The sequence below is a fragment of the Schistocerca gregaria genome, chromosome 9 (assembly GCF_023897955.1).
Source record: "Schistocerca gregaria isolate iqSchGreg1 chromosome 9, iqSchGreg1.2, whole genome shotgun sequence".
NCBI classification, from domain to species: Eukaryota; Metazoa; Arthropoda; class Insecta; order Orthoptera; family Acrididae; genus Schistocerca; species Schistocerca gregaria.
In genome coordinates, this window is record NC_064928.1 from 106,674,159 (window position 1) to 106,746,247 (window position 72,089).

The following is a 72,089-nucleotide window of genomic DNA, read 5'->3' on the forward strand; positions in this document are numbered from 1 at the left end:
TGGGTGTTGTGTAATATCCTTAGGTTATTTAGATTTAAGTAGTTCTAAGTTCTAGGGGACTGATGGCCATAGATGTTAAGTCCCATAGTGCTCAGAACCATTTGAAGGGTACAAGTGTGTGTTTAAATGGTGTAGGGGGTTCAGTGGAGGGAGATCATATGTCCATGACGAACAGAGAAGTGGAATGGATTCCTTTTTGACTGATGAGTTGGTGCAAAAAATCGAGGTAACTGTTCGTTAAGAATGCCGACTGACAACGCCGATTTTTTGACATTCTCCAGAAGTTTGTTATACGACATACTGGATACTGTGCGCAAGATGTGTCTCAAAACAACTGACATGGCTGCATAAGGAAAATCCGACCAATAGTGCCCTCGAATATCTTGATCACCTTGAACTGAAAGGTGTGCCGCGCGGAGTGACCGAGTGGTTTAAGGCGCCATGTCACGGATCGCGCGGCACCTCTACATCTCCTCCGAACAGCGCGCGGGAAAAACGAACATCTAAACCTTTCTGTTCGAGCTCTGATTTCTCTTATTTTATTTTGATTATCATTCCTACCTATGTAGGTTGGGCTCAACAAAATATTTTCGCATTCGGAAGAGAAAGTTGGTGACTGAAATTTCGTAAATAGATCTCGCCGCGACGAAAAACGTCTTTGCTTTAATGACTTCTATCCCAACTCGCGTATCATATCTGCCACACTCTTTCCCCTATTACGTGATAATACAAAACGAGCTGCTCTTTTTTTGCACCCTTTCGATGTCCTCCGTCAATCCTACCTGGTAAGGATCCCACACCACGCAGCAATATTCTAAGAGAGGACGAACGAGTGTAGTGTAAGCTGTCTCTTTAGTGGACTTGTTGTATCTTCTAAGTATCCTGCCAATGAAACGTAACCTTTGGCTTGCCTTCCCCACAATATTATCTGTGTGGTCTTTCCAACTGAAGTTGTCCGTAATTTTAACATCCAGGTACTTAGTTGAATTGACAGCTTTGAGAATTGTACTATTTATCGAGTAATCGAATTCCAACGGACTTCTTTTGGACCTCATGTGGATCACCTCACACTTTTTGTTATTTAGCGTCAACTGCCACCTGGCACGCCATACAGCTACCTTTTCTAAACCGCTTTGTAACTGATACTGGTCTTCGAATGACCTTACTAGACGCTAAATTACAGCATCATCTGCTAACAACGTTAGAGAACTGCTCAGATTGTCACCCAGGTTATTTATATGTATCAGGAACAGCAGAGGTCCCAGGACGCTTCCCTGGGGAACACCTGATATCACTTCAGTTTTACTCGATTTGCCGTCTATTACTATGAACTGCGACCTCCCTGACAGGAAATAACGAATCCAGTCGCACAACTGAGACGATACTCCTTAGGTCCGCAGCTTCATTAAAAGTTGCTTGTGAGGAACGGTGTCATAAGCTTTCCGGAAATATAGAAATACGGAATCAACTTGAGATCCCTTGTCGATAGCGGCCATTACTTCGTGCGAATAAAGTGCACCTCTCAGATGTTCGAGTTCTCTTTCGCGCATGGGTGTGGGTATTGATCTTAGCATACGTAGGTTTAATTTAGTTTAAATAGTGTGTACGTTTAGGGACCGATGACCTCAGCACACACAATTGAACATTTTTTGGAAAGGTGAGGATTTTCTTAGCTCTATAGCGTCTGGAGGTGAAGCGTGCGCGGTTCGTTACACGCCTGACTCAAAAAGACTGTAGTCAGTGTGGCGTCACACCTATTCCTCATCAACCAACAAATTCAAAACCACAATTTCAGGCAAAAAAACTCACGTCCTCAGTGTTTTGGGACGTAAAAGAGGCATTTCAGGTCTAATTTCCGCATCAGGAAGTGACCACAAATGGATAAACATATTTTTAGACCTTCAAAAGCTCAAAGTGAACTTTCAAAAGAAAAGGAGAGGAATGCTGACGAGAGGAATGTGCTTGTTGCACGACAACGCCCGTCCTCGCCACTAAGGCGCCGGCCGTTGTGGCCGAGCGGTTCAAGGCGCCTCAGTCTGGAACCGCGCGACCGCAATGGTCGCAGGTTCGAATCCTGCCTCGTGCATGGATGTGTGTGATGTCTTTAGGTTACTTAGTTTTAAGTAGTTCTAAGTTCTAGGGCATTAATGACCGCAGATGTTAAGTCCCTTAGCGCTCAGAGCCATTTGAACCACGAAGGCGATCTTGGACTCATTTGGTTGGGTTGTCTTGAACCACCCCCATATTCCCCTGAGTTGCGCCTTGACATTATCATCACTTCACCTCCTTGAAGACACACAAGAGCGAAATTAAATTTTCAAACGATGATGAGGTGCAGATCGAAGTCCTGAAATGGAGGAAGGAGCCGGTGGAAGACTTCTTAAAGGAGCGCATAGAGAAACTTACATCACAGCTCACTACGTACACTGAACTGGACGAGGATTATGTTAGAAAACAGTCAACAAGTGTATCAACAGTACCCTGAAATTTTTATTCAAATTCAATTTTTCTAGGAATATGTAAAACTCTACATCACTTACGTCCTGAACTTGTATAGATACCTATTAGTGGAAATTAATATGGGGTGTGTTCACCAATCATGGTTAAGACGTCTTTCCCTCTACTAAAGGCACTTTCAACTATGCATGAGTATCTGTGGATGGATGGCGCTCTGTTTCTCCATTAGAGCCGAGACCAGCGAAGGAAATGACGGTGGCAGCTAGGGTCTGGAGAGAAGATTCTAACTCGTCCCAAAAGTGTTCTACTGGGTTCAGGACGACCGTTCAATCCCGCGTCCGGCCATCCTGATTTAGGTTTGCCGTGATTTCCCTAAATCACTCCAGGCAAATGCCGGGATGGTTCCTTGGCAAGGGCACGGCCGACTTCCTTCCCCGTCCTTCTATAATCCGATGAGACCGATGACCTCGGTGTCTGGTCTCCTACCCCAAACAACCCAACCCAAGTGGGTTCAGGTCGGGGCTCTGTGCAGGCCAGTCCACTTAAGGAATGATAAGGTCGACAAACCATCGCCTCGGAGATGGTGATTTATGCCACAGTGCACTGTCATGCTGCTACTGTAACACCTGTTTTCGAATTATTTTTATTTGTATCGATATTTCTATGTCAATTTGTAGTATTGCTTATGTATAATGTTGTAACTGTCGTGAATATTCCTTGACTATGTACATAAGGGATGTTCAAAAAGATAAGAGCCGGAGTCTGGAATGTGCAGATGCGAGCTCGGAAGTTCACAGCCCGTCGCTAGAGGGCACGCGCGCATGTCACGTGACTATACAGGGCTGGCAGCAGCATGCATCAGTCGTCCATCGCAGCCAGTCGCATTGACATCAACAGAAGAGCAGAGATGTGTTGTTCGTTTTCTGACAGCGGAAGGAATAGGAATTCATCGGTGAATGTCACAAGTGCACGGTGAGCACTGCATGTCCCTTGCAAGGGTCAAGAAATGGTACCAGCGCTTCAGGGAAGGACGGGTATCGTTTGCCAATAACATACAGTCTGGAGCACAACACTGCATTACCGATGACATCGTGCAGGTGGTGCATGCACACATACCCCCGAGTGACAGTTAAAGCCATAGCCGCTCTGGTCGGATTGAGCGTCGGATGTGTTCACGCTATCACGAAGGAACGACTGCACATAAAGTGTGTGCCCAATGGGTGCCCTTCAGTCCTCAACCATAGCAGGGAGCATGTTGAATGGCCCACTGTCTTGCTCATCTGCGGGGCTATGCTCGGAAAGGGAATGCGTTCCTGGCATAAGTGGTGGCTGGAGTTCCTTCTCTAGATTGTCGCACAGATGACAAAATGGTAGATATCGAAATAGACGACAGAGGGATAGAGAGGAAAGGCCGCTGGACCTGATGGGATACCAGTTCGATTTTACACAGAGTACGCTAAGGAACTTGCCCCCCTTCTTGCAGCGGTGTACCGTAGATCTCTAGAAGAGTGTAGCGTTCCAAAGGATTGGAAAAGGCCACAGGTCATCCCCGTTTTCAAGAAGGGACGTCGAACAGATTTGCAGAACTATAGACTTATATCTCTAACGTCGATCAATTGTAGGATTTTGGAACACGTATTATGTTCTCGTATAATGACTTTTCTGGAAACTAGAAATTACTCTGTAGGAATCACCATGGGTTTCGAAAAAGACGATCGTGTGAAACCCAGCACGCGCAATTCGTCCACGAGACTCAGAGGGCCATAGACACGGGTTCCCAGGTAGATGCCGTGTTTCTTGCCTCGCGCAAGGTGTTCGATACAGTTCCCCACAGTCGTTTAATGAAAAAAATTAAAAGCATATGGACTATCAGATCAATTGTGTGATTGGATTGAAGAGTTCCTAGATAACAGAAAGCAGCATGTCATTCTCAATGGAGAGAAGTCTTCCGAAGTAAGAGTGTTTTCAGGTGTGCCACAGGGGAGTGTCGTAGGAATGTTGCTGTTCACAATATACATAAATGACCTTGTGGATGACATCGGAAGTTCACTGAGACGTTTTTCGAATGATGCTGTGGTATATCGAGAGGTAGTAATAATGGAAAATTGTACTGAAATGAAGGAAGATCTGCCGCGAATTGACGAATGATGCAGGGAATGGCAATTGAATCTCAATGTAGACAAGTGTAATGTGCTGCGAATACATAGAAAGAAAGATCCCTTATCATTTGGCTACAATATAGCAGGTCAGTAACTGCAAGCAGTTAATTCCATAAATTATCCGGGAGTAGGCATTAGGAGTGATTTAAAATTGAATGGTCATATAAAGTCGATTGTTGTGTCACCGTCAGACACCAGACTTGCTAGGTGGTAGCCTTTAAATCGGCCGCGGTCCGGTAGTATACGTCGGACCCGCGTGTCGCCACTATCAGTAATTGCAGACCGAGCGCCGCCACACGCCAGGTCTAGAGAGACTTGCTAGCACTCACCCCAGTTGTACAACCGACTTTGCTAGCGATGGTTCACTGACAAAATACGCTCTCATTTGCCGAGACGATAGTTTTCCATAGCCTTCAGCTACATCAATTGCTACGACCTAACAAGGCGCCTTATTCAGTTACTATTGATATTGTGAATCATATACCGTCAAAACCGACGTATTTCAGAGCGCGCAGTGTTCCCCACGCATTGCGTGATGAGGTCGCAAAAACATTACATGATTTGGCATCACAAGGCGTAATTGAACGTGTGCAGCCTTCTCTCTGGGCATCACCCTCAGTAATTTTACCAAAACCTTCCGGAAAATTGAGACTTTGTGTGGACTTCAAGGCAACAGTGAATCCACAACTAGTGATCGCAACTTTTCCTTTACCCCGCCCGGAAGATCTTTTTGACAAACTGTGCACGGGTAAATATTTTTCAAAGTTGGACCTAGCAGATGCGTACTTGCAAATACCGGTGGACGAAGAATCCCAGCGCGATTTGCTGGTTAACACGCATCTTGGGTTAATCAATTCAAACGACTGCCATTCGGGTGTGCATCGCCCCCTGCATTGTTTCAGCAGTATCTACAAACTGTTTGTGCGTCGGTCCCTATTGCAGCAAATTATCTGGACGATATTGTGATCTCCGGAAAGACGGAAGAAGAACATTTGGCCAATCTCAGAACATTATTTCAGGTCTTGCGACAAAATGGTCTTCGCTTGCGGAAGGACAAATGTGTGTTTTTTGCTCGTGACTTGCCATACCTGGGACATGTACTCAATGCCCAAGGCATACATCCCAGCCCCGAGCACCTCCGTGCCATACAAGACTTGCCTTCGCCGCAGAATTTGAAGCAGCTACAGAGTGTGCTAGGAAAAATTTACTATTATCACCGATATGTTCCGCACGCCTCTTCCATCTCAGCTCCGCTTCATCGCTTACGTCGTAAAGGTGCTCCGTTCGTCTGGACGACGGAATGCGAACGCGCCTTTCGCCAGTTGAAATCGGCGTTGCTTTCCAATCCTTGCCTTGCGCCATTCGATACTCGGAACCCCTTTTGTTGATGGTGGATGAATCGGATTTCAGGATCGGTGCTGTGTTGCGCACAAAGATGGATCGCACGATCGCCCTATTGCCTTTGCGTACAAATTGCTCTCGTCTGCGCAAATAAATTATTCACAGATCGAGAAAGAAGTATTGGCTCTCGTATTTGGTGTTACAAAGTTTAATGATTTCTTGTAGCCGGCCGCGGTGGTCTCGCGGTTCTAGGCGCGCAGTCCGGAACCGTGCGACTGCTACGGTCGCAGGTTCGAATCCTGCCTCGGGCATGGATGTGTGTGATGTCCTTATGTTAGTTAGATTTAAGTAGTTCTAAGTTCTAGGGGACTAATGACCACAGCAGTTGAGTCCTATAGTGCTCAGAGCCATTTCTTGTATGGTCGTCACTTTACCATCATCACAGACCACAACCCTCCACATCGCTTCTTCATCCGACCAAGCCTGTACCTCCACGTACAGCGCAGAAATTCATTCGCTGGTCTATTTTCCTCTCGCTGTACCGCTACGATATCTTGTATCGGTCCATTGTTAAGAACGGAAACGCCGATGCGTTGTCCCGCTTGCCTGTTGCTGAGGAGAGGGCATTGGATTCCTCCGAACTTGCTTGCATGTTCATTAATGCGGAAGCCGATGACGTGGTCGAATCGTTTCCGATTGAATTTCGTCGTGTAGCTACAGCCACAGCTGCCGACCCTGTCCTTGCTCCCGTTCTGCGTTTTGTTGCTACGCAATGGCCGTTGTCTAAGTCACGGATCGGGGACCCGTTGGTTCGCCGAATTTTTTGCTCACAAGGAGAGACTTTTTGTTCAACGTGGTGTTTTGCTGTTGCGTTCTGATAATGATCAGTCCAGGGTCGTGGTACCACGTTCGTTACGGTCCTCTGTTCTACAGCTTCTCCACCAAGGACATTGGGGTATAATGAGAACGAAACAACTTGCTCGTCAGCACTGTACTTGGTCCGGAATCGATGCCGCGATTACGAATATGTGCTCTTCTTGCATGGTGTGTGCCGAACAACAATCAGCACCACCGCGGAAATTCTTTCCATGGGCAAAAGCCACTTCCCCTTGGCGACGCTTACACATCGATTTTGCTGGTCCATTCTGGAATGTTCGATGGTCGGTTGTGGTAGATTCATTCAGTAATTTTCCTTTTGTTGTACGGATGTCTTCCACGACGTCATCTGCCGCCATCCAAGCTTTATCTGCTATATTTTGCATTCAAGATCTTCCACAGACTAGTGTTTCCGGCAATGGCCCACAATTCATGTCCGCAGAATTTCAGTCATTCTGCAAGGCCAATTGTATTCATCTGACTTCCGCGCCGTTTTCGGCACAGTCAAACGGAGCCGCTGAACGATTGGTCGGAACTTTCAAGTCACAGATGTTGAAGATGAAAGAGTCGCATTCTTGGGTGGACGCGTTATTGCCCTTTTTGTCCTTGTATTGCTCTCAGCACCGAGATGGTCGCTCGCCGGCTGAGTTGCTCCACGGTCGTCAACATCGAACCTTGACGTCTTTGCTACATCCGCCGCGTCAGGATCCTGTGCAGCGGCAGACACCTGCTTTTGCTCCAGGTGACGTTGTATATTATCGCCACTATCGAAGTTCACGACGTAGGCTCGAAGGGCGCATTCTTCGCTGCCTCAGCCGCGCTATGTATCTTGTTTTGGAGGCCTCTGGCGAGGTGCTTCGGCATCTCAATCAGCTGCGCCTCTGTAGTAGCACGGGATCTGCCGCTCGTCCTCTGCTTTCAGCGACGGTGCCGTCCGGTCAGCGCCCCGGGGACCCATCTACTGGCCCGCCTCAGCCCCAGGTGTTACCGACGCTGCCTTCCATTTTGCCCCATGGCGACGCGCCGCCGCCGCCACCGCCGCCTGTTCTCCCGCCGGCGACGCCCGCAGTGGACGCGTCGCTGCAACCACCGGGCGCCTCCCTGGGTCACGCGCCGCCGATCGCTTCCCGTGACCAGTTGTCCTCCGACATGGAACTCTTGCCCGCTCCGGACCATATGTCGTCTTCGCCCGTCGGGTGCCCCGGCCCGATGGAGGTCGACCCTTCGGCCCCTCCTGTCTCTCTCCGGGCGCATACACCGCATGTTGGCGTGCACCCTGGAGCAGGTTTTCAGGCGTTTCCTAGCTCCCCGCGGTCCGAATGGCAGGGTGCGTGTGGCACAGCCTCGCCTGTTGTTAGGCTCCCCACCTCGTCGCATACGTCAACATGGGGTCCTCCCCACGGCGGGCGGAAGCCTTATGCAGCAACAGTACGCCGATTTGCGGGGGAGGAATGTGGTGTCACCGCCAGACACCAAACTTGCTAGGTGGTAGCCTTTAAATCGGCCGCGGTCCGTTAGTATACGTCGGACCCGCTTGTCGCCACTATCAGTGATTGCAGACCGAGCGCCGCCACACGGCAGGTCTAGAGAGACTTCCTAGAACTCGCCCCAGTTGTACAACCGACTTTGCTAGCGATGGTTCACTGACAAAATACGCTCTCATTTGCCGAGACGATAGTTTAGCATAGCCCTCAGCTACATCAATTGCTACGACCTAGCAAGGCACCATATTCAGTTACTATTGATATTGTGAATCTTGTACCGTCAAAACCGACGTTCATCATTAATGGGTTAAAGTTAAGTATTCCACCAGCTACGTCCGTTTTTCTAAATCTTAATTTCCTTGTCATGTTCCAGACCCCAACCAGCCTGCGTGAGCTAAAGCGTGCATTTCGGCCTCCTTTAGTAAAACTGTGTTGGATCTATTGCCAACCACAACATTGATCGTCGGTAAAGCAGATGCCAGACTGAGATTCATTGGGAGAAGCTTAAGGAAATGTAATCGGAAAACAAAGGAAGTGGGTTACAGTACGCTTGTTCGCCCACTGCTTGAATACTGCTCAGCATTGCGGGATCCGTACCAGATAGGGTTGATAGAAGAGATAGAGAAGATCCAACGGAGAGCAGTATGCTTTGTTGCAGGATCATTTAGTAATCGCGAAAGCGTTTCGGTGATGATAGATAAACTCCAGTGGAAGACTCCGGAGAAGAGACGCTCAGTAGCTTGGTACGGGCTTTTGTTGAAGTTTCGAGAACATACGTTTACCGAGGAGTGAAGCAGTATATTGCTCCCTCCTACGTATATCTCGTGAAGAGACTATGAGCATAAAATCAGAGAGATTAGAGCCCACGCAGAGGCATACCGACAACCCTTCTTTCCACGAACAATACGAGACTGGAATAGAAGGGAGAACGGATAGAGGTACTCAAGGTACCCTCCGCCACACACCGTCAGGTAGCTTGCGGAGTATGGATGTAGATGTAGATGTAACTGAGTAATGATGTCATCGCTTCAAACCAGAATCAAAACGATAAAGCCTCCAGTGGAAGCATCCATGGTCACCACCACCAAAAAAAGCCAAGGCCATCCACACGAGTGCAAGAAAGATTATGATGATGTTCTTCTTTGACGAAGATGGCCCGCTTCCGAGTCACTTCCTGCTAAACAAGACAACAGTTAATGCCCAGCGTTACTCGCAAACCTTGACCACCCTCTGCCATGTGATCAAATCAAAACGACCAAGCAATCTCACCAATGGGGTCATTCTGCTCCATGCCCTCAGTGGGCGAACAGAGTCGCGGCACTCTGCAGAAATTCAAATGGGAGGATCTCGGCCATCCTCCATATAGTCCGGACGTCTCTCCCAGTGATGACGCCATTTTTGATCTCCTTAAAAAAGGCTCTGAGGGGCAAACTGCTGTACGTGCGGAACTGGTTAACATCGCAGTCCCGGAAATTTTATGAAACAGCCATTCACCGCCTTGTGTTACAGTGGGATAAGTTATAATTTTGCGCAGGTCAAATGGCTGTTTATGGAAGCACATTTGTTATTTAAAGAGTTATAGTTCGTTGTGCTTTACTTAATTAAAAATTAATGATGAGAAATCTTTCATTTTGTCTTACATACTGGTGTAGTTTTGTTAATCAGCATGGTTCTTCAAACCATGAAAGTTTCAGGGTCCTCATGTACCGGCCTAGTTATTTAATGAAGGAGTGCAAAGGCTCCTTCAGAGCCATTGTAGTTAGATTTGCATTCTGTGAGAGAACTGTTTACTATGTTATCTATTGTAATGCAAGTTGGTTACCTAATGCACAGGCATAGAGACCCTGTATTAGGCAATGAAGATGCCGTGTTTCTTGACTTCCGCAAGGCCTTCGATACAGTTCCCCACAGTCGTTTAATGAACAAAGTAAGAGAAAATGGACGATCAGTCGAACTGTGTTATGGGATTGAAAAGTTCCTAGATAACAGAGCGCAGCATGTCATTCTCAATGGACAGAAGTCTTCCGAAGTAAGGGTGATTTCAGGTGTGCCGCAGGGGAGTGTCGTAGGACCGTTGATATTCACAATATACATAAATGACCTTGTGGATGACATCGGAAGTTCACTAATGCTTGTTGCGGATGATGCTGTGGTATATCTAGAGGTTGTAACAATGGAAAATTGTACTGAAATGCAGGAGGATCTGCAGCGAATTGACGCATGGTGCAGGGAATGGCAATTGAATCTCAATGTAGACAAGTGTAATGTGCTGCGAATACATAGAAAGAAAGATCCCTTATCGTTTAGTTACAAAATAGCAGGTCAGCAACTGGAAGCAGTTAATTCCATAAATTATTTGGGAGTAGGCATTAGGAGTGATTTAAAATGGAATGATCATATAAAGTTGATCGTCGGTAAAGCAGATGCCAGACTGAGATTCATTGGAAGAATCCTAAGGAAATGCAATCCGAAAACAAAGGAAGTAGGTTACAGAACGCTTTTTTGCCCACTGCTACCACTGCTTCAATACTGCTCAGCAGTGTGGGATCCGTGCCAGGTAGGGTTGATAGAAGAGATTGAGAAGATCCAACGGAGAGCTGTGCGCTTCGTTACAGCATAATTTCGTAATCGCGAAACCGTTACGGAGATGATAGATAAACTCCAGTGGAAGACTCTGCAGGAGAGGCACAGTAGCTCGGTACGGGCTTTTGTTAAAGTTTCGAGAACATACCTTCACCGAAGAGTCAAGCAGTATGTTGTTCCCTCCTACGTACATCTCGCGAAGAGACCATGAGGATAAAATCAGAGAGATTAGAGCCCACTCAGAAACATATCGACAATCCTTCTTTCCACGAACAATACGAGACTGAAATAGAAGGGAGAACTGATAGAGGTACTCAGTGTACCCTGCACCACACACCGTCCGGTGGCCTGCGGAGTATGGATGTAGATGGATGTAGATGTAGATGAGAAGACCCTCTGATTTGAATTGAGGATCATTTCAAGCTTTACCCTGTTGATTATTGCTATTAGTTGGTTTTATAAACTGTTGCACCTATTCCGTTTAAGGTACGTGTTGTTTAGAGGCATATGTTACCTTTTACTATCTCATCAGCCATTTCTTTATTTGACTTACTAGTTAGTAGCACATTTATCAGCAAGGTTATGTTACTGTGTTGTAGTGTGACCAGACTTAGGAAAGAGTTTGGTCAATAAAATTCTTCTGGGTTTGAGGCCACATTGCCAACTACAAAATTTCCTCGTTTCGGCGAATGTTGCCAGCCGCCTTCCTCAGGGTGAGCTGCTAACTGAATTTTATAGCTGACAATGCGGCCTCAAGCCCAGAAGAATTTTATTGACTAAACACTTTCCTAAGTCTGGTCACACTACAACACAGTAACCTAACCTTGCTGATAAATGTGCTACTAACTAGTAAGTCAAATAAGCAAATGGCTGATGAGATAGTAAACGATAACATATGCCTCTCAACAACACGTACCTTAAATGGACTAGGTGCAACAGAAGCCTACGTTTACACAAAGAGTTTACTGTGCCTGTCAAGAAAGATTTGGTTATCCTTAGCTCTGCCTTCTTTTTTGTCATTTTGCTTGACACAAGAAAGCCTGATTATACTGGCGACCGGTTTCAATATGTAATGTTAGAACTTGTTTTGTGCTGGTAGAACGTCTGTTGCTGACCCACCGTCTACTATTCAGAAAATGTTCAAATGTGTGTGAATTTCTAAGGAACCGAACTGCTGAGGTTATCGGTCCCTACTTACACACTACTTAAACTAACTTACACTAAGGACAACACTCATACCTATGCCGAAGGGAGGACTCGAACCTCCAGTGGAAGGGGCCGCGCAATCCATGACATGACGCCTTAAACCACGCGGCCACTCCGCGCGGCGTTAAGTTTTGTTTATACTATACTGAAGTATTTCGGAAACGAATCCAAGTTTGATTGTTGTGTGTCCTTTAGGCCTTCTCAGAATCACATCTTAAAAATTCATCGCATCGGGATAACGCTAGCGTCGACTGCCATTTAAATGTTGTCGATGGTACCGTTGCGCTTAGAATCACCGTCTCCCTCTACTGTACGAAGCACACAATGGATTAAAGTATGTTCACGTCCTTCCGTATTCAGCGCCTTCTTTGGCGAAACCCACATCCTTCCATCGCATTGCCACAGCGAATAGCGTCATTCATCGCTCCCCATCATTCGTTTCCAGCCATCCGCTCTCCAGCGGCATCGCTCTTTACACCAATTCAAGCACCTATAAGCATTGGCTACAGAAATGAATATTCCACGAAGGGGTGTTCAACCGCTGTGCCCCATTCTTCCTCACTACCTACGCACTGTCATTTTGATAGCTGGAGCGCTGGTAGAACTTTGGAATTCAGGAACAATTTTTTACAGCCACCCTCCACCATGCTCGAGGGTCCATGCTCGTAATTACATGAGCTGCGCCTTTCAGTGGTTTAGCCGTGGATGTTCATTCTCCTTTCCATTCGACACTCACATTGTAAGTAGGCTGTTTAGATTTTCTTATTGGTAACGCCAGGTAGCGCTCTGTAAGAAAATCACTGGCTGTGCCGTGTGCACTCTGTGGCTGGTTTGCATTGTTGTCTGCCATTGTAGTGTTGGGCAGCGGCAGCTGGATGTGAACAGCGCGTAGCGTTGCGCAGTTGGAGGTGAGCCGCCAGCAGTGGTAGATGTGGGGAGAGAGATGGCGGAGTTTTGAAATTTGTACGACTGGATGTCATGAATTGCTATATACATTATGACTTTTGAACACTATTGAGGTAAATACATTGTTTGCTCTCTATCAAAATCTTTCATTTGCTAACAATGCCTATTAGCAGTTAGTGCCTTCAGTAGTTCCAATCTTTTATTTAGCTGGCAGTAGCTGCGTTCGCTGTATTACAGTAGCTTGAGTAACGAAGATTTTTGTGAGGTAAGTGATTTGTGAAAGGTGTAGGTTAATGTTAGTCAGGGCCATTCTTTTGTAGGGATTATTGAAAGTCAGACTGCGTTTGCGCTAAAAAATATTGTGTGTCAGTTTAAGCACTGTCATGTATAATTGTTCAAAGGGGACCTTTCAACATCATAAATCACTTTATAAAGGTAAAGCACCATCTCCGTCTGAACAGACCTTGGAAAGCCTGACGGTACCGACCGGCCGCCGTGTCTTCCTCAGCCCATAGGCATCGCTGGATGCGGATATGAAGTGGCATGTGGTCAGCACACCGTTCTCCCGGCCATGTGTCAGTTTCCCAGACCGGAGCCGCTACTTCTCCATCAAGTTCTCCTCAGTTTGCCTCACAGGGGCTCAGTGCACCCCGCTTGCCAACAGCGCTCGGCAGACCGGATGGTCACCCTGAAATCCTAAATACCTTTTTCCAAAGCTGTTTCACAGAGGAAGACCGCACTGCAGTTCCTTCTCTAAATCCTCGCGCAAACGAAAAAATGGCTGACATCGAAATAAGTGTCCAAGGAATAGAAAAGCAACTGGAATCACAACAAAGTCCACTGGACCTGCCGGGATACCAATTCGATTCTACACAGAGTACGCGAAAGAACTTGCCCCCCTTCTAACAGCCGCGTACCGCAAGTCTCTAGAGGAACGGAAGGTTCCAAATGATTGGAAAAGAGCACAGGTAGTCCCAGTATTCAAGAAGGGTCGTCGAGCAGATGCGCAAAACTATAGACCTATATCTCTGACATCGAACTGTTGTAGAATTTTAGAGCACGTTTTTTGCTCGCGTATCATGTCATTTTTGGAAACCCGGAATCTGCTCTGTAGCAAGCAACATGGATTCCGGAAATAGCGATCGTGTGAGACCCAACTCGCTTTTTTGTTCATGAGACCCAGAAAATATTAGATACAGGCTCCCAGGTAGATGCTATTTTCCTTGACTTCCGGAAGGCGTTCGATACAGTTCCGCACTGTCGCCTGATAAAGAAAGTAAGGGCCTACGGAATATCAGACCAGGTGTGTGGCTGGATTGAAGAGTTTTTAGCAAACAGAACACAGCATGTTGTTCTCAACGGAGAGACGTCTACAGACAAAGTAACATCTGGGGGGCCACAGGGCAGTGTTATGGGACCATTGTTTTTCACAATATATACAAATGACCTAGTAGATAGTGTCGGAAGTTCCATGCGGCTTTTCGCGGATGATGCTGTAGTATACAGAGAAGTTGCAGCATTAGAAAATTGTAGCGAAATGCAGGAAGATCTGCAGCGGATAGGCACTTGGTGTAGGGAGTGGCAACTGACCCTTAACATAGACAAACATAATCTATTGCGAATACAAAGAAAGAAGGATCCTTTATTGTATGATTATACGATAGCGGAACAAATACTGGTAGCACTTACTTCTGTAAAATATCTGGGAGTATGCGTGCGGAACGATTTGAAGTGGAATGATCATTTAAAATTAATTGGCGGTAAGGCGGGTGCCAGGTTGAGATTCATTGGGAGAGTCCTTAGAAAATGTAGTCCATCAACAAAGGAGGTGGATTGCGAAACACTCGTTCGACCTATACTTGAGTGTTGCTCATTAGTGTGGGATCTGTACCAGTTCGGGTTGACGGAGGAGAAAATAAAAAGTTCCAAAGAAGAGTGGCGCGTTTCGTCACAGGTTTATTTGGTAAGCGTGATAGCGTTGCGGAGATGTTTAGCAAACTCAAGTGGCAGACTCTGCAACACAGGCGCTCTGGATCGCGGTGTAGCTTGCTCGCCAAGTTTCGAGAGGGTGCGTTTCTGGATGAGGTATCGAATATATTGCTTCCCCCTACTTATACCTCCCGAGGAGATCACGAATGTAAAATCAGAGAGATTCGAGCGCGCATGTAGGCCTTCCGGCAGTCGTTCTTCCCGCGAACCATATGCAACTGCAACAGAAAAGGGAGGTAATGAGAGTAGCACGTAAAGTGCCCTCCGCCACACACCGTTGGGTGGCTTGCGAAATGTAGATGTAGGTGTAGACAGTGCTTAACTTCGCTGTGACGGGAACCAGGAACCGGGCAAGGCCGTTGGCTAAAGCATCATCAGCGGTCTGTAATTTATTTACATTTTGATTTGCTTTTTGATCGAAAAACTGTTCGTTAAGAATATGTTGATTTGTACTTACGGTGATTTTCGCTCGGTTTCTGCTTATATCGTAGGTGCAAAATCAACATATTCTTAACGAACTGGTTTTTGGTCACAATTCGAGTAACTTAATTAGAGACCACTGACGATGCTTTACCTCAATAAAGCAAAACGCGACTGATGAAAAAAATCACGCATTTTTGTAGTTGGAACTACAGGACAAAAATATCCTCAAGAATTCTAAAGCAAATACGGAAAATATGGCCACGCAAATGAAGAATTTACATAACGAATGGTACGAAGTGATTGAAATGTTTCTGATGTAACTGCTGCTCAGCTGAGATCTACTGGCTGGTAGACATTTTAAGTCACTGAGCTCTCCTAACCGACCCATTATGCTGTTAATTGTTTCCTTCCGCAACGCAGTACTCCGCGTCCCTTTTTTAAAAATGTCTGGAGCGCCTCTCGTGATTAGTGGTCAGTTTCACATTATACAGGGATGTAAACAATGCAGGAATAGAACTAAATACAGGTTTGATGGAGGAATGTTCAACCAGTCCAGACTCCATTCAAAAAGATTCACCAGTACCACTCGTGTGACAGAGCTGCAGTATGCTGATGACAATGCTTCTCCAGGCCATTCACCTGCAGAGTTGCAGCCGTCAGTCTTTTCCTTCAGCAGGGCGTACGAACGATTAGGTCTCCGCATCAATATTCCAAAGACAAAGGTGATGGCGCAGCCAACTCCTGGATCCTCCGTTCCTGACTTCAGCTCATGCATTTATGATACGCCCTTGGAACAAGTGGACCATTTCCTCTGCCTAGGAAGCATACTGTCATCTAACTGCTCATCTGGAAAAGATGTGGAGAATAGATTACGAGCTACCCATGTAGCTTTTGGACGTCTTACAAAGCGTGTCTTCCTGAATAAAGACCTAACACTGTACACCAATCTAATGGTGTACAAAGCTGTAGTCATCTCCACCCTGCTATATGGTTGCGAAACCTGGACGTTGTATTGCTGTGATCTGAAGTAACTAGATCGCTTCAACCAACAGAAGCTAAGATATATCATGAACCTGAAATGGGATGACTTCATATCCAACACGGATGTTCTTGAGAAAGCAAAAATGTATAGCATGGAAGCTCTTATCATTGGGCATCAACTCATATGGGTCGGACATGTCCGGCGGATGAAAAATGACAGACTTCCACGCCAAATGCTGTACAGCGAAGTGAGTACCGGTAAAAGGTCACGAGGTGGCCCTCTCAAACGTTATAAGTATCAGTACAAGAAAAATCTGATAAACTTGACTATCGATCCGAGTAACTGGTTCTTAATAGCAGAAGACCGAAGTCGCTGGCGCTCAGTTACCTCAAATGCTCTTCAAAACTTTGAGCTGGAACGTCGAAGAATGGAGAATGACAAACGCCGGAGACCTAAACTCCTCCAGGCTCAGCCACGTCCTCCACCTTCCATCAGCTGTAATGTCTGTGGCCACCTGTTCCACGCTAGGATTGGATTGCTAAGCCATCAACGACACTTTCACGCCTGAACCGTGACAAAGGAAATCTCAGGAGAGAAATGAAACCTCGGATACGAGTATCAGCCAACGAGGGATGTCTGAACACTTTTCACCAGATAGCGTAATTTTGGAGACAAATGTGGAAAAATAAAAGCGAAACGGAGAAAACTACCACGAGTGAAGTTTTATGAAATGGAAGTCTTCGCCACACTACTCTACGGAAGTGAGTTGTGACTGATTTTCAAAACGCGATATACACTAGCTGACCAATTGCTAAGGAGCACCTGAAACTTGCTAAGAAACAGTTGCCAATTGCTATGGAACACCCGATCAATGATAGTAAAAGGAAATGTAGGACGCGGGGCGTGTTACCTGCTGCAAAGCCTGTGCACGGACGCTCTGTATACTGTCCACAAGGCATACAGTGCGTCGTTTGAAGTAGGTTATTGTGGGACCGTTTAGTGCGACGTTCCGTGTCGCATGGCAACATGTCTGCAAAGCATCATTTGAGTACCTCTGGTCACGGACGAACAGTTGGACAGCTCGATTCTGGTCAGTCACCAGTGTGGCCACAGTAATGGGTGTGTTCAAAAGCGTCGACTCGTGATTAAAAAAGTCCAATGAAGGTGGAAAAGCTGTGAGAAAATATGGTCGTAGGAGGAGCATCACACTACAAGAGGATCCGTACGTAACCCTAGCGGCGAAAAGGAACAGACTTCCCACTCCTTGGCAGATCGTTGTACACCTTGCAAGCGCAACCAGTATACCTGTCTATCTAGTAGTAATAGTAGTAGAAGTATTAGTAGTAGAAGTAGCTTTATTCATCTGTATATCTCTTTTACAAGGATATAGGACATGTCAAAGTATTTACAAATTTAGATCAATTTAAAATAAGCTAATTCGTATACACATATATTTACAGACCTCTAGTTAGAGACAATCATTAGATGTACTCCTAGTATACAATACAAATAACTCATCAAATAATGTAATGCGACATTGTTCACTCATATCTCACTGTCAGTCACTGCACACACTATGCACACATTGTTTCATAACACTTGACTCACTACACACACGGTCGTGTGGTAGCGTTCTCGAGTCCCACGCCCGGGTTCCCGGGTTCGATTCCCGGCGATTACAGTGATTTTCTCTACCTCGTGATGACTGGGTGTTGTCTGCTGTCCTTATGTTAGTTAGGTTTAAGTAGTTCTGAGTTATAGGGGACTGATGACCATAGATGTTCAGTCCCATAGTGCTCAGAGCCATTTGAACCATTTTTTGAAATACACCCACACACACACACACACACACACACACACACACACACACACACACACACACACACACATACACCGGTGATCTTTGGGCCACAGTTTCCCATTTGCCATCCTGAAAAACTGAGTCATCGTCCCTCCATAAAGAAAGAGATGTTCAGCTCAGAAAGAGGAAGACATGTTAGTATTGTCCCATGCATAGCTTGGGGGTAAGTATTTCTACAAAGAAAATAAAGAAGGAAAAGAAACATAAAGTGAAGATGTTATGTGCAATGTTGTATATTTTATAATCTTTATTATTGTTATTTATTTGTATAACAGTTTTTATCAAACCCGTACTCTGTTTTAGCTAAGTAATCCTTCAATGTATAAAATGTATTGCATAACAGCTACTTTTCAGCTGCCTTTTTAAGTAAGTGTATTATTGCAATTTGTTTAATCTGTTTTGGTAATTCAATGTACAGTTTTATTCCTTGGCAGGAAATGCAGTTTTGAGTTTTATGTTAATTTTCTTCTTGGTAAATATAAGTTGCATGGTCATGGACAGAGCTGTTTCTGCAGTAATTGCCGATGTTATTTTCCATGTGTACAAGTGACTGGTAAATGTATTCACCTGGAGCAGTTAAAATCCCCAGTGTTCTGAAAAAATGTTTAAAATGAGCTCGACTAATACACTCCTGGAAATGGAAAAAAGAACACATTGACACCGGTGTGTCAGACCCACCATACTTGCTCCGGACACTGCGAGAGGGCTGTACAAGCAATGATCACACGCACGGCACAGCGGACACACCAGCAACCGCGGTGTTGGCGTGAGGTCTCCACAGTACATCGATGTTGTCGCCAGTGGTCGGCGGAAGGTGCACGTGCCCGTCGACCTGGGACCGGACCGCAGCGACGCACGGATGCACGCCAAGACCGTAGGATCCTACGCAGTGCCGTAGGGGACCGCACAGCCACTTCCCAGCAAATTAGGGACACTGTTGCTCCTGGGGTATCGGCGAGGACCATTCGCAACCGTCTCCATGAAGCTGGGCTACGGTCCCGCACACCGTTTGGCCGTCTTCCGCTCACGCCCCAACATCGTGCAGCCCGCCTCCAGTGGTGTCGCGACAGGCGTGAATGGGGGGACGAATGGAGACGTGTCGTCTTCAGCGATGAGAGTCGCTTCTGCCTTGGTGCCAATGGTGGTCGTATGCGTGTTTGGCGCTCTGCAGGTGAGCGCCACAATCAGGACTGCATACGACCGAGGCACACAGGGCCAACACCCGGCCTCATGGTGTGGGGAGCGATCTCCTACACTGGCCGTACACTTCTGGTGATCGTCGAGGTGACACTGAATAGTACACGGTACATCCAAACCGTCATCGAACCCATCGTTCTACCATTCCTAGACCGGCAAGGGAACTTGCTCTTCCAACAGGACAATGCACGTCCGCATGTATCCCGTGCCACCCAACGTGCTCTAGAAGGGTAAGTCAACTACCCTGGCCAGCAAGATCTCCGGATCTGTCCCCCATTGAGCATGTTTGGGACTGGATGAAGCGTCGTCTCACGCGGTCTGCACGTCCAGCACGAACGCTGGTCCAACTGAGGCACCAGGTGGAAATGGCATGGCAAGCCGTTCCACAGGACTACATCCAGAATCTCTACGATCGTCTCCATGGGAGAATAGCAGCCTGCATTGCTGCGAAAGGTGGATATACACTGTACTAGTGCCGACATTGTGCATGCTCTGTTGCCTGTGTCTATGTGCCTGTGGTTCTGTCAGTGTGATCATGTGATGTATCTGACCCCAGGAATGTGTCAATAATGTTTCCCCTTCCTGGGACAATGAACTCACGGTGTTCTTATTTCAATTTCCAGGAGTGTATTTTTGGTTATTATTCTTGTGGCTCTTTACTGAAGTTTGAAAATTGTGTTCATATTTTGTGCATTTTTCCCACCAAAAGAGAATGCCATAGCTAAGAATTGAGTGAACATATGAATAATATGTAACTAAAAGCAGTCCATGCTACACACTGATGATAGATTTGTAAGGACATGACACACTGTTTGGAAGTACCTTTGTGTGTTCACACCACATCAACTGAGAATCAATATTCACTCCTAGAAATTTTGCATTCGTTACACAGTCTATAAAGGTGACATCTACATTTAATTTAACATTGTCCCTTTTCCTCTTGAAACTGAAATTCATGGCATTCGTTTTCTTTATGTTCAATGTCACTTTATTACTTATTGGCCAATCATAAACTTCCTTGAGAGCCTCATTTCCTTTCTCGGCAAAGAGTCCTCTTGCTCTTTCTTCTACACAGATATTTTGCAAGGCGCCGTACGATGCATGGCGGAGGGTACCCTGTTCCACCCCCAAATAGAGCGAGGGAAGAAACAATATCTATATGTCTCCGTGTGAGCCCTATTTCTCGTGTCTTGTGTCTTCGAGGTTCTTATGCACAATGTATGTTGACAGTAGTAGAATCTTTCGGCATTCAGCTTCTAATGTCGTTTCTCTAAATTTTCTCAGCAGTGTTTCGCGAAAAGAACATCACCTTCACTCCAGGGGTTCCTATTTAAGTTCTTGAAGCATCTCAGTATCATTTACGTGTTGTTAGAACCTACTGGTAACAAATATAGCAGCCCGCCTCTGAATTGCTTGGTTTCTTCCTACAATCTGGCCTCAAACACGCGAGCAGTACTCAAGAATAGGTCGCACCAGCGACCTAAATGCGACCTCCTTTACAGGTGAACCATTCTTTCTTAAAATAGTCCCAATAAACCTAAGCCGATCATTCGCCTTCCCTACCACAGTTCTCACTCGCTCGTTCCACCTCATATCGCTTTGCAACGGTACTCCCAGATATTTAAACGACTTGGCTGTGTCAAACAGGACACTAAGAATACTGTATCCAAACATTATTGGTTTGTTCTTCCAAATAGTTCGCATTACCTTACATTTTTCCACGCAGAGGGCTAGACGCCATTCATCACACCAACAGCCCACCCGTACATGAAGCCACATCGGTATGTGGCGCTATGCAGGTGCCTCCTTGTAGCGGCTCTGACACCATCGTTCATGCTTTATGTCAGGGAGCCTCATCCTTGATCACACTAAGAGCTGCTCCGTTATTCGTAATGAGTCGTCGTAAGCTTGGAGAAATACAAGCTAACAAGGTCTAACATTCTGGGTGGTGTCTGTTTGTTCTATATTGTGTCTCCTTACCACTTTCGCGCAACGGCGCTCTGAGCGTGTTTTTTAGGGAATTGACTAGTTTGAACCTGGGACCTGTTGCTGGTAAGGAGACGCCAGACCACACATGACATGTAGAGTTCAGAAGAGTTCAGTGAGACTAGCGATGATATAACCAAATACTTAATAATTTCAGCGTCAGCTCCACTGCACTCCATGTAAAAGAATCTTAATACTAACTACATTCAGTGTAAGGGGTTCAAGGCTTTCCTATTTTCAGTTAGCTGGTAAAATAACGTCGAAAAAGCAGTTAAGTTTACCATTGAAATTTTTATTCTACTCACAAAACATTATTTATAAATTGCACTATTGGTAATAGAAAGTGTTTTAATACAGGATGGTAAAAACCAACTGCGTTCAAAAAAAAAATGTGAATGACTATTCCCTGAATGGGTTTCCCAGTTCTACAATGGATCGAAGGATGAACTATGCCATATCACATCTATAATCTAAGTTTAAATTAAGTTTCACAGAAGAGAGAGCTATGAAAATGGTCTACAGTGACCCTCAATTATCTTTAATTACTTATCTAACTTGTTGTAAATTACAGTGGCTGATGTGGCTTCTCAATAACTATATATAGAAAAATTATCGCGTTTCAGATTTTTACTTCAAGTGGCAATTGTGAATACCATGAGCCTTAATTGACGATCGACACTAGTAATACGCAAAAAGGGGGTGTAACAGATGAGACTTCTGCAGTTCTGAGTGAAGCTTTATGCACTGTTATGCAGCATCGCGTGCGTTCATTACCTTGTTGTTGGTTAGGCAGCTTCAGGGAGGCAGCGGACGGCACAGCATAAATCCAGCTCGTCGTCTAGGAAGTAACTCTCTCGCCTAACTTCTCCTTACTACCATTTACCGAAGTTGGTTTAAAAAAAACTATCTGGCTGTGTTTTCATCTGACCAGTCAGGGTCTCAATGTTAACCGTAAGCTCCACCTACAAAAATTCTGTCTATCCAATGAGAAACGTTATACTTTTCGTGGTGGGGCAAAGTTTTTAAAGTTTGCAACGTAACAGAGACGCGAAAAAGTCTCACGCTAAAACTTGCGGGTGGTGTGGCCGTTTTGTGTTATCGTAAGATCTATACTGTTCTTCTGGAGGGCTCTATCTTTTAACATGGGCTGGCGGGTGGTCCTAACCTAACAGAGACGCGAAAAATAATCACGCTAAAACTTGCAGCTAGCGTTGTCCTAGTGGTTAACTGGCGACGTGCGTGTCCAGTCCGTCCCTTATCGTAGGGCCTTCTAGCTTAACACGGTTCTTCTCTCGGCTTCTGTCCTCGTTTCTCCCTTCGGAACTGCGTCTGTCTCACGGTGGGAAGGTATGACATGCATTTAGGCATTCTTGTGTGCGTCTGTGGTATTCCATTTGCTCACTCGTTATTCGTATTACTTCGGTTAATTTAATTTCACGATGTATTCGGAGCTAAGTGACATACTACTGGATTTGTTTATCATGTCAGAGTTCTCATGGAAGGTGTATGGATTTGCCTGACACCTTACAAAGGGAATGGTCAGATTTGTCACGTCGACCATGTATTTCCTTTTTAGCACTGTTATTTAACTGTGCAATTGGTCCGTATGCAAAATTGTAGCTACTGTCGTGAACTGGAAGTCACCTAAAAAAAAAGAACAAGAACATGGCTGTGTTTCCTGCTTGGCGCTTGCAGTGACGGCTGGACACCCCTCGAAATGGCGAGTCGATAGCGTTGTGCGCTTTGTCGGGAAGTGCGGCCGTCTAAAGAGGAATATCGCTGCACGGTTTTGGTGGAAAAGGGAAAGGAATATTCGTTTCTGTGACATGCACGTCCTTTTAATTTCTGGTACTCTTTTTCAAATCCTAAAGGTGGCAGGGGTAAAATACAGGGAGCGAAAGGCTATTTACAATTTGTACAGAAACCAGATGGCAGTCATAAGAGTCGAGGGGCATGAAAGGGAAGCAGTGGTTGGGAAAGGAGTGAGACATGATTGTAGCCTCTCCCCGATGTTATTCAATCTGTATATTGAGCAAGCAGTAAAGGAAACAAAAGAAAAATTTGGAGTAGGTATTAAAATTCATGGAGAAGAGGTAAAAACTTTGAGGTTCGCCGATGACATTGTAATTCTGTCAGAGACGGCAAAGGACTTGGAAGAGCAGTTGAACGGAATGGACACTTTCTTGAAAGGAGATTATAAGATGAACATCAACAAAAGCAAAACGAGGATAATGGAATGTAGTCAAATTACATCGGGTGATGCTGAGGGAATTAGATTAGGAAATGAGACACTTAAAGTAGTAAAGGAGTTTTGCTATTTGGGGAGCAAAATAACTGATGATGGTCGAAGTAGAGAGGATATAAAATGTAGACTGGCAATGGCAAGGAAAGCGTTTCTGAAGAAGAGAAATTTGTTAACATCGAATATACACTCCTCGAAATTGAAATAAGAACACCGTGAATTCATTGTCCCAGGAAGGGGAAACTTTATTGACATATTCCTGGGGTCAGATACATCACATGATAACACTGACAGAACCACAGGCACATAGACACAGGCAACAGAGCATGCACAATGTCGGCACTAGTACAGTGTATATCCACCTTTCGCAGCAATGCAGGCTGCTATTCTCCCATGGAGACGATCGTAGAGATGCTGGATGTAGTCCTGTGGAACGGCTTGCCATGCCATTTCCACCTGGCGCCTCAGTTGGACCAGCGTTCGTGCTGGACGTGCAGACCGCGTGAGACGACGCTTCATCCAGTCCCAAACATGCTCAATGGGGGACAGATCCGGAGATCTTGCTCGCCAGGGTAGTTGACTTACACCTTCTATAGCACGTTGGGTGGCACGGGATACATGCGGACGTGCATTGTCCTGTTGGAACAGCAAGTTCCCTTGCCGGTCTAGGAATGGTAGAACGATGGGTTCGATGACGGTTTGGATGTACCGTGCACTATTCAGTGCCCCTCGACGATCACCAGAACTGTACGGCCAGTGTAGGAGATCGCTCCCCACACCATGAGGCCGGGTGTTGGCCCTGTGTGCCTCGGTCGTATGCAGTCCTGATTGTGGCGCTCACCTGCACGGCGCCAAACACGCATACGACTATCATTGGCACCAAGGCAGAAGCGACTCTCATCGCTGAAGACGACATGTCTCAATTCGTCCCTCCATTCACGCCTGTCGCGACACCACTGGAGGCGGGCTGCACGATGTTGGGGCGTGTGCGGAAGACGGCCTAACGGTGTGCGGGACCGTAGCCCAGCTTCATGGAGACGGTTGCGAATGGTCCTCGCCGATACCCCAGGAGCAACAGTCCCTAATTTGCTGGGAAATGGCGGTGCGGTCCCCTACTGCACTCCGTAGGATCCTATGGACTTGGCGTGCATCGTGCGTCGCTGCCGTCCGGTCCCAGGTCGACGGGCACTTGCACCTTCCGCCGACCACTGGCGACAACATCGATGTACTGTGGAGACCTCACGCCCCACATGTTGAGCAATTCGGCGGTACGTCCACCCGGCCTCCCGCATGCCCACTATACGCTCTCGCTCAAAGTCCGTCAACTGCACATACGGTTCACGTCCACGCTGTCGCGGCATGCTACCAGTGTTAAAGACTGCGATGGAGCTCCGTATGCCACGGCAAACTGGCTGACACTAACGGCGGCGGTGCACAAATGCTGCGCAGCCAGCGCCATTGGACGGCCAACACCGCGGTTCCTGGTGTGTCCGCTGTGCCGTGCGTGTGATCATTGCTTGTACAGCCCTCTCGCAGTGTCCGGAGCAAGTATGGTGGGTCTGACGCACCGGTGTCAATGTGTTCTTTTTTCCATTTCCAGGAGTGTAGACTTATGTATCAGGAAGTCGTTTCTGAAAGTATTTGTTTGGAGTGTAGCCATGTATGGAAGTGAAACATGGACGATAACTAGTTTGGACAAGAAGAGAATAGAAGCTTTCGAAATGTGGTGCTACAGAAGAATACTGAAGGTAAGGTAGATAGATCACGTAACTAATGAGGAGGTATTGAATAGGATTGGGAAGAAGAGAAGTTTGTGGCACAACTTGGCTAGAAGAAGTGATCGGTTGGTAGGACATGTTTTGAGGCATCAAGGGATCACAAATTTATCATTGGAGGGCAGCGTGGAGGTTAAAAATCGTAGAGGGAGACCGAGAGATGAGTACACTATGCAGATTCAGAAGGATGTAAGTTGCAGTAAGTACTGGGAGATGAAGAGGCTTGCACAGGATAGAGTAGCATGGAGAGCTGCATCAATCCAGTCTCAGGACTGAAGAGAACAACAACAACAGCAACGTATTTTGAAACATACCGCCCTGAAACTGAGATGTGAAAGATGTACTGTACATGTTCATCTATACTCCGCAAGCCACTTTACGGTGAACATTCAATCTCCCCTCACAGGTACTGGCGAAGCCTGTAAATGTTTTACTGCTTGCCATGGAGATACACCACAGACGCCAAATGAAGCAATGAACAGAAAACACGCGTGAAGACTATGTGTCGTGCGACATGGTTGTTAAACTTCTAGAACGAGCACGTAAATGGCGCAGACAACTGAAACACTCGATATTGCAGGCTGTGAATCTACAGACGGCGAAGACAGCGACGAAAGTTGCATTGATGAGGACTCTTCGAGTGATAGTGTCACGTACCATCATCAATTATCTCCGAAAGTAACACCAGCAACTACAATTACCTGATCAGACAAAGAAAAAGCGGCGACGTGTCGGTTGGACGAAAGTGGTAAAAAACCCCTACGTGTCAGTACTGTTCAAGATAAGTATTGCTTTGTCCGTTCTGAAAAAATGGCTCTGAGCACTATGCGACTTAACATCTGTGGTCATCAGTCGCCTAGAACTTAGAACTAATTAAACCTAACTAACCTAAGGACATCACACACACATCCATGCCCGAGGCAGGATTCGAACCTGCGACCGCAACAGTCGCGCGGTTCCGGACTGAGCGCCTAGAACCGCGAGACCACCGCGGCCGGCTGTCCGTTCTGAAGGTGAATTGTATAGATGGAAATAGGAAGTCGCTGGACGACGTAAGAGTTGACTGGAAATTGTGACGGAGATTAATGCGCAATTTTTTGAGCTATTTACCGACGCCAGACAACAGTCATTTAGTGTCAGCGATACAACTTTGCGTGATTTGGCGTTTGAGATTGCGAACGCGATAGGCGCTAAAGAATTTACAACTTCTCAAACTTGGATTAGTCGCTTCAAAAGATCACATTGTGGCAAGAAAAATCACAAAATTTGAAATAGAAACAGGTCGGAAAATGAAGTCATACAAATCGAAATAATAGAAGCTTTTCTTATGAATGCAAAAAATAAGATCGCTAGTTTTAGTGAATCGTACGTGTACAACGCAGATCAGTAACGTTTTCAAAAAGAAAGGTTGTGAAAAAAAACACAGTCATTCAAAAGGGAAAAACATATTGAAGCGATTGGGCAATCCACGACTGCACTCACCCATTCATACACTATAGCTAGTCTGGATGGTTCATTGCTGCCTAAACTATATGTGTGTCTTCAAAGCCCGCATCTCGTGGTCGTGCGGTAGCGTTCTCGCTTCCCGCGCCCGGGTTCCCGGGTTCGATTCCCGGCGTGGTCAGGGATTTTCTCTGGCTCGTGATGGCTGGGTGTTGTGTGATGTCCTTAGGTTAGTTAGGTTTAAGTAGTTCTAAGTTCTAGGGGACTGATGACCTAATATGTTATGTCCCAGAGTGCTCAGAGCCATTTGGACCATTTTTTTGTGTCTTCAAGAACCAACTTGTCGTTTTGGACCACGTGTGAAAAGAACAATGTTCTACGCAAACAATCTTCTGGTAGACGCATTGAAGTCTGGAAAAATGGGAAATGAAATCGTTACACTTTGATGCGTGATGCTTTTCTTCCCTTCTGCGGGAACAAATCTCTTCTCCTTCTAGATTCGTGCTCAGGTCATAAGAGGTCTGATTCATTAAAATCTGTATTTCGAGCCCACCCTGACAAAGAAATAGAGATACTTTAGATTCCACCCGGCTCGACGAACGTAATTCAACCTTTAGACAGAGAATTTTTCCGTAAGTGGAAGGCATTTTACAGAAAACTACCAGAGAAAATTATTGTGTGCAGATCACTGCAATTTCCTGTCTATCACCGTGACAATATTCTCAAGCTTCAATCAGTAGTACACTATACATTTTCCTCCCCACGGTTTCAGAATTTGATTAAATATGCGTGGCACTTCTCGATTCTAGGCGTGATTCATTCCTAACACCAGCCTAGTTTTGTCTACGGACACCTAACAACGTCTGTGATTCGCAGGGCTGTCATATGTCGTCTTTGCTTGTATGCTCTTGGTGCACAAAAAAACTTATGTTTTGAACATTGTATCCATATTTCGCACTTTTGCGGTAATTACAAGAAATAAAATTTAGACGTGTTCTAAACCATATATTTATTTGTGTCTATTTCATAGATATTTGGAAAGAATGTTGTAGATAACATATCAGCCATATTTGTCAACGAATGTCTAATTAGCATACGATCGCTTTCCGTGGGGGAATCAGCTCTCTCACTGCTGTGGCAAGAGAGCGGCGCGCAGCTATCGCCACCTTGTCCCTAGATGGCGTTGGTATAACGTAGTGAGAGAGGTCAGGGTTGTACAAGAGGCAGTTTAAAGCGCGGAAACTATGCGACAATAATGCCTTACTTCATAAAATTGTTTACAAACTTCCAGGTAATGTCAGCAGCTAAATTTCTGCATACAGACTTCTTGCAATGTTAACTCACAGTGGTAGAAAAAAAGCAATACAGGTTTCGAAATGACAAGTCTGGCCACTGCCTTGTAAGTAAACCTTTTGTTCACTGTGTTAACTCGTTCCCTAATCATTCCCGCTCCTGTACAGATTTCCTACAATCCCCTCTCCTTGCCGTACCGTAGGAAGTCGTGTACATCAGTGTTCCTTCAGAAGAGCCTCATTCCTACGGCACTGCCTGCAGCTGCTATCTGTCCCCACGACGGCTCCTGCAGCCGGAGTGACTGCCCTCCTTTGGCGTCACTGCTAATGAGGCTTAGCCCTCCCAGAGGGACTCATTAGCACAGGCCGGCCTTTCTCTGTGGAACCTGCGACCGCGCCTCGGAGCGCACACCACCCCTCCTCTTGTTATTTGCTGGGTTTGCGAGTTTCTCTCTTTTTTCTGTGCCGTCTCTCCGTAATTGGTGCGCAGCGCCCGAAATGATTCCGCCGGCCCGTATCTTCAGGGAGCAGCGGCCGAATGCCTTTTCCTTCTGCTGCTGCTGTCGCTTATTCTCGCAGCCTGTGAGATAAAAAAAAATCCAGGGTGAGGAATTATGGGCCCTGCAGTTCTATAGCGGTAGAGCATCTTCACGAAATACCTGCAGAAAGGCACAAAGGAGATATTCACCTTTTCAGAACTCTAATTGCACCTTCCCTGTAGATATCACTGTACGCAACATCAATAGTTTACAAACCACTGGAAATGTGAAGAAGCCCAGTTGCAGGGACCTAGCAGATGAGGCAAAGCAAGTTGTAAGTAGGCTGTTTGGATTTTTTTTATTGGTAACGCCACATACCGCTCTGTATGAAAAATCACTGGCTGTGCTGTGTGCAGTCTGTGGCTGGTTGGCATTGTTGTAATACTCGCCATTGTAGTGTTGGGCAGCGGCAGCTGGATGTTAACAGCGCGTAGCGTTGCGCAGTTGGAGGTGAGCCGCCAGCAGTGGTGGATGTGGGGAGAGAGATGGCGGAGTTTTGAAATTTGTAAGACTGGATGTCATGAACTGCTATATATATTATGACTATTTACGTAAATACATTGTTTGTTCTCTATCAAAATCTTTCATTCGCTAACTATACCTATCAGTAGTTACTGCCTTCCGTAGTTTGAATCTTTTATTTAGCTGGCAGTAGTGGTACTGGCTGTGTTGCAGTAGTTCGAGTAACCAAGATTTTTGTGAGGTAAGTGATTTGTGAAACGTCCCCTTAGAAAAATTTTACATGACTGGGTTTGAACTGACACACAATATTTTTAGCGAAACGCAATCTGACTTTCAAAATTCCCTACGGAAGAATGGCCGTGACTAACATTAACCTATACGTTTCATATATCACCTACCTCATAAAAATCTTGGTTACTCGAACTAATGCAATACAGCGACACCACTACAGCCCGCTAAATAAAAGATTCAAACTACGGAAGGCACTAACTACTGATAGGCACAGTTAGCAGAAGAAAGATTTTAATAGAGAACAGACAAAGTATTTACCTTAATAGTCATAATATATATAGCAGTTCATGACATCCATTCTTACAAATTTCAAAACTCCGCCATCTCTCTCCCTACGTCCACCACTGCTGGCGGCTCACCTCCAACTGCGCAACGCTACGCGCTGTTAGCATCCAGCTGCCGCTGCCCAACACTACGAGTACAATGGCGAGTATTACAACAATGCCAACCAGCCACTGACTGCACACAACACAGTCAGTGATTTTTCATACAGAGCGCTATGTGGCGTTACCAATAAAAAAATCTTAACAGCCTACTTACAAAGTCTGTACACATCTCTGTCGCAATATCAGTCATCGACACTATCTCTCAACTCACGAGGTGTGGTCTCTCAGACCGCGACAGGATTTTTCAAGCCGTTCTCGTAGGTCAGTTATGGCGAAACGTTTTTATTCGCCACCTTTCCTCTTTTAATTATCAACCGTACAAATTTTTATGTTCAGTTGCATTGTCGCCTTATTTGATTTTTGTTGACATGTGATGGTGTCTGCTAGACCTCGCCTCGTGAACTACGCACCTGCTTTCGTCAGTTCAGTACGAAATGGGTGAGCAGTATGTGGCAATTTTACACACTCTTACTCGGATGAAATTTTAGTCAGTGGATGGAGTATGATGTCAATGATATAGAACAAGAAAATAGACGAACAAGACATCTATTTTTCAATAGCCACTAATCTACCGAGCTCAGTTTTTTTATGCAAGTGTGAATCTCGGAAATACTGTTAAGCGAGAATTTACTTTCTACAGTGATATCATAATATTTAAGAATGTAAAATTCAGTGTCCTAACAGTTCGTTGTGTATACTATTGAAAGTGCTTCACAAAAGTATGTGAGTTTTGCTTAATACGAAAATAGTATACTGTTTGCTTTATTCACTGCAATAAAATCAACAAGGAGTATTTAAGCAGGACTTACGTGGTAGTTGTAAGCATGAATTTTATATAACATAAATCAAATAGCTTAAATCTTGGTTTAAGGAGATAGGGGTCTCAGAGATCACAGCTCGTAGTGTACGTTACAGAAAAGTCACTTCGTGACTTGAGGGTTAAGCCGAACACTTTCAAAAGAGAACAGAACGCAAAACCAGAACCTTCGCACTCTTGACAGCTGCAGAAGGACAGCTGTACCGACTCCTTGCACAGTAGTACGCGAACATACTGAGCTTAGCTGTGCCGTCGTACTTAGGTCCACACACCAGCTGTTAGATGTAACACAGCTAGGACTGGCAGCACCCGACTGTACTTCTTACTCCGAGCACGGAGTCACTGCTACTACACTCCTGCAAATGGAAAAAAGAACACATTGACACCGGTGTGTCAGACCCACCATACTTGCTCTGGACACTGCGAGAGGGCTGTCTGTACAAGCAATGATCACACGCATGGCACAGCGGACACACCAGGAACCGCGGTGTTGGCCGTCGAATGGCGCTAACTGCGCAGCATTTGTGCACCGCCGCCTTCAGTGTCAGCCAGTTTGCCGTGGCATACGGAGCTCCATCGCAGTCTTTAACACTGGTAGCATGCCGCGACAGCGTGGGCGTGAACCGTATGTGCAGTTGACGGACTTTGAGCGAGGGCGTATAGTGGGCATTCGGGAGGCCGGGTGGACGTACCGCCGAATTGCTCAACACGTGGGGCGTGAGGTCTCCACAGTACATCGATGTTGTCGCCAGTGGTCGGCGGAAGGTGCACGTGCCCGTCGCCCTGGGACCGGACCGCAGCGACGCACGGATGCACGCCAAGTCCGTAGGATCCTACGCAGTGCCGTAGGGGACCGCATCGCCACTTCGCAGCAAATTAGGGACACTGTTGCTCCTGGGGTATCGGCGAGGACCATTCGCAACCGTCTCCATGAAGCTGGGCTACGGTCCCGCACACCGTTAGCCTGTCTTCCGCTCACACCCCAACATCGTGCAGCCCGCCTCCAGTGGTGTCGCGACAGGCGTGAATGGAGGGACGAATGGAAACGTATCGTCTTCAGCGATGAGAGTCGCTTCTGCCTTGGTGCCAATGATGGTCGTATGCGTGTTTGGCGCCGTGCAGGTGAGCGCCACAATCAGGACTGCATACGACCGACTCACACAGGGCCAACACCCGGCATCATGGTGTGGGGAGCGATCTCCTACACTCTCCGTACACCTCTGGTGATCGTCGAGGGGACACTGAATAGTGCACGGTACATCCAAACCGTCATCGAACCCATCGTTCTACCATTCCTAGACCGGCAAGGGAACTTGCTCTTCCAACAGGACAATGCACGTCCGCATGTATCCCGTGCCACCCAACATGCTCTAGAAGGTGCAAGTCAACTACCCTGGCCAGCAAGATCTCCGGACCTGTCCCCCATTGAGCATGTTTGGGACTGGATGAAGCGTCGTCTCACGTGGTCTGCACGTCCAGCACGAACGCTGGTCCAACTGAGGCGCCAGGTGGAAATGGCATGGCAAGCCGTTCCACAGGACTATATCCAGAATCTCTACGATCGTCTCCATGGGAGAATAGCAGCCTGCATTGCTGCGAAAGGTGGATAGTGCCGACATTGTGCATGCTCTGTTGCCTGTGTCTATGTGCCTGTGGTTCTGTCAGTGTGATCATGTGATGTATCTGACCCCAGGAATGTGTCAATAAAGTTTCCCCTCCCTGGGACAATGAATTCACGGTGTTCTTATTTCAATTTCCAGGAGTGTACTTCCCGCTGGCTCGCTCCCGCGCCCAGCGGCACGACAAAACAATCCCTCTGACTTCTACGTTAACTAAATATGCCCTGACTTGCCAGTGTTAAATATTACATAATTTAAACATAGTATATACAATACATATTTACACTAGACAAGACATTGTATACAAACAGTTTCATGTGATAAGCAAGCGAAAAAATTCATAGCAAGGACTGCGTTGTAGCGTTACAGCACGAGTCCCCCAGGCGGATTGGTGACGAGGTCTTGTGCGCCAGACAACCTGTGTATGGTTTTTAAGGCGGTTTTCCGTCTACCTCGGCGAATGTGGGCTGTTTCACCTTATTCCGCCACAGTTACACTGTGTTGGTAATTGCTGTTCACGCACCATTTCCATATAAGCGTAAACCATAATTACTCTATGAAGCAAACATTTGGGGTTACACTCGTCTGGTATGAGACGTTCCCATGGCACAACAACACTGTGTTCGGTGTGGGGCGGCGGTGGGATGGGTGGACTGGTTCCAGTGGCTCTGAGCTCTATGGGACTTAAAATTTGTAGTCATCAGTCACTTAGAACTACTTAAACATAACTAACCTAAGGACATCACACACATCCATGCCCGAGGCAGGATTCGAACCTGCGACCGTAGCGGTCACGCGGTTCCAGACTGAAGCGCCTAGAACCGCACGGCCACACTGGCCGGCTGTGGGTGGACTGCTATGGCCTGTTGTGGGGTTGTGAACCACTTAGGGCTACAGTGGGACAAAGACTCTCCGTTGTTTCTAGGTCCCATACATGCCATCCTAAGCGTCTTATGAGTAATACTGCAACAGCCAAATGATGTCACAAAATTGTACCGATCTCTGTTTGCACCCAGAGAAGGTTGCCACCTGTCACTTTGCACACAGTGTCTATAGTACAGTCACTCCTGCTTTTAGCTGACCTGGAAAGAGCGCTGCATATTACACCCTGGTTTGCTACGGAGTGTGGTTTGTGCGCCGAAACCTAAAACATCATTACTAGGTGTTAAATAAACAAGATGTTACATAATAATAAGTATAAAAATAAACAGTCTCTCCTCAATGAACTCAGCAGCATGCACCTACTAAATAATCTCACTACACCTACTGTAAAATAAGAAAAATATCGACTGTCGAATAACTTCGTGTTTTATCGGATTGTCTGGAACAATGCACTGTCGATCAGTCGCAGGGTATGCCTTGCTCGCAGCATTGAGGTTGTGTGTTCACGCCAGTCTGTGATCAACTAACACTAATTAGTTATTAGTAAAGTGATTCATTATTTGTTGTGCATCAAAACTTGGCTTTCTATTATATGACGACCAGTTTGTCTTTCTGATGGGAAAACGGAACAGAAAGCCATACTGATGTTGCAATTGATAAAGGAAGCAAATGCTAATAAAAATCAAGAATCGACCTTAGGATTAATTGATCTTGAAAAACTGTTCTACAATGTAAAATCGTGAGATATGTTGGGAATTCTGTAAAAAATAATAATTATAAGGAAAGATGGGTTATATGCAAAAAATATGTACAAAACCCAAGAGGGAACAATAAGATTGGTACCAAGTGCTTTCATTAAAAAGAGTATAAGACAGAGACGCAGTCTTTCGCCCCTATTGTTCAATATATACACTGAAGAGACAATGATGGAAACAAAAGAAAGCTTCAAGAGTGGGAGCGAAAATTCAGGGTGAAAGGATATGAACGATAAGAATCGCTGACGACATTGCCATTATCAGTGAACGTGAAGAAGAATTACAGAACGTCCTAAATGGACTTAACAGTCTGCAGAGTACGGAATATGGATTGAGAGGAATCGATGAAAATTGAAAGTGATGGAGAGTGTCAGAAATGAGATTACCGATAAACGTAACACAAAAATTGGGCAGCATATACGATGTTAAGGAATTCTGCTACCATGGAAGCAAAGTAGCACATGGCAGAAGCAGCGGGGATGGAATACAAATCAGATCACGAGAGTCAAACTGTTAGTATCAAATATCGCCTTAAATTAAGGAAGAGATTTTTTGTGGATTTTGGGCGCAGCATTAAATGGTAGTGAAACGTGGACTGTGGAAAAACTGAAAAAGAAGAGAATCGAAGCGGTTGAGATTTGGAGCTGTAGATTATCGATGAACATGGGTGGGCAGATAATATAAGGAATCAGGAATTGCTCTGTAGAATCGGCTAGGAAAGAACCTGTGGAAAATACTGAGAAGAGGAAGAAAGGGGATAATAGAGCATGTGTCGAGACACCAGTGAACAATTTCCATGGTACTAGAGGGAAAAGGTAGACGGTAAAAGCTCTAGAGGAAGACAGGGATTGGTATACATGCTAGAAAATAATTAAGAACGTACAATACATGCGTTGTCCTGAGATGAAGGGATTAGCTGAAGAGAATTATTCCTCGCAGGCTGCATGAAACCACTCAGAAGACTCATTGTTAAGAAAAAAAGGCATGAAAAGTGTTGTTGCAAGATACAGCTTGCAACAGGTATGAGCACAGACGTTTTTATACGTGGTACCTTAATATGTAGACATCAGGGTGATGATTTTTTTCCCACTGCATCGGACAGACTTCCCACAAACATGTTACAACTTTAAGATATGGTGTTTTCAGCATGGTCGTATTGCACCACTAAGTGGACTCCACCTGTCAGTATAGACTACCCCTTATGTGTCCATATGTCCACACTTCACCACCTGACCTACTAGACAAGGGAAAATGAGCGTTAGTGGTATACTGTTATCATATATACTTGGAGGTACTAACCAACATAAATATATATATAACTTTGAATGGCTGTAATTATTAGTCTGCAAACGATATACTCTCCTGGAAATTGAAATAAGAACACCGTGAATTCATTGTCCCAGGAAGGGGAAACTTTATAGACACATTCCTGGGGTCAGATACATCACATGATCACACTGACAGAACCACAGGCACATAGACACAGGCAACAGAGCATGCACAATGTCGGCACTAGTACAGTGTATATCCACCTTTCGCAGCAATGCAGGCTGCTATTCTCCCATGGAGACGATCGTAGAGATGCTGGATGTAGTCCTGTGCAACGGCTTGCCACGCCATTTCCACCTGGCGCCTCAGTTGGACCAGCGTTCGTGCTGGACGTACAGACCGCGTGAGACGACGCTTCATCCAGTCCCAAACATGCTCAATGGGGGACAGATCCGGAGATCTTGCTGGCCAGGGTAGTTGACTTACACCTTCTAGAGCACGTTGGGTGGCACGGGATACATGCGGACGTCCATTGTCCTGTTGGAACAGCAAGTTCCCTTGCCGGTCTAGGAATGGTAGAACGAAGGGTTCGATGACGGTTTGGATGTACCGTGCACTATTCAGTGTCCCCTCGACGATCACCAGAGGTGTACGGCCAGTGTAGGAGATCGCTCCCCACACCATGATGCCAGGTGTTGGCCCTGTGTGCCTCGGTCGTATGCAGTGCTGATTGTGGCGCTCACCTGCACGGCGCCAAACACGCATACGACCATCATTGTCACCAAGGCAGAAGCGACTCTCATCGCTGAAGACGACACGTCTCCGTTCGTCCCTCCATTCACGCCTGTCGCGACACCACTGGAGGCGGGCTGCACGATGTTGGGGCGTGAGCGGAAGACGGCCTAACGGTGTGCGGGACCGTAGCCCAGCTTCATGGAGACGGTTGCGAATGGTCCTCGCCGATACCCCAGGAGCAACAGTGTCCCTAATTTGCTGGGAAGTGGCGGTGCGGTCCCCTACGGCACTCCGTAGGATCCTACGGTCTTGGCGTACATCCGTGCGTCGCTGCGGGCCGGTCCCAGGTCGATGGGCACGTGCACCTTCCACCGACCACTGGCGACAACATCGATGTACTGTGGAGACCTCACGCCCCATGTGTTGAGCAATTCGGCGGTACGTCCACCCGGCCTCCCGCATGCCCACTATACGCCCTCGGTCAAAGTCCGTCAACTCCACATACGGTTCACGTCCACGCTGTCGCGGCATGCTACCAGTGTTAAAGACTGCGATGGAGCTCCGTATGCCACGGCAAACTGGCTGACACTGACGGCGGCGGTGCACAAATGATGCGCAGCTAGCGCCATTCGACGGCCAACACCGCGGTTCCTGGTGTGTCCGTTGTGCCGTGCGTGTGATCATTGCTTGTACAGCCCTCTCGCAGTGTCCGGAGCAAGTATGGTGGGTCTGACACACCGGTGTCAATGTGTTCTTTTTTCCATTTCCAGGAGTGTAAATACTGATTTAATGTTGCGTGGTAAACCATCATCGGTCTCCAATAGAATTCTCTGCGCCCTTACCCGTTACACACTATAAACCTATTGTCTTGTGGGCCATTTAAATATTTCTGTGAGAAAACGACATTGTGGGTATTGTTTTATTATTTCCACCATGTGTGTTAGCGAGCATTTCACTCTCACTTAAGCATATGGCCGAAAGAGTCAGCCTTCAGGAATTGAGAAACGAGTCCTGTCGTCAGGACCGTGTACCACAAAGCATGCAACTTCGCGACGAGATGGGGAAATTCACAGGCGCCCTTCTTGCTGAATGAGACATAAGCGCAGTAGTCTGCGAATGAGACAGACGAGAACCTACGTCATGGGGAAACTCCGTAGAGGCTGTTTGTGGCTAGGGATACATAGCAGTGTTAAATATGGCGGACCTAAGATCGGTCATAAAGGGAAATGTTTATGAAAACTATTTAATTATGTAGTAATTCAGAAAATGAAGGCACAGTAATTTTAATCTACCATCCTTCATAAATTTTCATGGTGTTCCCCATAAAGCTTGAATATTGATCACATCTATAATAGTTTAGGATTTGCTATTAAAGTGAAATTAACAAGTTTTGTAACAAAGACTTGAATGCTAAGATCTGAACGCTTTGGTAGATCTTAATGATCAACATTTCATATAGAAGAGCATCATGTACTGATAATTTAAATTTACTGTATCTTTTAAATAAGTAAAGTTACAGAGTTGATATTTACAACATTTAATCCACTCTGTAGCTTTATTTGTTTAAAAGGTATAGTAAATTTAAATTATCAGTATATTCAGTTCATCAGACCATCATTTCCTCCACACAAAACACATTGAAAGATGACAGCAAGACAACTTTTTGAATCATTAGGTAATAGAATATTTGTTATAAAGTTCAGTGCATAATAGTTACTTCTGTTCTTTAATTATGTATCAGAAAGCACATTGGTACAAGGTTACAGCCCGTGACATTCAAAGCTAAGAAGGGAACTGTGTTAGTGTTACGTAAAAGAATTTAACGTTTCTTATCCACATCTACATCTACATGATTACTCTGCAATTCACATTTAAGTGCTTGGCAGAGGGTTCATCGAACCACAATTATACTATCTCTCTACCATTCCACTCCCGAACAGCGCGCGGGAAAAACGAACACCTAAACCTTTCTGTTCGAACTCTGTTTTCTCTTATTTTATTTTGATGATCATTCCTACCAATGTAGGTTGGGCTCAACAAAATATTTTCGCATTCGGAAGAGAATGTTGGTGACTGAAATTTCATAAATAGATCGCGCCGCGACGAAAAACGTCTTTGCTTTAATGACTTCCATCCCAACTCGCGTATCATATCTGCCAAACTCTCTCCCCTATTACGTGATAATACAAAACGTGCTGTCCTTTCTTGCGCCCTTTCGATATCCGTCAATCCCACCTGGTAAGGATCCCACACCGCGCAGCAATATTCTAACGGAGGACGAACGAGTGTAGTGTAAGCTGTATCTCTAGTGGACTTGTTACATCTTCTAAGTGTCCTGCCAATGAAGCGCAACCTTTGGCTCGCCTTCCCCACAATATTATCTATGTGGTCTTTCCAACTGAAGTTGTTCGTAATTTTAACACCCAGGAAGTTAGTTGAATTGACAAGTTTGAGAATTGTACTATTTTCGAGTAATCGAATTCCAACGGATTTCTTTTGGAGTTCATGTGGATCACCTCACACTTATTGTTATTTAGCGTCAACTGCCACCTGCCACACCATACAGCAATCTTTTCTAAATCGCTTTGCAACTGATACTGGTCTTCGGATGACCTTACTAGACGGTAAATTACAGTATCATCTGCGAACAGCTTAAGAGAACTGCTCAGATTGTCACCCAGATCATTTATATAGATCAGGAACAGCAGAGGTCCCAGGACGCTTCCCTGGGGAACAGCTGATATCACTTCAATTTTACTCGATGATTTGCCGTCTATTACTACGAACTGCGACCTTTCTGACAGGAAATCACGAATCCAGTCGCACAACTGAGACGATACCCCATAGGCCCGCAGCTTGATTAGAAGTCGCTTGTGGGGAACGGTGTCAAAAGCTTTCCGGAAATATAGAAATACGGAATCAACTTGAGATCCCCTGTCGATAGCGGCCATTACCTCGTGCGAATAAAGATCTAGCTGCGTAGCACAAGAACGATGTTTTCTGAAACCATACTGATTACGTATCAATAGATCGTTCCCTTCGAGGTGATTCATAATGTTTGAATACAGTATATGCTGCAAACCCCTACTGCAAACCGACGTCAATGATATAGGTCTGTAGTTCGATGGATTACTCCTACTACCCTTCTTAAACACTGGTGCGGCCTGCGCAGTTTTCCAGTCTGTAGGTACTGATCTATTTAACGGATATTTTTGTTAATCTATTTAGAACGTGAAAGTGGTCAGGCTATGATTATTTAAATATGTTAAAATGTAAAATAATGTAGAATAAGCTGTACCCAATCATATGGAGTAGTCAGTTGAGCGAGGATTTTCGGTGCGCGGGAAACGCGGCCTCGGACGGGCAGAGTGGAGACGCGAAAGCGGACGGCCGGTCTTTAGGTAAAGGAAGTGAAACGACTTAGAAAATTCCGCGTGGTGTCGATCGCCGGACTTAAGTCTCTGAGCTCTGACAGCAGCCGCGAGCCTGGTGTGAACTATATAACTTTGCGCGTAGTTAACGAGGTAGGGTATTGGACTTGTAATCCGCGATGAGACTGTAGGTCATCGAACTGTGTCAAATAGATATGCGCTCGAGTGTAATAGTAATTCTAAATACGACCACTTTCGCTGTTAGTTTGCTTTCTGAATAAACATTATTCTAACCAAATTGCAACTGTGTGGCCTACATCATTTATGGGTCGTTAAGTTAGCTCCCGATAATGCTGTTATGCGTTACAATTTCGCTAACTTGCCATCAGCCAGACAATTTGACCAAAAGGTCACAAGTGTCTAATTTAGGGCGTGTAATGCGACACGTGCGGTTCAATCGCTTGTCGAGTCTGAGCCAAGACATTTCGACGAAGAGGAACCGCATCCAAGGCAGAACATCTTTGGGATGTGAGCTCGCAACCAATGCCAACATCATGAATACTATTAATGGTACCCCCTGAAAAACTTGACTATATCACTTAACTTCCCAAGCCTGAATATCCGAGTCATGAATAGCAGCAAGCCATTTGAGATAGCAGTACCTGTTAAAGACCAAACGCCTCACCTATTGCTCCACTGGCTGGGACAAATAGCGTGGAGCGAAGATGCTGGGACGTTACAAGTACCAGAGCACTGTTGTCTTTGCCGATATGTCAAGAACCTACTGCAATCCCGACTGCTTTTCTTGTGCAAATCAGACCAACACCGTAAACACAGTGGTAATGATTGCAGGGGTAGGGCATTAAAGAGCGCCCACATCCCTGAAAGGTCAACTGAAAGAGACACTGTTTTAATACAGCAGTCCGGGCACTTCTGCTATCGTAAAAGCATAGCAGTAATGAGTATGAATTAAGTCAGTGTCAACAACATAGACCCTGAACTCCCTAGCATCTCATTCCCTGTGACACCAAGTCATACATTCCTGTTGTCGAAACCATATCGACTTCTAAATGCTGTAAGCTGCTTTTTAGCTTGTGAACTAGAGCTTGTTCAGATACATATGAAAACATAAGAAACCACTTCAAAGGACATATTTTCTCAGACTTTTGACAAAATTACCTGCATATTGTTTATTTCTTGTTGATTACGTAAGTTCACGCAAGCTTGTTTCGGCCTATTTGCCACTATCAAGTGTTCCTGTTGCCATTACATTTATCCCATTACACTTATCCATCATTTTATTCAACGTCTATGAAATAACACGATAAGATTTTATCTCATTACACTGACGTCTAAATGGAACGTAAGTTCTTTTAAGTTCTATATTGTTAACATAGGCCATATATTTGCTTTCTATAGAAGTTTCGTGTTATTTCTTGACAATTGTAAATTGACAGATTGCTCCAAAGATACTTAATGTTTACGGTTAAATGAAAGCTTAGGTAGTCAGAGATAATTTTTGCCAGAGATATTATGCATTACGTAGACGTGCGATTTTAATGTTGTCTGTTGTTTTTCGTTTACCATGCTGTGTTCATTCCTTCTCTTTTTCTACTATGTCAATAAAATTTTCCAGACAATTTATGTGTTTGAAGTCTGCCTGTTCATTGTGGGTGTCATTCGGATGGTTATTTGTGTGTGTTTAATTTTCTGCTTCTTCCAAAATGTTCATGCTTTCATTTCTGGTATCCCTTGTAGAGACAGTGCGAAAGCAACCATTCAAATTTTTACCTACACGTGAAAAATAAAAATCATAGAACGAACACAATCGGAAACGCTTTAGAAAGTTATACATAGGACGCCAAGAGATGAAACTATGAACATTCTGGAAGAAATAGAAATTTATGTACACACAAATAAATATTCGAATGACATCGTAAATGAACACACGGACTTCATACACAAAAATTATATGGAACACCTTATTGACATAAAAGAAAAAGGAAAGGAATGAACATAAGACGATGAAAAGAACAACAATAGACAACGTTAAGATCACACATCTGTATAATGCACAATATCTCTGGCATAAAGTATCTCTGTCTGCCTAAGCCATCATTTACTTGTAAAGAAGCAGCAGCATTGGAACGATCTATGATTTTGCAACTGTCAAAAATAAAAGAAGTAAAATGAAAGAAAATACAAGAAATTTCTACAGAAAGTAAAAACATAACTGATGTTAATATCATAGTACATAAAAGAACTTACGTTCCAAGATAATTCATAGGCGTACTCCAGCTAGACGTAACAATAATATAACATAAAATCTCATAGTATTACAGAAGAGACTTAAATGTCTCCGGAAAAAATATGAGATCTATAAGATCATCTATAGTACAGGACTTTCCCATAGCGTCCAACGTTGAGGTGCTATTCCAATACCGTAGAGCCCTGGCACTAGTGACAATGTAAGGGAAAATAAGCAGAAGATATGAATTGAAGTTTCGGTAGTTCGTGCAGCAATGTTACCAATAGTGCTGTGGTGGTGTGACGATTAGGAGTTCTACCCAGCAAGCAAGTAGAGCCGGCCCCAGCACAAGTTTTAATACATTTCTTCTGCTTCAATCACTCTTACATATATGTTTGACAGGAAGCTCAAAATTTAGTCATCTGCTGTGCTGTTGCAAAACTTTCTTCTTATAAACGAAGGAAAGTTGCATTGTATGCTACGTTTTACTCTATGAGTAAATAATTGAAAACCACAGATCTCGGACTCTGATGTTTTTCGCTAGGCAGTTGTTCTGCAACGATAGTGATCACCTGGACGTAACTTACGCGATTTGTACACGTCCCTAACCAGTTACTCAACCGGGAAAACGGGGTGTGCATTGTAACGTGGAGTCAACGTTTTGACGGATTTACATCTTCATCTACATCTACATACATACACCGCAATCCACCATACGGTACGTGGCGGAGGGTACCTCGTACCACAACTAGCATTTTCTCTCCCTATTCCACTCCCAAACAGAACGAGGGAAAAAATGACTGCCTATATGCCTCTGTACGAGCCCTAATCTCTCTTATCTTATCTTTGTGGTCTTTCCGCGAAATATAAGTTGGCGGCAGTAAAATTGTACTGCAGTCAGCCTCAAATGCTGGTTCTCTAAACTTCCTCAGTAGCGATTCACGAAAAGAACGCCTCCTTTCCTCCAGAGACTCCCACCCTAGTTCCTGAAGCATTTCCGTAACACTCACGTGATAGGGATCCTAAACGCTTCAGCAGTACTCAAGAATAGGTCGTATTAGTGTTTTATAAGCGGTCTCCTTTACAGGTGAACCACATATTCCCAAAACTCTACCAATTAACCGAAGACGACTATCCGCCTTTCCCACAACTGCCATTACATGCTTGTCCCACCTCATATCGGTCTGCAATGTTACGCCCAAATATTTAATCGACGTGACTGTGTCAAGCGCTACACTACTAATGGAGTATTCAAACATTACAGGATTCTTTTTCCTATTGATCTGCATTAATTTACATTTATCTATATTTAGAGTTAGCTACCATTCTTTACACCAATCACAAATCCTGTCCAAGTCATCTTGTATCCTCCTACAGTCACTCAACGACGGCACCTCCCCGTACACCACAGCACCATCAACAAACAGCCGCACATTGCTATCCACCCTATCCAAAAGATCATTTATGTAGATAGAAAACAACAGTGGACCTACCATACTTCCATGGCGCACACCAAATGATACCCTCACCTCCGATTAACACTCACTATCGCTCACCATCTCACTGAGGGGTGAATATGAGGTTAAAAGGCAGAAGGGCAAACAACTGAGCCGACTGGGATTCGATCTTGGAACCTCTTAGTTTCGACCCAAGGACTACACCACTTTTTTTCCTCAGGTTTTTTTTTATTTTAAGAATAAAGTAGTTTCTCACAATATCTACACATGTTGCACAACAAAAAGAACTAAGGATTCATAAAGGGGAAACTTGTCACCAAGCATCTTACAAGTACAATGTTAGACTACATGTAAGATTGTTCCCTAAAATATCGAGTGAACTGCCGTATGTATGCATCTTGCTTCCACATGTTTCAGCGCACAGTCTTCTAGCCGTCCTGAGGTGAATACTGACAGGAAAGGAACTGAGCTCACGTATTTAAGACCCTACCGGGATATGTGCGGTGTGTGTCCAGTCGGCGTTGCGCATGAGCTGTTTTTCTGCAAGTCTCTACTCTGTACCACGCTTCCTCTGCGGTGAAAGCTGCCTTCGTCGGTATGAGATCGACCCGCAAAAATGGTTCAAATGTCTCTGAGCACTATGGGACTCAACATCCGAGGTCACCAGTCCCCTAGAACTTAGAACAACTTAAACCGAACTAACCTAAAGACATCACATCCATCCATGCCCGAGGCAGGATTCGAACCTGCGACCGTAGCAGACGCGCGGTTCCTGTCCGAAGCGCCTGGAACCGCTAGGCCACCACGACCGGCGATCGACTCGCCTTCTCTCGGTAAGGGACGCTGGCTACGTAGAGTACGAAGTTTTCCTGTGAAGGAAGTCCATGCAGAATTCACCTGGAAACCCCTGTCTAGATTAATAAAGGAGTGAGACAGCCGTATTTCCACTCGTTCAATGATGATGGTTGATACAGGAAGAAACGCGCAACACGACACACGATTAACATATAACCTTAATTAAACACTCAAAATTTCAACTGCAATTTATGAATTCGTAATCTCAGTGTCTTTCACATAACAAGACATTTTTGATCTAATTTTGACATTGTTGTTGTTGTTATTATGGTCTTCAGTATTGAGACTGGTTTGATTCAGTTCTCCATGCTACTCTATCCTGTGCAAGTTTCTTCATCTCCCGGTACCTATGTAAGTAAGCTGTTTAGGTTTTTTTATTGGTAACGCCGCCGCCACGTAGCGCTCTGTATGAAAATCACTGGCTGTGCCGTGTGCAGTCTGTGGCTGGTTGGCATTGTTGTAATACTCGCCATTGTAGTGTTGGGCAGCGGCAGCTGGATGCTAACAGCGCGTAGCGTTGCGCAGTTGGAGGTGAGCTGCCAGCAGTGGTGGATGTGGGGAGAGAGATGGCGGAGTTTTGAAATTTGTAAGAATTGGTGTCATGAACTGCTATATATATGACTAGTGAGGTAAATACATTGTTTGTTCTCTATTAAAATCTTTCATTTGCTAACTGTGCCTCAGTAGTTAGTGACTTCCGTAGTTTCAATCTTTTATTTAGTTGGCAGTAGTGGCGCTCGCTGTATTGCAGTAGCTTGAGTAACGAAGATTTTTGTGAGGTAAGTGATTTGTGAAAGGTATAGGTTAATGTTAGTCAGGGCCATTCTTTTGTAGGGATTTTTGAAAGTCAGATTGCGTTGCGCTAAAAAATATTGTGTCAGTTTAAGCACAGTCGTGTATAATTTTTCTAAGGGGACGTTTCACCTACTGCACCCTACATCCCTCGGAATCTGCTTAGTGTATTCATCTCTTGGTCTCCCTCTACGATTTTTACCTTCCACGCTGCCCTCCAGTACTAAATTGGTGATCCCTTGATGCCTCAGAGCATGTCCTACCAACAGATCCCTTCTTCTAGTCAAGTTGTGCCACAAACTCCGCTGCTCCCAAATTCTGTTCAATACCTCCTCATTAGTTATGCGATCTACCCATCTAATCTTCAGCATTCTTCTGTAGCACCACATTTCGAAAGCTTCTATTCTCTTCTTGTCCAAACTATTTATCGTCAATGTTTCACTTCCATACATGGCTACGCTCCATACAAATACTTTCAGAAACGACTTTCTGACACTTAAATCTATAAACGATGTTAACAAATTTCTCTTGTTTTGAAATGCTTTCCTTGCCATTTCCAGTTTACATTTTAGACGTCTCTACTTCCACCATCACCAGTTTTTTTTGCACCCCAAATAGCAAAACTCCTTTACTACTTTAAGTGTCTCATTTCCTAATGTAATTCCCTCTGCATCACCCGACTTAATTCGACTATAGTCGATTATCCTAGTATTGCTTTTCTTGATGTTCATCTTATATCCTCATTTCAAGACACTGTCCATTCCGTTCAAGTGCTCTTTCAAGTCATTTGGTGTCTCTGACAGAATTACAGTGTAATCGGCGAACCTCAAAGTTTTTATTTCTTCTCCATGGATTTTAATACCTACTCCGAATTGACATTAAGTTTTAACATTAACAAAAAAGAGGTTCATCACTCTAGGGAGCTCAGGGTCTTCGACGATTTACCCGTTTTTCCTGCTGCCGATGCTTGTCCTGTTCTCTTAGGCAAAATAATTGCTTCAATATTGGGTAAGACTCCTCCCTGTGCGTTTGTAACGCTAGGCAGCAGTTTAGTCTTCATCATTTCTAATTCCCAACTGACGATGCCTTGGAATTTTTCTTGGTGTCTCTAGCAGCGTTACCATCTAAGTCCAGAACTTCAGTTGTGAATCATTCCATAACAGCTCCGAGGTAAACCAGAGCACTTGCACGCACTCCATGTGCATAATTTCGCTTCCTCTTGAGACAACGAATTTTGTCTACCGCAATTGCAAGCCAGTTCGGCTAGAGAGAGATTTGGATTTTTTCTCTCCTTTGCCATGGTCAGACGTGTGTCACCAATAAGTAATACGTGCCAACTATGAGCAACAAGTAATTGCCTGTCAGTAGGAGACTACAACTGGCGATAAACTACAGAACCAGTGGTGTACAACCTCTCTTAGACCATTACCCCTCTAAACAATAAGACATTAGCTAGTAACCCCCCCCCCCCCCACCCTCTCCTGCCGTCTGTTGCCTCCTCCCCCCATCCCCCACATTATCAACATCTGCAGCACCTAACTAAACTGCAGAATGAAAGACTTTTCTTGTAACACATATTTTTAAAGTGATATATATTTACAGGGTGAGTCACCAAACATTACCGCTGGATGTATTTCGTAAACCACATCAAATACTGACGAATCGATTCCACAGACCGAACGTGAGGAGAGGGGCTAGTGTAATTAGTTAATACAAAACATAAAAAAAAATGCACGGAAGTATGTTTTATAACACAAACCTACGTTTTTTTAAATGGAACCCCGTTAGTTTTGTTAGCACATCTGAACATATAAACAAATACGTAACGAGTGCCGTTTGTTGCATTGTAAAATGTTAATTACATCCGGAGATATTATAACCTAAAGTTGACGCTTGATTACCACTCCTCCGCTGTTCGATCGTGTGTATCAGAGGGCACCGAATTACGTAGAGATCCAAAGGGAACGGTGATGGACATTAGGTACAGAAGAGACTGGAACAGTACATTACGTCCACGTGCTAACACCTTTTTATTGGTTACAATATCTCCGGATGTAATTAACATTTTACATTGCAACAAACGGCACTGATTACATATTTGTTTATATGTTCAGATGTGCCAACAAAACTAACGGGGTACCATTTTAAAAAAAAACGTAGGTTTGTGTTAAAAAACATACTTGCGTGCATTTTTGTATGGTTGGTATTAAACAATTACACTAGCCCATCTCCTCACGTTCGATCTGTGGAATCGGTTCGTCAGTATTTGATGTGGTTTACGAAATGTATCCAGCGGTAGCGTTAGGTGACTCACCCTGTATATGTGTAGTGAATATACTATGTGAGGAATCTGTAACCTCTGCCAGATTAATGCTACTCGTTGAGAAAAAGCAATTATTGGTCACTTTATAAACCATATGAAAGTCTTACAAATCTTTAAAAAATGTGATATTTGTAATGATCTTTCGAAAATAATCTAGTTTCGTGACTGAAACAGAATCGAATCGTTTAGCTTTTACCCCTCAGAAAATTTCATTTAACCGTCAGGGGGTAATTACGCTCAGGTAGGGAACCACTGCACTAGGCCATCAACCAGATGCAAACGTGGTTGCAAGTCTTGTTAGCTCAAGGCGCTGCTGCTGTCTAGAGTTGTGACCGCTTTTCGGTAGACGAGAGTGCCATTCTGTTAGAAATTTAACATTAATTTATAGTAAATTACACACAGAAACATTCCACTCGGATCAGTGTATCTACTAATGAAAACGGGATCAAAATCAATACAGTAGTTCTTGAAATTATGCTGCATACAAAGACGGATACGAGGAGGCAATTTCATTTTATATACAGTCGTGTCCAAAATTAAAACAACAACCGGATATTTTGCAACGTCCCGTGTATTTTACTACAAAACAGTATAAACAGGTGATAGTAAAGTAGCGCCGGCCGGGGTGGCCAAGTGGTTCTAGGCGCTACAGTCTGGAACGGCGCGACCGCTACGGTCGCAGGTTCGAATCCTGCCTCGGGCATGGATGTGGGTGATGTCCTTCGGTTAGATAGGTTTAAGTAGTTCTATGGGACTGATGACCTCAGATGTTAAGTCCCATAGTGCTCAGAGCCATTTGGACCATTTAAGTAAAGTGGAAACAATGTAAAGGATACGGAACGTAAACAACTTCAATGTGCATAACGGTAGATGAAAAAGGTTCTCGTTTTTTCTCCAACTCAGCAGCTGCCCCTGGGTCATCCGCTAAAGTGTCATCCAGAGTACACGGCAGCCCAAGATCAACTAATGTGGCGTACCGACAGCAGTTGCCCATATGGGCAGAACGGCGCCGGAGCAGCCGTCAGCAGATAGCGATGGCTGAACCGGCAGTGTCCAATCCGTAAACGGGCCAAAACGACCTCCTCCAGCCGAGAAGGGCGTGAAGAGGTCGTCCATGCCGTGGGGAGAGGTTTCAAGGCCCGAAGCTTGTTTCCAGTAAGTGTAGACCAATCGACATGCCACAGCGATAAAATGCGCTGACAAATGACCCTGCTAAAATCAGATGAAGGAACACAACAAGAAGCTGTCCGAGGCTGGAGGACCGGTGCATATGGCATAAGCAGAATGTCGTTGGCGGCAGATGTAAAGAACAGATAGAGAGCAAATAGCTCAGCTGTGAAGACCGAACAATGGCCATGGGGCCGGTATTTGAAACTGTGTGGCCCGACAATAAAAGAACACCCGACACCTTCATTGTTCTTAGAGCCATCTGCATAAATGAAGATCGTATTAATGAACTTCGAACGAAGTTCGCCAAAACCGCGAGCGGTATAACGGAGCTGGAGTAACCTCCTTCGGGAGCGAGCTGAGGTCAAGGTGAACTCGAACCTGAGCCTCGAGCGCCGGCCGGAGTGGCCGAGCGGTTCTAGGCGCTACAGTCTGGTTAGGTTAGTTAGGTTTAAGTAGTTCTGAGTTGTAGGAGACTGACGACCTCAGAAGTCCCATAGTGATCAGAGCCATTTGAACCATTTTTGAGCCTGGAGCCAAGGTTGCGTTTGGCTCTCCCCCACTCAACGGTTGCAAGGAGTGAAAAATCAAGGTGCTGAAGTAGGCGACGAAAGCGAACTCCAGGGGGTAGCAAGATGCCACATTATTTACACTGATGGCTCAAAAACTTTGTTTGGTGTTGGGGTGCCTATATTGATGGCGACACCGCAAATCGATTTCGGCTTCCCGACAAGTGTTCGGTTTATACTGCGGAGCTTTACGCTTTTCTCCAGGCTGTCCAATACAACCTTCGCCATCAGCGGATACAGTATGTTATCTGCTCAGATTCGCTCAGCTCTCTCAGTCTCCAAGCTCTCTGCCTTGTCCACCCTCTGGTCCACCGGATTCAGGACTGCCTCCAATTGCTCCACTTGTGTGGCGTCTTTGTGGCGTTCCTCTGGATCCCAGGACATGTTGGTATCTGTGCGAATGAGGCAGTAGATATAGCGGCCAAAGCTGCAGTCTCTCTCTTCGGCCAGCTATTCGCATGATTCCCTTCGCCGATCTACGGAGTGTTTTACGTCGTCGTGTTGCTCTTTTATGGTTCGCACATTGGTCGACACTTCCCACTAATAAATTGCGGGACGTGAAAGCTCTTCCCTGTGCTTGGACCTCTTCCTCCCGAACTAGTCGTCGGGAGGAGGTAATTTTAACTAGACTCCGGATAGGGCACCGTCTTTTTAGCCATCCACATCTTTTAAGCTGCGATCCTCCCCCACTCTGTTCCCACTGCTCTCAACTGTGGACGGTGAGACATCTTTTACTTGAGTGCCCCTATTTTACTCCGTTACGCGCCCGTCTACAGCAGGCGCCTGATATATCTTCCATTTTAGCAGATGACACGCGATCAGACGATCGCGTTCTCGAGTTCATTAGTGACAGTGAGATGACGTGAGTCATTTGAAGCTCTTTTTGTTGACAGACAACCCCCCTTCTATAGTGGTTTTTTAAGATTTCTTTCTGTTTTTGGTTTCCCCACTTTTTTGAGTTTTGCTCCCATTGCTACTGGTTTCCAGTTTCGTTTTTTTTTTTTTTTAGCTTTTCCTACGTCACAGACCGGGCGCTAATGACCGTAACACTTTTGCGCCCTGAAACTATGACAAAAAAAGGGCAGATACTGCTTAGTATGGGGTGTGACCACCTCTGACAGCAATACGGGCCCGACAATGACTGCGCATGCAGTGAGTGAGTCATGTCATCAGTCTCACGTTGAGGCAATAACGGCCATTCTTCCTGCAGGACTGCTCGCAGGTCTTGGAGAGCGGTTGGTGGATGCTGACGTGGTGCAATCCGTCTCCTAGCGCATCCCAGACGTGCTCTGTGGCATTAAAATCGGTATAGAAAGCAGGCCACGCCAGACGTGCAGTATCTTCCGCTTCCAAGAAAATTTCAACCAACCGTGCTCTATGAGGTCGGAAAGTATCGTCCATCAGTTCGAAGTGTTGGCACAAACCACCCCACAACAACCGCACGTGAGGTCCCAAGATCTGGTCTCGATACCTGATAGCATTTAAACTTTGCCGATTCACCTGTACAATTTCATGAAGAGGGGTTCGAGTTGTCAACACAATGCCTGCCCACACCATTAAGGATCCTCCTCGATATCTGTCTCTTTCCACAACGTTGGGTTAGTAAATCGTGTTCCACGTTCCCTCCAGACTAAATTGGGACTCATCTGCGAAAACAACGTTGGTTCCCTGTTCGACCGTGCAGGTGGCATATTGACGACAGTCTATACGTTTCCAGAATGAGATTTTCACTCTGCCGCGCAGTGTGCGCTGATATGAAACTTCTGCAAGGTTCGCAGGAGAGCTTCTGTAAAGTTTGGAAGGTAGCAGACGAGGTACTGGCAGAAGTAAAGCTGTGAGGACGGGGCGTGAGTGGTGCTTGGGTAGCTCAGTTGGTAGAGCACTTGCCCGCGAAAGGCAAAGGTCCCGAGTTCGAGTCTCGGTGCGGCACACAGTTTTAATCTGCCAGGGAGTTAATATCAGCACAGACTCCTTTGTAGAGTGAAAATCTCATTCTGGAAACATCCTCCAGGCTGTGGCTAAGCCATGTCTCCGCAATATCCTTTCTTTCAGGAGTGCTAGTTCTGCAACGTTCGCAGGAGAGCTTCTGCAAAGTTTGGAAGGTAGGAGACGAGGTACTCCCAGAAGTAAAGCTGTGAGAACGAAGCGTGAGTCGTGCTTGGATAGCTCAGATGGTAGAGCACTTGTCCAGAGTTCGAGTCTCGCTCCGGCACACAGTTTGAATGTGCCAGGAAGTTTCAGTCTAGACGTTCCTTCCGTACAGACACGTCAGAGGGACGCATACAGAAGGTGTCCAACAATAAAGGCTACTCTGGCGAAGTCTTCTGTGCACCGTTTGTCTCGATACAACACGTTCACTAGATACTTCGAAATCAGATCCCAGTTGCCTTGCAGTACTAAGGTGGTGCGGTCGTAACCTTGTTGCCCTGCCCTGGTCTGCAGGCTCATTTTCGGTTTCTATAAATTGTCGCCACATCCGAGAAACAACAAGACGATTCATATAAAGCCTGAGGGTCACATCAGTTTGTGACTCTCCTTCTCCCATTCTTCTTACGGCTCTCTATCGCAGAGAGTCTGGCGGGAGTCTTCTTTGTGGCATACTGCACCCATCTGTGGCTATATACACAGCCATTGTGGATGTGGACTACCCGTCAAAGATTGTCTTGTTTGATAGGTGCCGTTGTAACAATACGAATCTAGATAGATGTAACGAAACTTGAATAGCGTATTTACCTCTATTGGTTACGGTAGAGAGATCGATCTTTCGGTCCTGTCAGTATATTTAAATGTAATATTGCATAAATAAAGGCTGGGCGAGTGTAAAGTTATCGTTAAAAACGCACGCTGCGCGATTTGTTACGATTTGGTCGGTCATAATAATAATAACATGCTTTTGAAAACAATTAAAATACAACACCGATACCTTTTTAGTGTTATTGGAAATAATATGTAGTAAATTAATGAGTAAGGTAGCGGATCATATACGAAGAGGTAAAATTGAGAATGTTGAGGTGTTTTGCTTTATATCGACGAAGCCGGTAATTAGGCGTCATTTTTTTCCGTTTACTCTTAGAAATAAAGAAGTAAAGAAGTGCTAATTGTGCGTAGTGAAAAAATATAGGGGCGAGTTTTAAATAACTACGGTATATAATCAGAATAGCAAAAGAACATTTAGTTACACGAAATCGGGGATAGAGAAGTGTGGTCATTAAATTGAAAATATACGCATCTAAGGAGGGATGCGGCATTCAGACCGTTTTCTCTTTTTATTATATCTCGGAGAGCGGCCTCCAGTTTATGAAAAGGAGAAAAACTGTATCATTATTATTGACTGTTGGTGTCGAGCAACCAAAACTGTTCATCAATGGGTTACGATGGCACTTGGGAATTAGGGTTCAGGCACTCGCATATGCTCCACATCAGAGTGGTGAATGCGAAATAAAGCTGTGAACAAAGTTACGTTAAATCAAATGGAAGAAACAAGACAGTTTGGTCGTATCTGTTATTATTCCATAAACTGTAACATTTATTATCGTTGTACGAAGCCTTTATAGACGATCGTTATGACAATTTGCTTCGAAGGGATCTCGTTACGAGTTAAGTTTTGGGGACCTGGTCAAGAGGGGGTAGTTCGTAGATCCTAACTACTGCAGCTATTCTGGAATCAGGTGCTACCGTGACCGTTGTGTGTTGTCAATGATTTAAGGTTACCATATCTCATGCTCCAAGATCGACGCGCCTTTCCACTTGGTACAACGGTGCCTCACGGCAACAACGACAACGCCGACAACGAAGGAAGATACGGTAGCTGTCTATCGCAGAGAGTCTGGCGGGCGTCTTCTTTGTGGCATACTGCACCATCAAGTGGCTGTATACACAGTGATTGTGGATGTGGGACTACACCGTTTGATAGGTGCCGTGACGTCATGGTTGATGTGGTTGTCCATTGACCGGAATGCCATCTATCGTACAGAACATGACTGGACGCTCCACTGTTGACATTTTGTGATGATACCGTGAATCAGACAAGACAAGCGGAAATAGCAGGGTCTTGCTTTGATTTGGGCGCCAGTATACAAAGAGAAGATTAGGTAACTCAACAAAAATTTGTGACTGGTAGCACTCTTTGCAAAAAATGGCACAAATGGTTCTGAACACTATGGGACCTAACACCTGACGTCATCAGTCCCCTAGACTTAGAACTACTGAAACCTAACTAACCCAAGGAAATCACACACATCCATGCCCGAGGCAGGATTCGAACCTGCAAGCGTAGCGCTAGCGCAGTTCCATACTGAAGTGCCTAGAACCGCTCGGCCATAGCGGCCGGCTCTCTGAAGCACCATTTCCAACATCTAAAAATTGCTACAGGGAAGTAGAGGGTCGAAGATCTAATATGTGGCAGCGCGTTATATATGGTACACGTGCCTTCGGCATCACCTTTCTGGGAGCGGGAAGCAATATCAGGGAACCACCCAGCGAACTTTCACGGCGCCGCCGAGCCTTTACAGCAAACAGACAATAAGCGACAGAACGCCCTCCTCGGCGGACCGCTACACCCTGTTAAGGCCGCCTACCCTGAATGCCTGTAGCGGCAACTGACGTCATCCAATCGGCGGTGGAGCCCGTTGCCTGGCAACGGGATTGTGGCCAGCCGTTTGTAAAGAAGAAAGGAGAGGACGGGACAAAGGCAGTCGCGAAAGGCTATTGCGGAACCGAACCACTCATAAAGGCTGTCGGTCAAAGATCATCACGGCCAATACACTGGATCTACTATGAGACTAGCTCAATATCCCTGGAAGTTCACAGAAGAAGTTATTAAGCGCCCATAATAAATTTGCTAGACTGGTCATCGGCTGTGCGCAGGGCAATACTGAACGATGGAATACAACCCCTCGGCTTTGAGACTGACGTCAAAAATTATCAGAGATGATGCACTGCAAAGGTTTAGAACCGTAGACTAATGTTGAGAAACAGCGATTGTAGTACAGAGGAAGCAGATCGTGCACATGTACCATGTACATCGATATTTCGAATATAATGTGACGTATATCGCGTTTTCCACAGTAGGAAACCCTAGTACAAGGCGATATATGTTACACTGCAACGGAGAACGTAAATTGATATGTACACAAATTCTGCTTATGTCGGGTTTTTCACCTTCGCTACTTCTAGCATCAAGTAAACATCAAGATACTAGAAAAGGCGAATAAAGCGACAAACGTAATTTTTTTTCCTATGGTGAGTATTTAAACCAGTAAAGTAAGATTTCTCTGGCAGCAAATCAATTAAACAAACAAACAAGCTTCCGTTTTTTTTTCTATGACCAAGAGACAACAGATTAACACAACCCAATTTCAGTTACAGTAGATTTCCAAAAATGCCACCATTGACACGTAAACAAAGGTTGCACCGTCGGATCATGTTCTGACTGACACGGGCAAAAACTCTAGGACTATTCTGAACTGTTCCTCCTGCTGCTACTATCCGGGCAACCAGATGCTCTTCTGATGCAACAGGAGTTGCAGAAACAAGGTTGCGCATCTCTCCCTACACTTAAAAGTCCAGAGGGGACATATCTGGGGATCGAGCAGGCCATGGTACAGGACCACCTCTGCCAATCCACGTTTCTGGGAACCGTCGGTCCAGGAATCGACGCACACGACGACTGAAATGTGCCGGCGCCCCGTCATGTTGGAACCACATGCGTTGTCTTGTAGGGAGCGAGACGTCTTCCAGCAATTCTGGCAATCCACTGGCGAGAAAATTGTAATAGTGCCTGCCGTTTAATGGCCTAGGTAGCAGATACGGCCCAATTAAATAGTCCCCAGCAACACCGACCCTCACATTAACGAAGAACCGCACTTGATGAGCGCTAGTAGCTGTGGCATGAGGGTTATCCTCACTCCAAACATGCGAATTGTGCATGTTAATCACGCCCGAACGTTCCTTCATCGGTGAACAACACAGAGGATGGAAATGTAGGATGCATTTCACACTGTTCCAGGTACCACCGCCGGCCGCGGTGGTCTAGCGGTTCTAGGCGCGCAGTCCGGAACCGTGCGACTGCTACGGTCGCTGGTTCGAATCCTGCCTCGGAGATGCATGTGTGTGATGTCTTTAGGTTAGTTAGGTTTAAGTAGTTCTAAGTTCTAGGGGAGTAATGACCACAGAAGTTGAGTGCTATAGTGGTCAGAGCCATTTGAACCATTTTGAACCAGGTGCCATTGCCAAAACTGTGCTCTGGGTGGATAATCAACAGGTTCCCGGTTGTGGGCACGCTGTAAGTGAAATTGAGGTAACAAGCGCTCTCGAAGGACTGTTCTTATATTCGTCTGATTCGTCCCCATGTTACGTGACATTTTACGAATCCTAAGTGAAGGCTCCCGCTCCACATGCTGCAAGACAGCTTCCTCAAATTGCAGCGTTCTTACCGTGCGACGGCGTCCCTGTCCAGGTAACCTGCTGAATGACCCGGTCTCACGCAGAGACGTTGGTACACAGCAGCAAAGGTCGTATGATGAGGGATACGTCGATTAGGATACTGTTGTTGATAAACCCGCTGTGCAGCTCGTCCGTTGTGATGCGCTACGTAGTACGCACCAACCATATCAGTGTACTCACTGCAGGTGTATCGCTCCATTAGTAAACAGAGACAATGCACTACTACACTGGTGGATAGCAGTTGCCTACAACTGATGATCGTAATACGACCTCTAACAACTGAAGAGCGTAATACTGTCTCCACCTCATAGGAAAAAATGACATTAGGGAAAAATATTTGTTTTGACGTCCCCTACGACCTCCCAGAGCATGTCGGTTTAAATACTTTTCACCCTGTGTATAGGCCAACTGAAGGAAAGGAGTCTAGTACTACCGATAAACGCAACAAACGTAAAATTGTGTCCGGTACCTCAATTAACCTACATACGTCAACAGAGGAACAGGATGCAATAGCAAAAGCGGGAAAAAGCGACAAACGTAAAATTGTGTCCTGTACTGATCTACACTGAAGAGCCAAAAAAACTGGTACACCTGCCTAATATCGTGTACGGCCCCCGTGAGCACGGAAAAGTGCCGAAGCCTGACGGGGCATGGACTCGACTAATGTCTGAAGTAGTGCTGGGGAGAACTGACAACACGAATTCTTAAGAGCGCGAGGGGTGGAGATCTCACCTGAGCAGCACGTTGCAAGGCATCCCAGATATCCTCAATAATGTTCATGTCTGGAGAGTTTAGAGGCCAGCGGAAGTGTTTAAACTCAGAGGCATGTTCCTGGGGCCACTCTGTAGCAATTATGGACGTGTGGAGGGTCGCATTGTATTGCTTGAATTACCCAAGTCCGACGGACTGCACAGTCGACACGAATTTATGATGGTGGTCAGACAGGATGCTTACTTGCGTGTCACCTGTCAGAGTTGTATCTAGACGTATCAAGGGTGCCATGTTACTCCAAGTGCACGCGCCCCACAACATTACAACGCCTGCAACAGCTTGTACAGTCCCCTGCTGACATGCAGGGTCCATGGATTTATGAGGTTGCTTCCATACCCGTACAAACCATCCGCTCGATACAATTTGGGAGTGCCCGAGCGGTTCTAGGCGCTTCAGTCTGGAACCGAGGGACCGCAACGGTCGCAGGTTCGAATCCTGCCTCGGGCATAGATGTGTGCGATGTCCTTAGATTAGTTAGGTTTAAGTAGTTGTAAGTTCTAGGGGACTGATGACCTCAGATTTTAAGTTCCATACTGCTCAGAGCCATTTTAACCATTCTTTATACAATTTGAAACGAGACTCGTCCTACCGGTCAATGTGTTTCCAGTCATCAATAGTCTGTGTTGAGCAGCCCAGGTGAGGCGTAAAGCTTTGTGTCGTGTAGTCATGAAGGGTACACGAATGAACCTTCGGGTCCGAAAGTCCATATCGATGATGTTTCGTTGAATGGTTCGCACACTGACACTTGTTGATGACCGAGCATTGATATCTGCAGCAATTTGTGGAAGGATTGCACTTCTGTCACGTTGAATGATTCTCTTCAGTCGACGTTGGTCTGGTCTTTGTAGGAAATGCTGTGTTCCACCTCTCTTGCGCCGACAGTAACGCCACATTCAAGCTCCCTCCAATCTTTATAACCTGTCATTGTAGCAGCAGTAATCGATCTGACAACTGCGCCAGACACTTGTCGTCTTATAAAGGCGTTGCCGACCGCAGCTCCGTATTCTACCTTTTTACGTATATCTGTATCTGAATACTTGCGCCTATGCCAGTTTCTTTGGCACTTCTGTGTGTATAGTTCAGCTGAATAGCTGAATAGCGAAGGCGAAGAAAGCAACTAACTGTAACGTACCCTCTCTGCTATTACTGTTTGTGTTATTTTTAGTTGTAGAGATATGTAATTATTTTAGCAGTTTGCTTAGTCAGCCGTACTTCGGAATTTTTTGACATTAAAAGGAGCCTGAAACTTATGTAATAAATACTTTGCGTGAAGTGCGATTTGTGGCATAAACAAAAATTAATTGCGGAGATGCAATCCACAGAATATTAACAGAAAAGCTTCAGAACAATGCACACGACTGACTAGACACATTCAGAGGGTCCGCACATTCGAGTACGAGTGATTGCGATCTGATGAAAAAGTCTATCTTAATTTTCTTTTGTGTAAAATAATTGCGTCGTAAAACACTCGAAGACTGCAAACGTACAATCACGATAGAGGCACGCACTTTCTATCATTCCCCGTGGCCTGGGTAAAAGAATTGCAGTTATTTAAATTTAAGAACATTTCTTTTTCATTCGGACTCCTATTTTTATACGAAAAGGAAGATTGCAGGTTCTAAATGTCTCGGCAAAAACACATCAAAATTAATCTTAGCGGCCACCAAAGGAAAGTAGTGAACACAATCAAGTACCTCAATTGTTGAGCAGCGCCGTCGCAAAGATCGTCGCCTCCACCTAAAATTCGCCTTCTCGAATCAACAGAATAATTTGTACTCCATTGGTATGAGATTTAGTCTTGATCTTGACAGAAGGTATAAAACACATTTTCCATCATTTAACACCTTCATTTGACACACACATAGGCATGAAACTGTACAGTACGTCTTTCCGCCAGCACATCAGAACAAAAAAGATAGTTAATACTAGAGGTAATAAAAGAATATCGAAATTAGCCCTTTGTCTCTCGATGATGAAGTTTTTTAGAGTATACCTCTGGTATGACAGTCGAACAGATTTTCTTCTTGTATCTTTTAGATTAAATTACAACATTTTTTAGTTCCTTTTCAGAAAGTAGAATTTGTGTGCAGTACTTCTGTTGATCTAAATAGCTCAACTGAACGATAACACTAGCAAAGGCGACATAAAGCAACAAACGTACAATTTGTGATCCTGCACGTCAGTTGACCTACATAGGTCAATTGAAGAATGGTATACTAGTACCAGCGAATGCGGAAAAAAAGGACAAACATGAAATTTGTGTCCTGTACCTCAGTATAGGTCAAATAGATAGAATACAACCTTGGTAGCTCAACTGAGGTACATAATGTCGAGCGTCGCCTTGCGCGTCAAGCGTGTAGGTTGTCGTTAACTTCCGCCTGTGCCGCAGCGCCGCTTGTGTCGAATCTACTCAGTCTCGTTGGTGTATCGGCCGGAGTCACATGGTAGCTGCGTAGCGGAGTTTGTTGTCGTTTTCCTCTTGGCGGCCGTGTTTTCTGCCCGCGCCATGGTGTCTGCCGAGTCTCCTAAATCTGTTCCTCGTCGAGCTACTGTTCGTTTCATTTTTGACAAGAGTACGCGTCATGTTCAACCTGGCTCCTTACAAGGCAACCTCCCCATCGCACTCCCCTCTGATTCAGTTATAAGATGGCACAGTAGATAGGCCTTGAAAAACTGAACACAGATCAATAGAGAAAAGAGGAAGAAGTTGTGTGGAACTATGAAAAAAATAAGCAAAATATACAAACCGAGAAGTCCATGCGCAAGATAGGCAATATCAAGGATAATGTACGCCAAGGAGCGCCGTGGTCCCGTGGTTAGCGTGAGCAGCTGCAGAACGTAAGGTCCTTGGTTCAAGTCTTCCTCGAGTGAATAGTTTATATTCTTTATTTTCGCAAAGTTATGATCTGTCCGGTGGTTCATTGACCTCTCTGTTCACTGTAATAAGTTTAGTGTCTGTGTTTTGCCACTGCACCGCAAAACCGTGCGATTACTAGACGAAAGGACGTGCCTCTCCAATTGGAACCGGAAACATTTGATGGCAAGGTCATAGATCAACCGTTTCTTCCAAAGAAAAACACATCTGATACATTCTATGCGACACTGGTGGCGGCATGTGCGTCACATGATAGGAATATGTTGTCGACCCACCTAACTTGCACACTTGGCAAATGGGTAAAAAGATTCTTCTACCTTGCCCGATTTAGGTTTTCTTGTGCATGTGATAATCACTCCCAAAAAAGTGATGAAAACATAAGTTTGTCACAAAATGGTTCAAATGGCTCTGAGCACTATGGGACTTAACATCTACGGTCATCAGTCCCCTAGAGCTTAGAACCACTTAAACCTAATTAACCTAAGGACATCACACAACACCCAGTCATCACGAGGCAGAGAAAATCCCTGACCCGGCCTGGAATCGAACCCGGGAACGCGGGCGCGGGCAGCGAGAACGCTGCCGCACGACCACGAGCTGCGGACTGTTTGCCACATACACTGAAAACAAAAAATTACACTTTTCAGCCGAGGGACGTCTTGCACCACGGACCTCTCGGTCCGCTGCCGCTCACGCTAACCACGGAACCACGGCGCTCCTGAGCTCACACTCTCCTTGATATTCCTTATGTTGCGCATGGACTACTCAGTTTATATATGTTGCTTATTTTTTCATAGTTCCACACGACTTCTTCCTGTTTTCTCGATTGATCGGTGTTCAGTTTTTCAAGGCCTATCCACTGTGCCAATTTATAACTGAATCAGACGGGGGTACGATGGGGAGATTCCCTTGTTAGAAATTCACGATTGGTTGGCTGATGTTATCCGTGTTACACCTGATCAGGCAGATACTGCTTACTTTGATTCTGATTTGTATCCATTCTCTGTGAAGTATTATGATCTCGTTCAAGTAGAAAGACTTCTCTCCCGGGTTGGTTGTAAAGTGTTGTTTACACATCGCGATGGTTCCGTTAGTCAAGTCCTTCTTGGAAATGCGGCACTCTAGTGTACTCCGGTTAGAATTTATGACATTCCTCCTGAAGTGGACGATTCATTTCTTAAAACAGCGTTGCTTCCGTTTGGAGTCTGATGACCTTAGCTGTTTAGTCCCCCTTAAACATCCCAACAACCACCAACCACCTAATACGGCATATCCGATGGGAACGCTGGTCAGCACAAGATCGCTTATAATGGTATCCGGACTGTGGACATGTGCGTCACAGAGAATATTCCTTCCCACTTAACTCTTTGTGGTTACCCCATCCACGTTACGTATACAGGGCAAGAAGGAACTTGTTTTCTCAGATCTGATTGCCCGCCCGTACTCCTGTTCTGTCGTCGTCCTTTCAACGTTAGCAGGCATAGTACCTTGAAAGTAAAATTCTATGTACAGACTTGGCAGAAAATCCTAAAAAATTTTGGTCTTATGTCAAAGCGGTAAGTGGATCAAAACAAAATCTCCAGACACTCTGTGACCAAAATGGTATTGAAACAGAGGATGACGGACTAAAGGCCGAAATACTAAATGTCTTTTTTGCAAAGCTGTTTCACAGAGGAAGACTGCACTGTAGTTCCTTCTCTAGATGGCCGCACAGATGACAAAATGCTAGATATCGAAATAGACGACAGAGGGATAGAGAAACCAAATCGCTCAAAAGAGGAAAGGCCTCTGGACCTGATGGGATACCAGTTCGATTTTACACAGAGTACGTGAAGGAACTTGCCCCCCTTCTTGCAGCGGTGTACCGTAGGTCTCTAGGAGAGAGTAGCGTTCCAAAGGATTGGAAAAGGGCACAGGTCATCCCCGTTTTCAAGAAGGGACGTCCAACAGTTGTGCAGAACTATAGACCTATATGTCTAACGTCGATCAGTTGTAGAATTTTGGAACACGTGTTATTTTCGAGTATAATGACTTTTCTGGAGACTAGAAATCTACTCTGTAGGAATCAGCATGGGTTTCGAAAAAGACGGTCGTGTGAAACCCAGCTCGCGCTATTCGTCCACGAGACTCAGAGGGCCATAGACACGGGTTCCCAGGTAGATGCCGTATTTATTGACTTCCGCAAGGCGTTCGATACATTTCCCCACACTCGTTTAATGAACAAAGTAAGAGCATATGGACTATCAGACCAATTGTGTTATTGGATTGAAGAGTTCCTAGATAACAGAACACAGCATATCATTCTCAATGGAGAGAAGTCTTCCGAAGTAAGAGTGATTTCAGATGTGCCGCAGGGGAGTGTCGTAGAACCGCTGTTATTCATAATATACATAAATGACTTTGTGGATGACATCAGAAGTTCACTGAGGCTTTTTGCGGATGATGCTGTGGTATATCGAGAGGTAGTACAATGGAAAATTGTACTGAAATGCAGGAGGATCTGCAGCGAATTCAGGGAATGGCAATTGAATCTCAGTGTACAGAAGTGTAATGTGCTGCGAATACATAGAAAGATAAATCCCTTACCATTTGGCTACAATATAGCAGGTCAGGAACTGGGAGCAGTTAATTCCGTGAATTATCTGGGAGTAGGTATTAGGAGTGATTTAAAATGGAATGATCATATAAAGTTAATCGTCAGTAAAGCGGATACCAGACTGAGATTCTTTGGAAGAATCCTAAGGAAATGCAGTCCGAAAACAAAGGAAGTAGGTTACAGTACGCTTGTTCGCTCACTGCTTGAATATTGCTCAGCTGTGTAGGAACCGTACCAGATAGCGTTGATAGAAGACATAGAGGAGATCCAACGGAGAGCAGCGCGCTTCGTTACAGGATCGTTTAGTAATCGCGAAAGCGTTACGGAGATGATAGATAAACTCCAGTGGAAGACTCTGCAAGAGAGACGCTCAGTAGCTCGGTACGGGCTTTTGTTGAAGTTTCGAGAACATACCTTCACCGAGGAGTCAAGCAGTATATTGCTTCCTCCTCCGTGTATCTCGCGAAGAGACCATGAGGATAAAATCAGAGAGATTAGAGCCCACAGAGAAGTATACCGACAATCCTTCTTTCCACTAAGAATACGAGACTGGAATAGAAGGGAGAACCGATAGAGGTACTCAAGGTAGCCTCCACCACACACAGTCAGGTGGCTTGCGGAGTATGGATGTAGATGTAGATGTAGAGAACTTCGCAATCACCTGTCAGTCAGTCTCCAGCCTTAAGCGATGTAGGGGCAACATTGCCCCCTAGCGGACCGGAGTGGCCGAGTGGTTCTAGGCGCTACAGTCCTGCCTCGGGCATGGATGTGTGTGATGTTCTTAGGTTAGTTAGGTTTAAGTAGTTCTAAGTTCTAGGGGACTGATGGCCTCAGGAGTTAAGTCCCATAGTTCTCAAAGCCATTTGAACCATTAGCCCCTTCTCCTCGCGAATTTCCACCACTACCAGTTCGGCCTCTGCCCACGAGGGGACGACGGCTCCTGCAGCGCACGTCAGACGCCGGCGGACTGAGGACGGTACGGATTTCGAGGACGCCCCACTCCAGGCTCGTTCGTCTGACACGGCGTAGACAGAGGGTGCACCTTCTGGCGGTAATGAGTTGTCTACTGATGTTAATTGTGATTACAGTATTACCAGAGAGGATGTAGCTGCTTCTCTTGATCTCTTGATATTGAAATGTGCGATCAATCTGCGTCCCCCACTTCACCCGTCGACGTGACGGTTCCCGTGGGTTCCGCTGCTCCCGCAGAGACGTCGCCTGTTGGCCAGCCTTTACAGTGTTCTAGTGCAGTGCTACACCTCCTACCCGCTGCGACGGTCGAGCAACAGGATTCTACGAGTTCTCTTCCTGATGTTCAGGAGATGCCACTCGACACCGTCACTGCATTACCTGTCTCTTCTGTACCCGATGAATCTGTTGGTCGTTCTGAGTTTTGTTCGGGCATCGATGTGTGTGATGTCCTTAGGTTAGTTAGGTTTAAGTAGTTCTAAGTTCTAGGGGAGTGATGACCAAAGTAGTTAAGGCCCATAGTGCTCAGAGCCATTTTTGTGTTCCCCAATTTCCGATAAGTGCGGTGACGCGTGATTATTTTTGTTAATGTTCCTATTATTTATTTAATGCTGCTGTTTGCCGTTCTCAACACTGGCTCTCTACCTACAATATTGGCAACCAGAAAGTGATTAGCAAAACGTGAAGCCTGTAATTAGAATTCCTAGTGCCCACTTCTCTGAGAAATACGTTTATAGCTAAGCTTATAGCTCTGAGGAATTAGTAGATTGTCTGGGATTCATCATCAAAAACCATTCTCTCCAAAATATTCACTATATTCTGAAAGTCACAGACCAAAAAGAATCCACACAATCCCATTACCAGAGCAGTTCAGAGTCTAATGCGCTGATGCCACTATAACTGTGAAAATTAAATGTTTAAGTGAATGCTCGCCGTAATTTGATGACAATGTTCATAAAACGCCACACTAAATAATGGTAGAATGTCTGTCCTGCGGCGGCACGTGAAAATACATACACAAACTGAAGATAGATCATTAAAGTCATCCCAGAATTAACACTTCACTTGAAAACGATTTCATGGTAACGCGTATCCCGAGTAACTTATTACGGCATCCGAGGCTGTTTATAGCAATGATACCGACGCTACGCGACGCGACTCCCGGCACAGGTGGTGCGTTAATCAGCGCCTGGAGAGAACTGGGGCCTTCCTTCCAGCGCAGCGTTCTTACATATAAAGCCGCGGTGCGGACGGCTAAGGGAACGCCTGATCAAATCTGCTCTCCCGACTAGCCGCTGGGCTAGTAATGCACCACTTTAAGTAATCGAACAAATCATTGCTTCCTGTGCTGATTTCCGATGAAGCTTTCAATTTAATTGTGCAATCAGCACACAAGTAAGTAATTATAATAAAAGTCTGATGTGGCTAAGTCAAATATTTTGGGCGAGAGAATTAATTTAATTATACTACACGCTGTAGACAAGCTCTGTACTTGCTCTTTGGAGATACCCTATCGCTATCGTTTTATAGTTATTCTGTTTAAACGTCTCACATTTTTATGATTATAGCGGATCTCCCTTCTACTTAAATTTAAACATCCTAGCTTTATTTATTCGCCTACTTAATCTATCTTGCTTCCTTAATTTCTAAGACAAAAACCAGAAAATCATGAATTTCAACTAAAATTTTAATTTGTGAGATCCAGAATACTGTTTCTACTAAATTATTATGCAAAAGGAATCTAAATATAAATTTTTTTAAGTTTCTAGCGCTTTTCTGTTACGCCAATTATTTTTTTTTAAAAAAAGGGCAAATTTCGAAAATGGTTAAAGTTATTCAACTGCTATTCAACACATATTGATTTCGTATTACTCGTCACATGCTAGAGACGTTTCAGGTTATTTACTTCATTTTAAAGTATTGCGCCATATTTATGACTTCAGAGCTAGTTACAGCGGACTAGGCTGGCACACAATGGAAAGACTGGTGTGAATTTTATAAGGCGTGAGTATGCTGCTTCCCTACAACTCCTCTGTCAAATTGAAGCTTGACGTGCCCCAACCCCTCCACATGGAGAGAGTATATTTTCACAGAGTGGTGTGAAACAGCGTTTTCAACCTGCCCTTGCGCAGCACGTCATTAAAAGAAAAGCGATGATTCCTAGGCTTCAGGTGGGGAGGACTCGCATTATACCTTCTTTTCCCCACCTCCCGACGTTGGGGAGAGACGGACGTGACAGTGCTTTTTCCTTAATGTTGTTTTATTGACCTTACATGTGTTAACGGATGCAGGCGCATACATTTTATAACGGTACTTTGCGGGCAGGCGTGTTCAATTAGCATCACATTAATTAAAATCGGGGAAGAATTAAAAAGAGGAAAATAATACGAAACTTTAATAACTGCACAGTATTACTAAGAACAATATAATGAATAGTAATAAAAAGCAAAGTAGCAAAGACCAAGCGGGACAAAAAGATGTAGAGGCGCGTTTGTTTTTTAATACATATAAAAGAACATGTAACACATTATTGAGCTCTCTACCTTCAGTGGTCACGATCGGGCTAATCGATGAAAAAGTGGTACGGGACTGCGAAATTCGTTAAGGAGATTATTTAAAGACACTTCAAGCACTTTTAAAATACATTACGTGTGACGAAGTGATCAGAGACGTTTATTGTCGGGTGAAGTGAAAATGATTCCGACAACATAATTCGAACTTTCTGTTAGTTGGGAAAAATACTTTTGGGAAACTATTATGGTTGTGGAACCCATGAAAGTTGTGTGCAACAGAAAGCTATAGTTTATGTAATTCTGCATTTTATAAAGTGGTGAAACGCGTGTGCACGGAACATTAAAAGAATCTTATCCTTGGACGGTTGTGGGGGTAACTGAAGCAAACAACGTGCTAGCATAAAAAAATAGTTCGCTTATTAACTACCAGATATTAATTAACGGGGACCTAAAATACTAAAAAAAGAAGGATAGGTTCATCACCTCCAATCCCGATTCATATTTCATATTTAATTAGTGAAAAGAGAAGTGTTAATAAACAAACTACATTTCAATTTTATCCACGATTTTGGCATCATTACGTAGTCTTGACTACATGATAAACAATATCTGTGGAAGTTGTATGCAACGTATCGTCATAATATTTAGCCAACTAATATTCTGGTACGCCAAAAACGTAAATGCTTGAAATTGTTCTTACAGCGGATGTATAATGTGTGAGTGCGACGAACTGTATTGAGAAACTGAACATCCATTACGTACTTGCATGTTTATCTGAGAAAATGGATCTTGTCGGTACATCAGCATAGAGTTCGAATAGAATCGCTGGAACATTGCAAAACATTCAGATTAATCAAACGTCTAAATACGCATAATGCTGGTACCACCAGTATGTGTTCTTTCTCCTCACCCCCGTGGCAGTAATTGAATTAAGAGTCAGCCGGGAAATACATTTAAATCAATTGACGACCATTGAGCTAGCGTCACGAATTTTGAAACGTCCACTGCCACGTATGAAGACTGCTGACACCACGAGTGTTAACGTCGATCGAGGGGTGTCGTCGTGATCGTATTGAATGACATTGAGCGGTTACAATTTCTAACCCTCAATGTTAATAGGATACGTTCCCAATTACGGCATTCTGCGTTGCGCCAGTTTATTTAGGATTCCCAAGTGGATATCGTGTGTTTACAAGAGGTATTATTTGATGTGTTTTGCCTTCCTGGATATCCTATGTTTTTCAATGTCGCGCCTGAAAATTCTACGGGTATGGCTTTCCTTAATCGAGATGGAATCCCGCTGACGGACTTCGAAACGCTAGATGATCGTCGCGGTACAGGATGTAGTTTTTATGACCTCACCTTAATTTTTCTTTACGCTCCGTCTGGATCCGGTCGTTCATCCGATCGCGCGCGGTTTTAGAAGGAAGTAGTTGTTTATTTACTCCGACGGAAACCGCGCAAGGTCTTGTTAGGGGGCGATTTTAACTGCGTCTTACGTCGTGTTGATCAGACCTCCAATTATACATTTCGTCGTGAACTTAATGATATGGTGACGTCCTTGCATCTCGAGGATGCTTGGGTTTGCAGATATTGGTGCGGTTTACGTTTCTTACAGCTACTTCAAGCAGCCGATTGAACCGCTTTTATTTACCTACTTCCATATGTAGTCAGCTTTTATCGAATAACGTAATTCATGTCAGTTTCACTGATCACTGTGTTGTTTGAATGACTTTTAACCACGTTCCGCAGCGGGTGCATCTTTCGCGCCCTTTATGGAAGCTAAACACTCTACATCTCACGGACCCCTCTCTGGAAAGCATCATCGCAGACGTATGGCGGTGGACAACCCAGACCCAGAAGCATTATTCTTCACTTATCGAATGGTGGCTTACCTTTACTAAACCCCGGATTCAAAATACACTCAAGCATTTTAGCGATGTAAAGGCGCCTGCAATTAGGCGCACTAGGGAATCGAAAGCAGGTGTTGACATATGTGAAAATTACCGAACTATCAGTTTAATAAGTCACAGCTGCAAAATACTAAAGCGAATTCTTTACAGACGAATGGAAAAACTGGTAGAAGACGACCTCGGGGAAGATCAGTTTCGATTGCGTAGTAATGTTGGAACACGTTATGCAATACTGACCCTACGACGTACCTTAGAAGAAAGATTAAGGAAAGGCATACCTACGTTTCTAGCATTTGTAGACTTACAGAAAGCTTTTGACAATGTTGACTGGAATACTCTCTTTCAAATTCTGAAGGTGGCACGGGTAAAATACAGAGAGCGAAAGGCTATTTACCACTTGTACAGAAACCAGATGTCAGTTATAAGAGTCGAGGGACATGAAAGGGTAACAGTGGTTGGGAAGGGAGTGAGACAGGGTTGTAGCCTATCCCCGATGCTATTGAAACTGCATATTGAGCAAGCAGTAAAGGAAACAAAAGAAAAATTCGGAGTAGATATTAAAATCCATGGAGAAGAAATAAAAACTTTGAGGTTCGGCGATGACATTGTAATTCTGTCAGAAACAGCAAAGGACTTGGAAGAGCAGTTGAACTGAATGGACAGTGTCTTGAAAGGAGGATATAAGATGAACATCAACCAAAGCAAAACGAGGGTAATGGAATGTAGTCGAATTAAGTCGGGTGATGCTGAGGGAATTAGATTAGGAAATGAGACACTTAAAGTAGTAAATGAGTTTTGCTATTTGGGGAGTAAAATAAGTCATGATGGTCGGAAAAGAGAGGATATAAAATGTAGACTGGCAGTGGCAAGGAAAGCATTTCTGAAGAAGAGAAATTTGTTAGCATCGAGTATTGATTTAAGTGTTAGGAAGTCGTTTCTGAAAGTATTTGTATGCAGTGTAGCCATGTATGGAAGTGAAACGTGGACGATAAATATTTTGGACAAGAAGAGAATAGAAGCTTTCGAAATGTGGTGCTACAGAAGAATGCTAAAGATTAGATGGGTAGATCACATAACTAATGAGGAGGTATTGAGTAGAATTGGGCAGAAGAGGAGTTTGTGGCACAAGAAGGGATCGGTTGGTAGGACATGTTCTGAGGCATCAAGGGATCACCAATTTAGTACTGGTGGGCAGCGTGGAGGGTAAAAATCGTAGAGGGAGACCAACACTAAGCAGATTCAGAAGGATGTAGGCTGCAGTACGCACTGGGAGATGAAGCAGCTTGCACAGGATAGAGTAGCATGCAGAGCTGCATCAAACCAGTCTCAGGACTGGAGACCACAACAACAACAACAACAACAACAACAACAACAGGGAATTTTATTCTGCGGTCCTTCGCGACCTTTACGATAATGCTCGTGTTGCCCCCCTGAGGGTAGTCGGTGTCCACAGTGTGAAGGCAAAATTTCTCCAACACAATGGCGGGTAAATGGATGGGGTCCGACTGCGTTCCCAGCCTCGTTCAATCGTACAGGATGAGTTGACGTCTCTCTATCATCTTCTCCGGCTTTACAAGCTATCTCAAAGGTCGTGTCTTTCCACCATTCGTTCTCTAGATGGGCGTTAGTGGTCCTCCCAATTTGATATAATGCGGGAACTTTACCAGTGCTATTCCGAGCTTTATACTGAAGTGGATTCAGACGGTCCACCGTCTCTTGACTTCACATCCCTGCTTGATCGTGTTGTTACACGAGCTCTCGTGTAAGAGCTTTTCCTCTGTATTCCATCGCGATGATATTCTTGATATTGTGGCTCGTTCTCCCTCCCACAAATGACCTGGTCGCGATGGCCTTCACAAAGAATTGTATATTCGATTTTAGCCTTTAATAGGAGATACGATAACTTCCATGGTAAATGAAGTGTTCCACGGAGGGCTTCTCCCACCCAGCTTTAAGGTTTCTAAAATACTCCTCATTCCCAAAAAGCCGGGACGTCTGCGTGTGGATCAGGTCTGCCCGATAACCCTCTTCAACTATGATTATAAAATAGTGACGCGAACGGACAGTAACCGACTATCGGTATTGTTGACTACCACCATCGCGAGTCATCAAAGTTGTCTTCCGGGTCGTACTCTCCTGACTCCTGTTGCTGAATGTCGAGACTTAATTTCGATTGCTTCCGCCATTCCCGTGCCAAGCGCTTTGCTTTTCATTGATTTTCACCAAGCGCTCGACCGCGTCAATGATGGATTCCTTATGCGAGTATTGACGACTGTTGGTTTTAACAATGCTGCACGACGGCTGTTTAGCTCTCTAATCACTGGTATTCGGGCGTGCATTGACGTGAATGGCCGTCGTACTTCCCCCATCGCGGCGTGTCACGACGTCCTTCAAGGGAGTCCGTTAACAACGTCGCTCTATGTTCTGTTTCTGGAACCATTATTGCGAACTATACCTGCTCGTTTGAGTGGCTGGTCGCTGCTGGGAGAAAGGTTTACCGTTCGTGCATATGCTGATGACGTTATGGTTCTTCTCCGTACCCATGATGATATACCACTGCTGAAGGAAGTTTTGGATGACTTTTGTGATCTTACAGGAGAGCGGATGAATGTCCATAAATGGTGTAAGTAGGCTGTTTAGGTTCTTATATTGGTTACACCACCGCCACCGCCACGTAGGGCTCTGTATGAAAATCACTGACTGTTCGTGTGCAATCTGTGGCTGGGTGGCATTGTTGGAATTTGATATTGTAGTGTTGGGCAGTTGGCTGTTAACAGCGAGTAGAGTTGTGCAGTTGGAGGTGAGCCGCCAAGGCGTTGGATGAGTTGCCATGCCACCTTTTTCAAATGATTCAAAGGGCTCTGAGCACTATGGGACTTAACTTCTGAGGTCATGAGTCCCCTAGAACTCAGAACTACTCAAACCTAACTAACCTAAGGACATCACACACATCCATGACCGAGGCAGGATTCGAACCTGCGACCGTAGCAGTCGCGCTGTTCCAGACTGTTGTACCAAGAACCGCTCGGCCACTCCGGCCGGTTCCCCCTTTTTTCACTTTTATTTTTTTATTTTTGTGGACGCTTCTATGGATTTAGATGTTCCACGATGTAGAAGTGGCGGAAGAAAGAATGTGTGGGAACGTTAAAATTGACGCCCCATTACTCCCTAGACGTTTTTATGATTTCACCCTTTTGTTTTTGTCTAAATGACTTCTTTTGTTTTATTTTAATTGATTGCCTTCAATAAGTTTGTTTTGGAATAAACGAGAATATTTTCGTTTTTTGAAGGAATACACTGCCATTTGAGTTTATATTTCGGTGTGCTACCTGTGTCAAAAGCGCGGAATTGGCAGCGTGACAGATTGATAAATTATTGCATTTCATGGTTGGCTGGAACATAAAAAAAACCCTCCCTGTTGCCAATATTATTTCTCTTTTTTCACTTTATTAAAATTTTTCTCTGTGTTGTTTTATATATTTATAAAAACAATTAAAAATACCAATTGGTAGCGCACTTGCCCGCGAAGGGCATAGGTCCGGAGTTCGAGTCTCGGTCAAAAAAGAAAAAAGTGGTAATCGTCGAGCACTTTAAACTTATAGTCGCGTGTTCGCGTCCAGCTGTACTTTTTTTTCTTATATATTTCGGCCTTCAAAAAAATAAAAATAAAAAAAATAAAATGAAAAAGTGGCAGCGTTCTCGCTTCAGGAGCACGAGATAAAAAAGTGGTAATCGTGGTGCATTCGAAACTTGCGGTCGCAAGTTCGCGTACAACCGAATCTTTTTTTTTTTTACCACTTTTCGCCCTTCGTCTACAGTTATGAGTCTGATTGAACATCGAAGATAATTCGCTTCACTTTCTACCCACTAGTAATAACAAATACTTTCGGAAACAATTCCGCAGGACAGCTCATGGCTGCTTCGCGATCATAAGAGCTTACGCTCGAGCGTTTCCTCGTGCTGCAGGGCCAACGGCCACCTGCCAGACGCCACCCGTCGCCTGAAATCCTGCGCCACCCAGGTAAACGCGGTGCGACGCTGTCAGTGTATATATCATCTGTCATTTCCGAATATGAAGTTCAAGTTATCATCTTGCAGTTAATCATTGGATTTTGCAACGGTTCACAGAGTCTGTCATATGATGAAAGTCGTGGTCGGAAATCCACATTAAGACTGACCGGCTGAATCCGATTAGAACGATCGGGTATCGAACTGAAATTACATAAATCAGATAATTTGTACGTCTGTATTGCAACAATGCTGCGCACCTAAATTCCATTGATGGAGTAACAGGTAGCAACTGTCTAAGAAAAAGTGACAAATATGTCTACTAGCAGCAATGTCACGTAATTAAAACCCATATGTGTGTGGTGCACATACCGAATCGAACAATACGCAACTGTTTCAATGGTAGGAACATACACCATGTGTAATTTGCCGATGGCGTCATAATATTCCCGACTGATGTTGCCAGATCCTCCATAGGGCACCTCCCCAGGTGGCGAATAGGGTAAAGCCTTCCAGATATGTGGTGGTACCGAGGAAACCAAATACTCTCGATGGACCAAATACTAATACAATCCTGAACGGCTATTCAAGCCGCTGAACCCAAAATCCAGACCTGTCTGAGTGAAAATCACCGGTACTTTGGCCACCGTCTGTTAGGTCAATGAGCTCGGCTGAAAATATTTTGTTCCAAAGGCTTCAACACAAGCAAAAATGGACTGTGCAAGTAAATACACCTTTATCCCAGGTGCTAAACAACCCACCCTTCGACAGACGGCAACTCGACTTTCGGAATCTGGGGAGTCACGCAATCACGGCAGAGAATATCGGGAACCCTGGTAAACTTCCCTACAAGCAGAAAACATTTATTGGAACAATCAATATCAATACATTGATCCAAACAGGAAAACACAATAATTTCACATAAGAATTCGACCGACAAAAAGTTCTCATCCTTTCTCTTCCAGAGAAATGATTAACTGAAAGCGCACCAACCGTTGACATGGCATTTCTCGTAGATGGATCCATCATCAACTCTGTCAAAGAAATCACACCCGTCAACGAACGTATTACCACTATGCGCATCCAGAGCGCCAATAAAAAATATACACTCATCAATGCACATGCCCCCACCAACATCGAAAATAAGAAAAACCCCGAAAATTCCGACAAATTCTGGAACACACTCGAAAAAACCATGAGCAAAATTCACCAAGAAGAAACGTGGAAATGCTAATGGGAGACTTCAACGCTCAATTTGCGA